The sequence below is a fragment of the Carassius auratus genome, unplaced genomic scaffold (assembly GCF_003368295.1).
Source record: "Carassius auratus strain Wakin unplaced genomic scaffold, ASM336829v1 scaf_tig00025933, whole genome shotgun sequence".
NCBI classification, from domain to species: Eukaryota; Metazoa; Chordata; class Actinopteri; order Cypriniformes; family Cyprinidae; genus Carassius; species Carassius auratus.
In genome coordinates, this window is record NW_020525469.1 from 1 (window position 1) to 66,202 (window position 66,202).

Sequence of the window (66,202 nt, forward strand, 5' to 3'; positions counted from 1 at the left end):
TATACCAAGTAGAACAGGAAAACATAAAATACAGGTATTACGATAGGCGGCTCCCTGAAGTAAAGTAAAAGTGAAAGTTGTGACATTTGCCAAGTATGTATATATATTATTATTATTATTATTATTATTTTACCGCAACCCACTCTTTATATTTATTATTTTACCACCGTCCCACTATTTTTTATTTAATATTTTCTGGCAGAGTGCAGCCTGCAAGATAATGATGACGTGTTATCTGTTGAATCCCTGGCCCCGCCCTCAATGCGTCACCTTCCAAGTTGCTAAAAAAAGGATAACAGAAAGCGCAAATGCGGCGCTGAAAGTCAAGCATAGATAAGAAGAAAACTATGGAAACTGACGCGGCCAAATGTTCTAAGCTGAGCACATTCTTTCTCAAAAAAACAAACGGAGACGACGAGGCCGGTAAGTAAGCTAACGTCAGGTAGTTAGGAGCAGTTCAAGAAGATGCTAGCGACATTGCAAAACAACGTTGTTAGCAAACCACTGCTCATGTATCAAAGTTTTTCTTGTAGCTGTTCAGCAGCAGCCGCCTCTAGTCCAGTTTGCTGCTTACAGTGAAGAGCAAGGCCCAGTAACGTACCAAGCTCCAGTAATGAGCCCAACACCAGAATGGGCAGCTAGGATTGTCATTCAGAAGAACTAACAGTAATGAAGAGAACTGCTCAATGAAAAATGCCCTGAGATAATTAATGATACCTGATGATTCAGCAATACATTAATGAAACTGAGATGATACAGCCGTTAAGGGTGCAATACATTTTATTTTAATCTTTATTTTTTATTTTGTTTTATATATTTGTTTTTATTCGATTTTTTTTTATTTCAATGTTTGGATATTTATGAATACTAAATCTTAAAGAAAAGAGATTCTTACACTATCCTGTTATTTACTGTTCTAATAAATCTTCACTGTGAAGCAAAACTTAGGCTATTGTTTTTGCACTGAATTGGAGATGATGATGTTTTAAAAAATACAGTTAATTACAAGGCTGTAGGGAATTATACATTATTTTAATAGTCAGTTGTGAACTAAAGTGGGCCAGTCCAAGGCATGAAACTCCAGGGCTGAAAATGAGTCCCAATCCGGCCCTGGTGCATACTTAACATGATCTTCCTTTTTAACATTCTGTGAAAAACAAACACACAATAAGAGATGAGTGAGATGTATAAGACTGAACAAAGTGTGACAGAGATACAAAAAAAAAGCTGAGCCGTTCTAAAGCAGGTTTGAGTGATTTTAACAATGCATTTGCTTTTGGACTGTCATGCAAACCAGAAGAAACATGCATTGTGACTTTCATTTCATGAGGGCTTCAGTTTCCTGTGAGACTTTTTCTTCTAAAAATAAACGTACACTGTTCACCGCTCAAAACAAACAGGTTCCGTCCACTTAAATATCTAAAATGCAACACAATCTTTTTGTTTTGACACTACGTGAAGCATGTTGTTTATAACTAACTGGACAGTGTATCTGTATTTGTGTGTAAAAAAAAAAAAACCACATCGAATTCTGACTCAATTTCTGAATAATTATGAATAAATTCTCTTACTGATTTCTGTGCTCTTCTTCTGTGGAGTGTGGGGTCAGCGTAAGTGATCTCTTCTTCACAAGTCCGGACTGTTTTAGTAAGAGCAACACCAACAGATGCATTAAAACAACTAAACTCAATCTTAGCTGGATTCATTTCTTCAGAACTTACAGTATGTGGTGTTAATATTAAGGCTGTCAAAATTAAAACATTAATGTATGCATTTAAATATTTAGAAGTGCAACTTCTTAAAAAAGCATTAACAACTTAAATTTGAACTGTTCCACACACACACACACACACACACATTGAGATGAGTAAAGAGCTGTGTTCAGTGTCACATAGATATAGACAACCATGAGTTGAATCTACAGAAATTGCAAAAAAGCATGGAATAATGGAATGGAATAATTGACATTTAAATTGTGAATATGATAATTATCAATACATATTTATTAGCATTTGTTATAATACTTATTAAAAGCAGTAGGTAACACTTGCCTTCTTGATCCCTTTTCCTGTATTTCCTGTAGATGAAGAAGAGCCCGACTGCAGCAAACATCAACAGAGATCCAGCAGCAGCAGAAACAGAGACCAACACTATCAGAGACACAGAGTCTGTAACAATATCATTCATGTCAGTGTTATCTACAACAGAAGACAGAGATCAACTCAGGGAATAAACTGCAGACGTACCTTCACATGTGTGACAGAGTTTGCTGATGTCCAGATGTGTGGTCTGGTTTGTGATGGGATTGTTGATCACACAGCTGTAGCTGTTTTTCTCCTGATATTCCACCTCCAGAGGTAGAGAGAGACTGATGCTGAGATCAGACACACTGATGCTGGACAATAAACTGTTTCCTTTGTACCAGGAGAGAGTCACATCACCCACATTCACCACTGAACACAACAATGAACAATTCTGCGCCGATGAAGATGATGATGATGAAGATGAGGACGAAGAACAGTCTCTGGTTATGTTAGGAAGAGGCAGACGAGCTGGAAACATGAGAATACACAAAAATCTGAATAAAGCAACACTATTATTTTCAGTTCTGTTTTTAGTGTGTCATTTGATTATGTAAATCTAAAATAAGAATATGAGAAGATCAGGACAGTGGTTCTACTCACCGTAGACAGAAACATTAAATGTTTTTGATGAATATTTCTCTCCATCTGTCTCTACTTTATAGACTCCAGCGTGTTGAGTTGTGATGTTTGTGATGATCAGAGATCCAGTCGTCTCATCCAGCTTCAGTCTGTCTCTGAATCTCTCATCAGGAACATCAGATGTAGAGAAGATTTTAGCTACAAGACCCATTTTTGGTCCAAAATACCAGATTATGTCATCATGTTTATATTGTTCAGTAACATCAGTGTTTAGAGTGACAGAATCTCCCTCCATCACTGACACTGACTCTCCAAACACACCTGAAGAACATGAAGAGGTTTTATTACAGATTAAGTTTGTTTTATAAAGCCTGAAAACAGCTGCTATTGACATGTGAACTGAAGCAGAGAGACAAATTAAAATGTCATGTGAACCAATCATTTGGTATTTAATTTGTTTTAAAATTATCTGGAGCTAACTCAGTGTAAAATGACATCGTCAGGATGAAAGGAGACAATGATTAAATATAAAAAAAGCCCGTTATTTAAAAGCAGTATTTAAAGTTATGTGTTTCTGAGCCTCCATGCAGAGCACACCCATTTACATTAACTGAAGAAATGTTTTTTTAATTACTTTTATGACCTGCTGAAATTGTTCTAAGTTAGTAGAGCTCACAATAATTACTCATCTGATGCAGAGAGCAGCAAAAGAAAAAACTCAATTTTGAACTGCAGCAGCTTAATTATTCTGAAATGAAAAGCAATGAAACAATGGAAATGATTTTATAACTTACCAATCGTACTCCGCCAGCAGAAACAGAACAAAACGAACATGTGAGACATTTCAGTTGTGCAGTGTCTGAACAAATAAAAGTATTCACTAAAACCCTCAAGCTACAGTATAAGTGCATCCACCCACGACTGAGTTTGACCCTCCTAGTTCTTACGCTGGATTTGCATATTGTATATTGTTATAGTTCTTCTGGCCCTTATTAAGACTGTTTTTAATTTCATTTTAACTGTATTTAATGCATGGAATTAATGTATTTTTTTATCAGTTAAACATGCACATATTTTTAAAAGATAGTTCTCAGACTGTTAAATGTCTAAAAGTAGAAGAATAATGTTGAGTATTAGATTAACTATATTTCATAGAAAAAAAATGAGCCTTGTAATTGTAATTATAAAATGGTTGTACATATTTATCACATTTTCGATTGCTGCGTGTGGAACGAATGTTAAAGAGTACCAGCTTCACAGAGGTTCAGCTTCTGAGTCAAACTGAAAACTGCTGCGGTTGGCTTGTTGTTGGACAAACATCTTGTAGATGAGAGAGTTTATTCACTGCATCTGCGTTTAGTTTATAGGTGAAGAGTCTCTTCCTGTCCTGCAATTATGAGCATTTTAAGACCTTTTAATCTAACAATTACATGATTCACTTTTAGAGAAACAATAGCTACAGATTGATCGTACGAATGACTTTGTTTTTTTGTTTAAAATTTAGAATTTAACTGATTTAGAAGATTTTTTTTTTTTCAAATGTCACTGTATGTGGTTTGCTTAATAAAGGTATAACAGTTCGCTTTGTGTGCACACAGTATTTGATTATATTACCCAACAATATTTTTCCCCACCCACATTTTATTGTAAAATAATCGAATACTAGCTGTATAATGAGACGTGTTGTTGGGTAACTCTCATCTGTTTTAAGTAAAGGATGGTGTGAAATTTCCACCCACTGAGCAAAAAAAAAAAAAAAACCTCAGTGGGCTTCAACCCTTTCATTCCACTGTTTACTGTTTTTATGTTATAGCTATATAGCATCGATGATTTTATAGAATTAGTAACATTAGAGTCCTATAGCGGTAAAATAAATGAATCTTCCAGCTTTTAAAATGGCTAATATTCACAAGAAGGGTCTAAGTGAGGGTCTGAAAGCACTGTATGCTGTAATTAAAGTATGTTTGATGTTCATTCAAGATCATCTGTGAGAAATGTAGTCTTCTTACATATACCTCAGATCATCACAGTCGCCTTCACAAGCAGTCACAATTTTCACACTGTGTCTAATGTAAGAACAGAAAAACAAAAAGCATAAAGTAGTCATATCTTAAAAAGTTTTTACGAAAGTAGAAAAATACTTTGTTAGTCAAAAATATAAGTAAAGCCGATTATAATTTGATCTTTAGTATTAATAACCATCTGACTTTATCTGTATAGATTCAGGTGTTTCTTCAAGGCCTATAGCAGGAGTGTTGCCCTGCATTATGTGTACAGCTGATATAACAAGATGGAAAATATTTCAACGCTATGGAGAGAGAGATATGAACATGTTTTTGTTTCATTATGTGTAGGAAATGTGAGAGCATGCACCTCTCCAGGCCAGCAGACAAATACATAGTAATAGTATAAATACATCTGAGTACTAAAAACATTTAAATAAAAAAAATAATAATAATAATAATTCAATTACAAGTTGCCTTTATTTAGGTCTCGACTACCTGTAAGCCATTGATATATGACAAATTTGACAGCATACAGGCAAGTTGTCCCAAATATACCATCTGATCCAGCACACATCACACTATGGACCGCTCTCCCTTTCATTACATCAGTTCCAGTTTTGGCGGTTTTCAGATGTGGAAGTAAAATTCTCTCACACAAACATCTCCAGAAGCCTTAATAGTGTACTTTAAAGAAAATCTACATTATTTTTCTATACATGGACTCACTGGGGTCTCTTAGCTGGAATATGAACTTTAAGTTTGTGCCAAGCTTTCAGCCTTGACTTTCCATTCAACAAACATCTTCATCTAGTTTACCTGAGTGAAGTTCACATGGTCTGAAATATCCAAGAGTGATTTAAGAGAACCACTCATTTGTCAGATGCTCTGCAAATATTAAGCAGCTTATAGCAGGAAAATAAATGGCATCCCCCTGGTTCGAAAAAAAATTACAAAAGTCATCCCCTTGGTAAAAATCAATGTAATATCTGTTAATACAGTGTGTGCATATTACGAAAAACCAGTTATTAGTTGCAATAATGGTTGCATTACAATGGGCAGAAGACATTTTAAATTATTTTTAAACACTAAATATAGTCCAGTATTATATAAATATATATTTTAGGAAAATAAATTTAAGTGGGAAATAATCAAAGTGCACTAATGAAATATAGCCTATGGGCTAGACAAATGAATTTGATAGGAAGTTATAATAATTCAACACAAAGACAGATGGGAACACACGAGCTGGATTTCTGGCCTGAGAGCTGAACACACAGCAGCTAGAAATACAGCAAAATGTTTGTATCTGAGATAAAAGAATAAAGATGTAACTATCATCCGCTCATACACAGCTATGTAGAGAAGTATCAAGAGGAATTATTCATATTTACGGATGGATCAAAGCAGCCGGAAACAGGCCGTACTGGTGCAGCATTTTTTATTCCTCGGTATGAAGTAGTAGTCAAAAAGAGGACTACAGATAATCTGTTAGTTTACAGTTTGGAGTTGATAGCAATTCTACTGGCATTAGAGTGGGTGGAAAAAAATCATCAGAGTCAATGTATTATTATAACCTCAGACAGTTTATCAGCATTATTAAGCATTCAATCTGGGAGAGCGTCACTTGCTTCTCACACTTCATAATAAGGGAATGGTTGTCTCCTTTCATTTTGGGTTCCTGCTCATGTGTTGGTGGAAGGAAATGAAGTTGTGGATATGCTAGCAAAAAATTCTATAAAGCATGAAACAGTAGATGTACAAGTACCAATAAGTAGAGCAGAGGTCAAAACCATCATAAAGCAACATTCTCTTAATATATGGCAAGAATATTTGGACACAGCGGATACAGGACGTCATCTATACAGCATACAAAATCAAGTAGTCACAAGCATGAGGAAGGGCAGAAGCCCTAGGGAGAAGATGTTAGTCTCTGTCTTAGAATGGGTCACACTGGTTTAAATACAACATTGCATAGAATAGGAAAACATCCCACTGGATTATGCACTTATTATAATGTGCAAGAGACAGTGAAGAAAATACTGCTAGACTGCAAAAAATATAAAGAAGATAGGGCAGAATGAAAGGCACAGATGGATGAACAAAGCATGACACTTGAACATGTATTAGTGAAAACATCTGGGAGAAAACACAATTTATTAATTTTGGCTCCTTGGATGTCATTTTAATACCCAATCTCCAGTCCAGAAGGTGGCGGTAATGCATTAAACCCGACAGACGACAAAAAAGAAGAACACGTTCACCAGACTGCAATGGCGGACATTGGTTTCCAGTAGGGCGAGGCGAAGGAAAAACCATAGACAAGTTTCTTTCTTGTTGTTGTTTTTTTTTTTTTTACACACGTCTCGGTGGTTCGGCGTCGAACATCACATCGCTTGCAAAAATTACACAAGTGTTTTTGTTTTTATGTTTTTCACGGGTTTTGCAAATGGGAGTTCCCTTTCACTTCTGTCTAGGAACAGAAAAGTAAATTTCTGTTTCCGCGCAATCTACACTTATTTTCGAAAAGGTGGTGGGAAATTATGTTTGGTGTTTTTCTCACGTGTGTTTTGCTGTTGCAAGGTGAGATATGTTTGAATTTTGACGCATTGGTGTTGTATTCGCCATTTCTGCGTGTGGCGACAAACCTTTTTCTTTTCTTGTGGCGTCGCCTTGTAAAACAAGGTTATCCCACCGGTCCCTATTTGTGATATAATACTAGACACCTTTAAGATAATGTAGACCTTAAGATCTTTGTCATATCTTTGTTAACATACTGATGCTGAGCTGTGATGCAGTCTTCATCTTCTCATAATGTAAACAGGAAATAAACTACTCTTGTTGTGAGCCCATTTGCACTAAACATGTGAAACTGCACATATTTAATTGAGACCCTTATAAGGTTATTGTTTTACCCATATTTGCAAGAAATGCGCTAAAACATCTGCTTTGAATGAAAGTATATAGTCTGTGCAGTTTCAAGTAATCTTTTATTTAACTCCATTACCAGTTTTGATTTGGGAAAAATAGTCCCAAACATAGGTTTTGACAGGGTTTCACAGACATAAAAACAGTCTCGACTGGATCTGAATGTTCTTTCACACAGATTGATAGTAATACATAAATATGTCTGAAAGAACATTAAAATCTAATTCAGTATATCTCAGAAATAGTCTTTATTATTGATATGAACAGGTGAGGTCTGTTAAATGTGTGCAAAATCAAAGACGCTGTTATCTTTAATACTTGGACAGACAAAGTGTATTTTGTCTTATTTTGAATTAATAAATGAAATGGTTTTGAGTCGTAATAGAGTTATAAATAACATTAGGGTTATTTTCCAATCTCTTTAAATGAATATCATCAGTGGTCTATGAACATCTGAAAGTCTGTTTATCTGAAGAGTGGATGTGATTCAGTGATGTTCTTCATGTTTGTTTGCATGCGTTACATTATAAATCCAGACATATTTCTCTCAATCTTTATGATCTGTAGATGAACATTTTCACAGCACTTTCCTGTTGTATAATTTTGTCCCAGACATGATTTATAATCATTTGCTCGTTTCTTCTTCAGGTTCATCTGGTGTTGATTCAGAGAAAGTGTCAGTGATGGAGGGAGATTCAGTCACGCTACACACTGGCATCAAAACAAATCAAGACAGAATAAATTGGTTTTTTAATGGCATTCGCATCGCTCGGATCTCTGGAGATCAGAGTAAGATCTGTGAAGATGCTAAGTGTCCTGAGAGATTCAGAGACAGACTGAAGCTGGATCATGTGACTGGATCTCTGACCATCATGAACATCAACACTACAGTCTCTGGAGAATATACACTAGATATCAACAGCCGCAGGAGTGAAAAGACCTTCAGTGTTTCTGTTCATGGTGAGTCATTTAACATTTAAAAGCAGGCAACATACGTTTAAAATCAAATGTGTTTATTATAGCGGTGACACTTAACAGCTTAGCAACAAAAAATGTGAATGAATTATGTGAGGGATATCAACAGTTGTACAATGTAGAGGAAAATAACCACTTGATGTGCAACTAGTCATGGATCATCAGTGGTCACTTGTCAACACTGGCAACTTAAAACTGTTATTGGTGTTTACAGCACAATATTTGACCGAAACTGAAAAGCCGGTTCTTTTCGTCAGTTAAATAAAACTCTTTTCATAATATAAAGTGATCTTCTGTGTGAATTAAGTTTACCGTAATTATTTTTACTAGGGCTGGGCGATATATCTAACGATATGATCATGCGCATCTAATCAGTAAAGCTGCTTCCATGATCACCGCTAAAATCGCCATCACATAATTGGAGTCAGGCACGTGCACAGGTAGGGCTCAACCTGTGCAGAGCACATGCCCTTTTTGCCCTTACACTCCGAAGTGCCCTTTTTTTTGGTGTTTTTTTTTTATTTATTTTTATCAATGCTATTGGTCACCCTTTACGTCTGTCTGTCTGTTTTACAAATATTTAGCAAATGAAAGTTCTTAAAACGAGCTTGTGTAAATCTTATTTGTTCCTCAAGCTGTCATTAAGCTGATAACCCCGCCCCCTCTATATTCATTGAATCAACACGCAGTACAGTAGACAACAACTGAGCTGAACAAAGTTTTGCGAAGGGTAAATAAATGTCTTGTTGTTTGAATAAGTACTACTAAACACAATGTCTATAAAGGCTCATATTTTATTTATTTGATGTCTGACTGACTGACTGAGACATGTGGGTAAACATTCTTTTACTGTCTATGGTGGGAAGTCGCCTGAGAGAGAGGGCTAACATTTGCCATCTAGTCATAGCCAATACATAGCCAACACTTAAATAGACTGTGCAGATAGTAGCATTTCATCTTTTATAAAATGCGATTTTGGCCAAATGCATTTTACCACAGGAAAAACTGAGCGCTCCGTCTATATAGCTAAAAAAACTAGTTTGTAACCTGTAGATGAAAATGTAATGTGATGCCGGCAGCGGCAGGCGACGTCGCCGTTTTAATGACGGACAAAAAAAAATCACATTTGCACACATTCGCTGGTCAAAAACTGTATATTGATAAGTAATACAACAAAATATAATTTGTTTTTACCATCGGAAAATCATAACAGGTGCGCCCCCGCGCTGTTTCGTACTGGAACTTACACAAAGCGACGAGTGATCCTTGTCACCTAGACAACATATTTCTAAGAAATTTCTTATTTGATTTATGATTGCTGATACACTTAATTTATTAACATTTAGGCTAATCATGTTATGGTATACTCTCCGCTCGTCCTCACATGTATAAAATGTAGTAAAACATGGTTTTACTGCAGTAATGTAGTAGTAACTAAAATAAAATTACAGAAGATCACTGTGAAATCTTTATATTTAATCATGCAGAATGTAATTCATGATTCATTCCAAGGCTTCATTTATTTGATCCAAAATACAGCAAACACAGTAATATTGTGTAATATTTTTTACAATTTTTTTATATTATATTTATATTTTTGAATATATTTAAAAATGTAATTTATTTTTGTGATCAAAGCTGAATTTTCAGCATCATTACTCCAGTTCAGTACTCTTCAGTGTCACATGATCCTTCAGAAATGCTTTTCACTGCAACTGTACTTTTCACACTATTTTTATTTATTTTTTCATTGCTGGCTTATTTTAAGGAAAGTGTAGTGAATAAGAGACCTTCAAGAGACCAACATCCCTGGTCCACCACAGTATCAAATTTTTGCCAGGAAGGCGGATACATGTTGGATATGTTATAGTAACGGTATGGCTATAGTTTCTTATAATCTGGAATTGAGTTGGACATAATTAATTAAATTATATTTCATAAAAGTTTGTCAAAAATACTTGACTCATTGCTCACCTTCCCCTCTTCTCAATGTCATTCATAATCATGTTAACCAAATAATACAAATTAACTTATATAACCAAACAGAATAGCTAAAAAAGAGAATATATATAATTGATATAAAAAAGGGAGGGGGTGCCCTTTTTCAGTTTCAGCACATGCCCCTCAAAAGGTCTGTGCACGGCCCTGATTGGAGTGGCATTTAATAGACAGCAGAGGTGGGACTTTCAAGTTACAAGCAAGTCTTCGAGTCATATCCAAGTCCTCAAAGGGTTAAAGTTAATGAGATAATTAAGTGACTAATTAAATGATGATTGTACATTAGTGATGAACTTTTGCTGTTAACAATCAACATCACTGAAGTAAAGAGAAACACAAGAACTACAACTGAATTTAGCCACAGCCTTCAACTGCAAAAAAATAAAAAAAAGTCACCATAATTGTGGTCAAGGTTTGCTTTAAGTAGTGTCTTGACCCTTTTATTAATTCAAAGCAATTTGATTCAAAACAATTTCAATATTGTTTTCACAACAGACATGTATGCATTGCTGAATCAAACCTTGTAGTGACAGATGATCTTATGCTTTTTCTGCTTATAACTCATGTTGACTTGGACATCATGAGATAGTCTTCTTTGGATTGTTGACTGACATTCATCTTTTACCAGAGTTGGGGCTTTCAAGTCACAAGCAAGTCTTCAAGTCATATCCCAAGTCCTCAAAGGGTTAAAGTTAATGAGATAATTAAGTGACTAATTAAATGATGATTGTGCATTAATGATGAACACCTGCTGTTCTTGAGAATTACAGAGGATCAGATGTTGATGTTTTATTGGTTAAAGTGATGCAACCATAATGGAGATCAGTGTTTGCTTTAGTGGGGCTCTTGACCCTTGACTGTCATGTTAGATCTCTTTATGTAGCATTGCATGAGGTGCCGTAAAGCAGAGAGAAGAAATTAATCTGTATGTGATAGGTGGTCAGATTACAATCAAATTAACATTAGCTCTATTTAAATTAAGCATAATCAACCCAGTAAAACTACACTATGGGGAAAAAAATAAAGTGAATTTTAAATCTACTAAGTGCACACAAAATTTGAAAAACTATACTCTGTAGACAAACACAGAGATCAAGAACCAGCATATGACTCTCAACAGTGGTGACAATCAACAAAATGTTGCATGCTGGGTAAAACCTTAGTAAAAACTCCCATCATGCACTGCAGTATGAAAAATTGTCACCACTGTTGAGGATCGTGTGATAAGTGTGTTTGTCTAAAAACCTGAACTGATTGTCTCCTTTTGTGTCTTTCAACATTGAAGCATTGTGATTTTTTTTTTTTTTACTTCAGTTCAGTAATAGCTGAGTGTCAGTCTACTATCCAAAGATAAACACAATTTCATGATGTTCAGTCATCATGAGTTATAAGCAGAAAAAGCATAAGATCATCTGTTACTGCAAGGTTTGATTCAGCAATGCATACATGTTTGTTGCAAAAAACAATATTGAAATTGTTTTGAATCAAATTGCTTTGAATTAGTAAAAGGGTCCAGACACTACTTAAAGCAAACCTTGACCACAATTATGGTGACATAGTGTTTTTTTCAGTTGAAGGCTGTGGCTAAATTCAGTTGTAGTTCTTGTGTTTCTCTTTACTTCAGTGATGTTGATTGTTAACAGCAGATGTTCATCACTAATACACAATCATCATTTAATTAGTCACTTAATTATCTCTTTAGCTTTAACCCTTTGAGGACTTGAATATAGGGCTGGGCGATATATCTAACGATATGATCATGCGCATCTAATCAGTAAAGCTGCTTCCGTGATCACCGCTAAAATCTCCATCACCTGCTTATAATTGGAGTGGAATTTAATAGACAGAGCCGTAGATCGCTGACAAGCCACGCCATATCGCGTTCATTATCGCAGATGAATCGCCTTCGATAATGAACGCGATATGGCGTGGCTTGTCAGCGATCTACGGCTCCGTCTATCAGAGGTGGGACTTTCAAGTCACAAGCAAGTCTTCAAGTCATATTCAAGTCCTCAAAGGGTTAAAGCTAAAGAGATAATTAAGTGACTAATTAAATGATGATTGTGCATTAGTGATGAACATCTGCTGTTAACAATCAACATCACTGAAGTAAAGAGAAACACAAGAACTACAACTGAATTTAGCCACAGCCTTCAACTGAAAAAAAAGTAAACGAAAAAAAACAAACACTATGTCACCATAATTGTGGTCAAGGTTTGCTTTAAGTAGTCTTGACCCTTTTACTAATTCAAACCAATTTGATTCAAAACAATTGCAATATTGTTTTCGCAACAAACATGTATGCATTGCTGAGTCGAACCTTGCAGTAACAGATGATCTTATGTGTTTTCTGATTATAACTCATGATGACTGAACATCATGAAATGGTGTTTATCTTTGGATAGTAGACTGACACTCAGCTATTACTGAACTGAAGTAAAAAAAAAAAAATCACAATGCTTCAATGTTGAAAGACACAAAAGGAGACAATCAGTTCAGGTTTTAGACAAACACACTTATCACACGATCCTCAACAGTGGTGACAATTTTTCATACTGCAGTGCATGATGGGAGTTTTTACTAAGGTTTTACCCAGCATGCAACATTTTGTTGATTGTCACCACTGTTGAGAGTCATATGCTGGTTCTTGATGTCTGTGTGTGTCTACAGAGTATAGTTTTTCAAATATTGTATGCACTTGTATGTAAAATTCACTTACTTTAATTTTTTTTTTCCATAGTGTAGTTTTACTGGGTTGATTATGCTAAACTTAAATAGAGCTAATGTTAACTTGATTGTAATCTGACCACCTATCACATACAGATTAATTTCTTCTCGCTGCTTTACAGCACCACATGCAATGCTACATAAAGAGATCTAACATGACAGTCAAGGGTCAAGAGCGCCACTAAAGCAAACGCTGATCTCCATTATGGTTGCATCACTTTAACCAATAAAACATCAACATCTGATCCTCTGTAATTCTCAAGAACAACAGGTGTTCATCATTAATGCACAATCATCATTTAATTAGTCACTTAATTATCTCATTAACTTTAACCCTTTGAGGACTTGGGATATGACTTGAAGACTTGCTTGTGACTTGAAAGTCCCAACTCTGGTAAAAGCTGAATGTCAGTCAACAATCCAAAGAAGACTATCTCATGATGTCCAAGTCAACATGAGTTATAAGCAGAAAAAGCATAAGATCATCTGTCACTACAAGGTTTGATTCAGCAATCCATACATGTTTGTTGCAAAAACAATGTTGAAGTTGTTTTGAATCAAATTGCTTTGAATTAGTAAAAGGGTCAAGAGACTACCTAAAGCAAACCCTGACCACAATTATGGTGGCATAGGGTTTTTTTTTTTTTTTTTTTTTTTTTAGTTGAAGGCTGTGGCTAAATTCAGTTGTAGTTCTTGTGTTTCTCTTTACTTCAGTGATGTTGATTGTTAACAGCAGATGTTCATCACTAATGTACAATCATCATTTAATTAGCCACTTAATTATCTCATTAACTTTAACCCTTTGAGGACTTGGGATATGACTTGAAGACTTGCTTGTGACTTGAAAGTAGGGCTGGGCGATATATCGAGCGATATGATCATGCGCATCTAATCAGTAAAGCTGCTTCCGTGATCACCGCTAAAATCTCCATCACCTGCTTATAATTGGAGTGGCATTTAATAGACAGAGCCGTAGATCGCTGACAAGCCACGCCATATCGCGTTCATTATCGCAGATGAATCGCCTTCGATAATGAACGCGATATGGCGTGGCTCCTCAGCGATCTATGGCTCTGTCTATCAGAGGTGGGACTTTCAAGTCACAAGCAAGTCTTCAAGTCATATTCAAGTCCTCAAAGGGTTAAAGCTAAAGAGATAATTAAGTGACTAATTAAATGATGATTGTGCATTAGTGATGAACATCTGCTGTTAACAATCAACATCACTGAAGTAAAGAGAAACACAAGAACTACAACTGAATTTAGCCACATCACTTCAACTGAAAAAAAAGTAAAAGAAAAAAAAAAACCCCTATGTCACCATAATTGTGGTCAGGGTTTGCTTTAAGTAGTGTCTTGACACTTTTACTAATTTAAACCAATTTGATTCAAAACAATTGCAATATTGTTTTCGCAACAAACATGTATGCATTGCTGTATCAAACCTTGCAGTAACATCTTATCTTATGCTTTCATGCTTTTTTTGCTTATAACTCATGATGACTGAACATCATGAAATTGTGTTTATCTTTGGATAGTAGACTGACACTCAGCTATTACTGAACTGAAGTAAAAAAAAAAAAAAATCACAATGCTTCATTGTTGAAAGACACAAAAGGAGACAATCAGTTCAGGTTTTTAGACAAACACACTTATCACACGATCCTCAACAGTGGTGACAATTTTTCATACTGCAGTGCATGACGGGAGTTTTTACTAAGGTTTTACCCAGCATGCAACATTTTGTTGATTGTCACCACTGTTGAGAGTCATATGCTGGTTCTTGATGTCTGTGTGTGTCTACAGAGTATAGTTTTTCAAATATTGTATGCACTTAGTAGATTTAAAATTCACTTTATTTTTTTTTCCCCATAGTGTTGATTTACTGGGTTGATTATGCTTAATTTAAATAGAGCTAATGTTCATTTGATTGTAATCTGACCACCTATCACATACAGATTAATTTCTTCTCTCTGCCTTACAGCACCTCATGCAATGCTACATAAAGAGATCTAACATGACAGTCAAGGGTCAAGAGCCCCACTAAAGCACACGCTGATCTCCATTATGGTTGCATCACTTTAACCAATAAAACATCAACATCTGATCCTCTGTAATTCTCAAGAACAGCAGGTGTTCATCATTAATGCACAATCATCATTTAATTAGTCACTTAATTATCTCATTAACTTTAACCCTTTGAGTACTTGGGATATGACTTGAAGACTTGCTTGTGACTTGAAAGCCCCAACTCTGGTAAAAGATGAATGTCAGTCAACAATCCAAAGAAGACTATCTCATGATGTCCAAATCACCATGAGTTATAAACAGAAAAAGCATAAGATTATCTGTCATTACAAGGTTGAACTCAGCAATGCATACATGTTTGTAGTGAAAACAATATTGAAATTGTTTTGAATCAAATTTCTTTGAATTAGTAAAAGGGTCAAGAGACTACCTAAAGCAAACCTTGACCACAATTATGGTGACATAGTGTTTTTTTTTTTCTTTTACTTTTTTTTTTTTTCAGTTGAAGGCTGTGGCTAAATTCAGTTGTAGTTCTTGTGTTTCGCTTTACTTCAGTGATGTTGATTGTTAACAGCAGAAGTTCATCACTAATGTACAATCATCATTTAATTAGTCACTTAATGATCTGATTAACTTTAACCCTTTGAGGACTTGGATATGACTTGAAGACTTGCTTGTGACTTGAAAGTCCCACCTCTGCTGTCTATTAAATGCCACTCCAATTATAAGCAGGTGATGGCGACTTTAGCGGTGATCACGGAAGCAGCTTTACTGATTAGATGCGCATGATCATATCGTTAGATATATCGCCCAGCCCTACTTGAATATGACTTGAAGACTTGCTTGTGACTTGAAAGTCCCACCTCTGATAGACAGAGCCGTAGATCGCTGACAAGCCACGCCATATCGCGTTCATTATCGAAGGCGATTCATCTGCGATAATGAGCGCGATATGGCGTGGCTTGTCAGCGATCTACGGCTCTGTCTATTAAATGCCACTCCAATTATAAGCAGATGACGGCGATTTTAGCGGTGATCACGGAAGCAACTTTACTGATTAGATGCACATGATCATATCATTAGATATATCGCCCAGCCCTAATTTTTACCATAATTATTACATGGCTCTCTCTTGTGTAGTTTGTTGTTCTCAGCAAAATGTTCCTCCATCATCTGTTGGTTTGTGTTTCAGATGCTCCTGTCGCTGATCGAGAAGAAATAAAGACAGTGAAGGAGGGAGAATCTGTCACTTTAGATCCTGGTGTCATGAAAAACACAAATTATTTGATCACGTTTCTTTTTAATGACGTCCTCATCGCTGAAATCAGTGAAGAACCCAGTAAGACCTGCACAGATGTTCAGTGTGAGGACTCTGATGAGAGATTCAGAGACAGACTGAAGCTGGATCATCAGACTGGATCTCTGACCATCACAAACACCAGAATCACAGACTCTGGAGAATATAAACTACAGATCAACATCAGCATCAGCAGCTTCAGTATTAGGAGGAGCAGGAGTTTCAGTCTTACTGTCACTGGTGAGTGTCATTCAGTGCAAATTAAATCAAATGAAATCTTTCATTGAGAACTGTTTTGAGTAACATTTCAATAGATTGTATTACAACCCTCTACATTGCAAGTAAATCACTCGCATATGTGACTAAATCTTCACTCTGGGCGACTAAATGATGTCTAATATTAGTCAATGGCTAATAAATTCTCAGATTGTTCTCACCAGTGTGTGAGTTTCAGGCTAAGTATAAGTTTAGCTCAGATATATTTTCACTCGCCGAACAAACTCTGACTGAGCACTTCACAGTTTCAGTCTTCACCAAGTGTTCTGTGCTGTTTTACAGTTCATCTGGATGTGCAACGCAGCTGTATTTGACGTACTGTAAACTCTAGTGTTAAGGTGCACAACTTGATGTTGCTTTGTCTCACACACGCAGAGAGAGAGAGAGAGAGAGAACTGATGTGCTACATGTAAATTATATTGTATCCTTTGGAATTTTTCAGCTTCCGGGGTTTTAAAAAAACAGTGAGAAAATGGAAAAAAAATCTCAATGTGTCTGTAGAGGGTTGTATTAACCTGCACAATGGACTAAATGCAGAAAGTTTCCTGTAATCACTGATGTTTCCTGTTGAGTGCTTTGATGTTGTTTTAGTTCCTGTAACTCAGAAACCAACATTTGTCAATTAAATCCATACCACACAACTGATGAAGAAAGCAGAAGGGTGTAAATATCAGACAGAAACATCAAGTTAAACTGATATGACTGTCTCTCTTTATCATTACAGGTTCAGGTCTGTCTCTAGCTGTTGTAGCAGGAATATGTGCTGCTGTAGTTATTCTGCTCGTGGCTGCAGCTGCTGGTGTAATGTACTGTCTTGAGCAAAAGAAAGGTGAGTAATACATACAGATCACTGAACAAGATGAAATAATAGAGCCATTTTGTGTGCAAGATATGAAAATATGTATTTTGATTCTAATTCACCAAAAGTTGTCTTCATATGTAAATGAGTTTGTCATTATTGTTCAAACAGGAAGGGGGGCAGAGCCAAATAATGATCAGGTAATATAAACCTAAACTCCTCAATAACACAAATCTAATCTTTAAATATGTTTTGTGTGTGTAACTAAATCATCAGTCCTGTTCATTCCATCTCTTAACTTCTATTATTTATTATTATTTTTTTCCAGACGAATACTATGAGATACTCAACCGTTAAACAGACTGAAACTGCTACTATTGGCTCGTCCTATAAACGGACTGAGACTGCCACTGAAGCACCAGTGTAACATAATTTTTTTTTATATACTTCCATTGAATGGTCCAGTGGAGAGATGATGGGAAATGAGGAAATAAGAATCAAACTCACCCAAACAGTAGTCCACGTATATTTTCAGTTACATAAACACTGCTTCTTAAAAGGCAGTTAAGCAGGAAACCAGCAATAAAGTAAAAAAACAAAGCAGCACATTAGCAGCAGAAGAACAGTGCAGAACAGTGCTTGAGGTTTTCAGTATTCAGCTATTGTGACCAAGAGCAGTGAATGATTTCTGTTTCTTGTGATTTGCACCATAATGCTATTTGCACTGATGTCCTTAACATGTCAGTTATCCCCTTAACGTGACTTTTTACATCAATACCTCGCCAAGATGGCTATTATGTCAAGGAAATGTATTTGACTCCTTGCATATAATCAGACAAGGCCAAGTACTGAAAGACTCAAGTGCACTTCACATACTATAGGATAATTATGGAATCACAGTGTACTGTATTAACAGTCGTTACTGCGTTTGAGAGGGGGGACAAAATCCTCTAAGGAAAAACTTGATGATGTGCAATGTTAGATCCGTTAAGTACACAAATCACATGGTGTGTTCATCCAATCAATGACAATGACACCTTTAAATATGCAAATGAGAATGCTAACCTGGGTTTAATCCGATCCCTTATCATGCTAAAAACACATCACTCATGAGGCAGATTAGCCTGTGAAATATACATGTTTGAAAAATGCTAAAAAGGATCACAAATTTTAATCTTGCCTGAAACGGTGTATTGAGATTTCTTAATGTGCTGCTTAGATCTTGGTCTTACTCTCTTAGTCTCCTTCATGTGAGGATTTTGTTTTCCCATCTGTCTCTCTCAGTTCCATTCATGAATGGCTTGTGTGATTGTTATGTGTTTATAAAATATAATATCACTGTGTGATGGAGATGATTTGCCCGTTCGTTTAAGAACTCCTGTCCTCTTGTGAATTTGTCTATTATTTTATGCTCCATGTAAATGTTAACACTCTTGATAGGATTTATGGACTTCAGTTCTTATATCAGATATAAAATACTGTCATTTGCCAAACTCCTCATAAAAGCCTGTTACATTGTTAAGAACTGGACATGAAGGACACAAATGTTTCAGTGTTTATATTGAGCTGTTCAAATTTTAAATAATGTGTATAATAAAGAGATTTGACTATTATGAAAGAGAACTATGTGCCTTTGCTTAGCTTTGCATCTGCCAAAATAAAAAATAAAATAAAAGAAGTTAACGGTTACCCCCACGTTTTGAACTCAGACTTGAAAGAGCACAAATTTCTACACTTTCTGATAATGTTCTGTTTTCTGAATCCACAAGATACTTGAAATCCAGAAACCACCAAGTGTTAAGAAGCAGCACACATCACACTATGGACCGCTCTCCCTTTCATTACATCAGTTTCAGTTTTGCCGGTTTTCAGATGTGGAAGTAAAATTCTCTCACAAAAACATCTCCAGAAGCCTTAATAGTGTACTTTAAAGAAAATCTACATTATTTTTCTATACATGGACTCACTGGGGTCTCTAAGCTGGAATATGAACTTTAAGTTTGTGCCAAGCTTTCAGCCTTGACTTTCCATTCAACAAACATCCTCATCTAGTTTACCTGAGTGAAGTTCACATGGTCTGAAATATCCAAGAGTGATTTAAGAGAACCACTGATCTGTCACAGATGCTCAGAAAATATTTAGCAGCTTATAGCAGGGAAAAAAATTGAACCCAAGGCTAGAATTTAGGGGGATGGCATCCCCCTGGTGGAAAAAGAATGAAATGAAAATAGATGTCAAATTGTGTTGGATACTGGCTCACACAGAGATCACAGGAAATTAAATGCCAGATCTGTTGGAAAAAAGGCAACAATATTGAGATTGAAGTTCCATTAGGAAGAGGAGAAATTAAATCAATTATTAAATTAAATATTCAAAATGAGTGGCAGAAGAAATGGGATCTAGCACAGGAAGACTTTATTATAAAAGTAGTTAATTTTGGAAGATATAGGAAAAGAAGAGGTGATTTGAACAAGATTACAGTTTGAACACACGACCACATTCATGCTGATTGTAGGGTAATGTAATCAGCTGAACATGTGATAATATTCAAATGTAAGAAATATAATACAGAGTGAATCAAAATGATATAAAACTAAAATCAGTTAATTCTTTATTATTAACCTAGGACTAGTGCTTAGAAAGTTTGACTCCTAATGCTAGGGATATGGGTTCGACTCTCGGACCGGCAATACCACGACTTAGGAGCACTTGAGCAAGGCACTGATGCCCAAACTTGAAAACTAAAACACTGTGTAAATCGCACAAATAAATAAACAGAATGGACATACAAATTAAACAATTTCAAACAGGGCCCAGTGGTACAACCTGTTCAGCTGTGTTCGATCAGGGTTGGAGCTAAACTCTGCAGGAAGTATCTCCAGGAACAGTGTTGGCCACCTCTTCCGTAGAAATACTCCAACTTCCTGATACATCTGCATTCACTCCAGTATAGTGATTATGGCACATAGACACTTAGACCCACCACCCCCTTGAAAATCAATTTATTTTTACACCTTTGAATCTCCTATGTCAGAGCTTTTCAACCCTAGTTCTGGGCATCCACAAAACACATTTTGTAACAAACCCATTTCAGCTTCTGGAGTTTCTTCTAATGAGCTCATGAGTCAAGTCAGGTTTGATTATGGAGACACAAATTGTGCAGAGATGGGGGCACCCAGGAGCAGGGTTGAGAAACACTATCCTATGTAATAAACATCAGTGCATTTAACATGTCATACAGCCCATTTCACGTATTGCCAAACCTGATCTATAATTCATCCACTGCACTGGGAACCTACTAAAACCAAAAGATGTGGTAAAAAATCAGCTAATGAAAGGGTTAAAGGCCGCTATCGGTTTTTTTTTTTTTATAAATTTTTTTTTTTTTGCACAGTGGGTGGAAATTTTACAAAATCATTTACTTGTAAAAGTTTGCTAACAACATCTCTCATACAGCTGTTCAAGTATTTTACAGCAAATGTGGAGGGAATCCATATTTTTTGGTGTAATGTATTTGTGTGCACATAAAGGGAAATATGTTATCTTTATTAAGTTAACTTTAAACATGTAGTATTTGGGCCAATCAGACACACAGCTATTTGTTATATTTAATAAATAATATATGGACCCACTTTATATTAAGTGGCCTTAACTACTATGTACTTACATTTTAATTAATAATTTAGTACAATGTACTTATTGTGTACATACATGTTTTTACATTGTACTTATATTTAAAAAAACAACAACATGTAATTACATCTGTATTTAATTTCTGTAATTACATTTATAATTACACTGTTGACCCATACTTTACACAACTTAACCCACCCTTAAACTTACCCATACCTCCAACCCTCTCCCTAACCTTACCCCATCCCACCTCAACAGCAGCAAAAGTGTTTTACAATACAATATGAACACAATAACTACATTGTACTTATTTTTTTTATGTAAGTACATAGTAGTTAAGGCCACCTAATATAAAGTGGGACCTAATATTAATGCCACCATAACCAAAGTGTCTATGGACCCTTCACCCGAAATACAACTATCACCTCATAAAAGGCAGAACAGGTCTCTGGTTCCATAGCTGCTAAAGCCACACAATCTGCCGGTCTGTTACGCAGTTTTTGTTTGAGCATCTGTAACTCGCTGAACTTTTATAATGATGAACAGTGTGAAATGTGAAGCAAGATAACCCTGGGTTCTGTTTTACCTGGAGTTCAGAATAAAACCATCAAATGTGGGTCAAATTTGGACTAACCCAACTTCTGGGTTAAATTTTTTATGTACAAATTTAACACAATGGTTGTGTTAGTCCATATTTGACCTAAAGTTGGGTTGAAATAACCCAGCATTATTTTTAGAGAAGAAACACACATCCTGGTTTTGTCTGTCAATTACTGGAAGTCATCTTGAGAATAAACGTAGTCTATATATACATCTATAACTGCTGCAATATTTTTGGTATCAAACAGATGTTCATTGATTCTTCATTTAAGTTTTCATCAACACTACTAACAAACTGTACCTTTGCTCAATTCAGAAAAAAAAAGCCCTGAAAATTCAGATGAATTAAAATTCAAGTGGCCCTATCTAGTGTCTAAAATAAGACTTGACCTATAAAAACAGTAACAGCTCTACCCTTTTACCAGTGGTTCTTACAGTAGAGCAGCCAAAGTAATATTAATAATAAATTAATATATGAAATATAATATTAAAAATGAAATTATAATTTTAAAAAATCTAAATCACTGACACCAATCATATTTCATGTTTAACAAAGTAATAAAAGTTGAGCAGATACAGATACATTTTAGCAACAGATCAGAATAACATCCATATTAGTGACTCATCTTCATTATACTGTCCAAGCTCTTCTGATGAAATAAACCGCGTAACTGAAATAATCCTTACAGGTAAAAAAAAAAAAAAAAAGTTGCATTAGTAGACCAGCTACAATCTAATTTGATGTGCCTTGTGAAAAATTACAAAAAAAAAAAAAAAAACACTGGTGGACACATTCAAAGTCATCTCAATAGCACTTTTTAATTTACACAAGTCTGTAAGTCTATGCAGCATATACATCCAATGAACATCATGATGCATCCAAAAATACTTTACAACAAAAAACATTTACATTTATAATAAACAATCTATATAATAAAAACAAATATTGTTTTATCAGTAAACACATTTCAGACAAAAAATAAAAACTTATTCAGCAGTCAGTAACAGTTTTGAAACAAACCATAAAAATGCTGCTGCTATCTTCAGTAGTTATTAACCCTGTAAAGCCATTGTTTAATGTATATATTACTAAGGCTTTCTAAATTATCAACATGATCAAAAGTGCTAAAAATATGTTGCAGACAATCTACTTGAAGCTTTTTGTCATCTGATTGATAGTTTAAGTATATTTTTAGTATAAAAGCTTGTGCTTGACATGTTTGTTCGCTGTCAGAAAGTTACAGATCTTTAAAAACTAAACATAACAATAACTTTTATATTTCTAGTAATACAATATAAACACTTAAACAACTTATGCTCACCACACATCCTTTTTATACAAATTGTGTTCAAATGTATCAAATATAATCAAGCTTTTGAAGAATCAATTATTGGTTCATCTTTCTGTTTCGAAACTGTAGAAAATTAAGCATCTAAATATCATCTTATAGACATTATTGGGATATATAGAGTGAAAACTGATATTTTCATTATTTTATGTAAGTATCTGCTATACTGTTTTAAAGCTGCCTTGGATTTACATTACAAGCTACACAAATTTCTTACTCTTTGGTCGTTTAAATATCAGCATTTGCTATCTGCACCAAAGTACAGTCTCAGTTTGGGTCTTAGAATAAAACTGGGGTGTTTTTTTTTTTTTTTTTTTTTAAATAAGCTCCTTATTTTCACTATGTCATATTAAATGAACCATAAATGCCTGATGTATCAAACATAATACTCAACAACAACAATAAAATGTCTGCAAACTTTTTGTACAATATTTGTCTTATAGGTTCAATAAACTGTTCTACTTAAATATTTTTCTTTTTTTCTTTTGACTCCTATTTTACATGGCAGGTTAACAGGGTTAAAGTTTCAGTTCCTGAGTTTCAGAGTCTCGATCAAAGACATAATTGTGAGATTTCATGGATCAATCCTTATCAAGCTCTTATTTGATCATTGTTCACACCACAGACTATTCGGTCTCAAAACAGTGATTCTGTCAACTGTTGGAATTCACAATCTTTAGCCTTGTTTTTTTGTTGTTGTTTTTTTTCAGTTGCATATGCATCAATCAGTTCACTTGGTGCTTGTTCTCTGCAGTGTTTCCTTCAAAAATTGTTTGGTGGTTTTAGCTGATCCATCTTTAACTTCTGACACCATTTGATATCTTTTGGTAATTCTTGTTAGCTGTTTAGTTTAAGAATCCTAAGATATTTATGAAGACACGACACACAAGAACTGTTCACTCCGACTGTGTTTCTTCTTCTGATAATGTTCTGTTCTCTGAATCCACGGGATACTTGAATGATGTGGAAGTCAAATTCTCTCACAAAAACAACTCCAGAAGCCTTAATCGTGTATTTTTAAAGTATAGTTTAAAGAAAATATATGTCCTATTATTTTTTCTTGGACACACTGGGGTCTCTAAATTTGTGCCAAGCTTTCGGCCTTGACTTTCCATTCAACAAACATCCTCATCTAGTTTACACGAGTGAAGTTCACATTGTCTGAAATATCAAAGATGTGATTTAATACAACCACTCAGGGGCGGACTGGCCATCGGGAGCACCGGGACATTTCCCAGTGGCCTGATGGTCATTCTGGCCTGCCGGCTGCCGCTGTGTAATGTATGCAACTGCGAATTAATTGAAGGACTTATGAATGTACGAATCAGGCGAAAATGACACCACCACATGACCCAACAACAGCGAAGCACTGCCCCAATTTATTTCACAAAGGCAGGCTTTATCTTAGAAAATCGCACAAAAAATGGAGCCGTAAATGCAAAGGAGGAGCAGAGAGGGAACATATAAAAAGGAGAAATTAAAGCCCTGGCCACAGCAGCAAATTGCTGCAAAATCCCATCCATCTTCGCCAGTAAGGGAGCATGTCGGTCAGAATTACATTTATATTTACTAGGGATGGGAAGGTTCACTGAAAGAAAAAAAACAAAAAAAATACCTTCGATTCTCCACACATGGTAAGGATTTAGATTTATTTTTTATGTATAACCCAATTCAAACAACTGAAAGAGCCAAAGTGTTTAGCAGTCTGGTGGACACATGAATTGGGTGGTGGCAACTGCAGCAACAGAGGTGGCCTGGGGTTGAGTCAAATTCCCGGCCTGATTTACTGTCCCAGTCTGCCACTGCAACCACTGATGTGTCGAAAAGAAACGGACGCAGAAAACAGTCGCAGATGTTCATCAAATATTTAGCTGCCTATAGCAGGAAGAAAAGTGAACCCAGGGCTCACATTAAGGGGGGATGCTGGGGGATGGCATCCACCTGTTGAATAAAATAAAATAAAAATATTGTAAAAAAAAAAATAGTTTGTAAAAATCAATGTAATATCTGTTAATTACAAATATACTGCAACGTAAATTGCTAGCGTCTTTACAGCTTAACAAATCAACAGTTTACAACTCAACAAATATGATTTTAACACATGGGAACCGTGTTTTGGTTTGTAATATTCACCTTTGTACGCACCCTCGTCGCTGCTCTCATTCACGCTCGATGATGACATATCCTCTCGCGTGGCATCCTGGGATTGAAAAGTATCAATCGATGAACACTGCAGAATATGGGCTGAAGCAGTAGGACATCCGGGGATTTCTCGCCTACTGTTTTATGATACTGCGGTTTTCAAATGTACTTCTTTCTTCACATATTCTTTTCCCTACAATATAATAGGTTAGTAGGCATATTAGAACACAAATTAATGCTGTGTTCAAAACCACTCCCTATCTACAATATAGTGCACTATATCGGGTGTCAGCCATTTTGTAGTGCTGTCCGAATTCTGAGTAAACGCCTTAATTTCCCACATTCGTCCACTACTTTTTACCCACAATTCATTCTGATTTCGAGTGTACAACCGATGTAGTCTGCATCCGAAAACTTAGGCAGGTGCCTTGATGGTTTAATGTTCTACAGCAGTGGTTTCCAACCTTTTTCAACACAACCAAACACATATGTTTGCGTGGCGCAGTGCAAAAGATTTACTGACCCCACTAATTGTTGGGTTAATAACTTAGTACTCAGAAGCTAGATTGTTAACTCTCTTTATTGAATGAACTTTATTGAATAAACAGAAAATAACTACTTTACTGTAGCAGCAAAAATATATAAGATAAATGGGCGGTTTATTCTTAAACCAATCTGCGAGCTTGAATAGTGGAAGCATAGTTCAAGTTTAATATTTGATATTTAAACAATTTAATATTTTTTTTTCTGATTTAATTATATAAATTAAATTAAGTTAATAAGTTACGACTTAGACATGTTTACATATACCAACAATATTATTACTTCTTTTAATAGTGTATTGACAATAGTGTATTAACTCAGTGTATCTCAGTGTGGTTTGGGAACAGCTTCAGTCAAGACTGAAAAGCCCTGCAGAGAGTAGTGTGTTTAGCTGAGCGCATCTCCAGGTCTGCTCTCCCCTCTCTACAGGACATATACCTCAAACGCTGCAAATCCAGAGCTGTTAAAATCATAAAGGACTCCACCCACCCCAGTAACCATCTTCTCACTTTGCTGCCATCCAGTAAGTGTTTCTGTAGGCTGATGGCAAAAACCGAAAGACTTAGGAGGAGTTTCTTCTCCCAGGCCATCATGCTCCTAAACTCAAAAACAGCCTCTTAACATCTTCATGTCTTCTACTTAATATTCACTTTATTAGTAAGATATTCATTCACTACCTCACATTGACACACTGACAGTGTCACCCTGTTTGCACATTTGCCTCTTGTACATCCCTGGGTATCTACTTAGGTCTCTGCAGAGCAAAAGTGGGCGTTTATCACCATGTGGGTGTTTTCAAACTGCTGGGTGTTTCTAAATCATGCAGTCTAAATGATCCCCCTTACCCAACCCCACCTAAACGTCACTATGATGTCAACCAAGCAGGTATCATGGTGTAACAACACCCTGATCTGGTAACTTCTGTTACTTTCCTGCAGAGACCTATACGTGGGGTATCTTAATATTTAAGAGTGTACTTTCATGCACATTATTTTCCATTCTATATTTAATTCTACAGTATTTTATTCTTATATTTTTATTGTTTACTTATTACATTTTTACATATTTATGTATTTTCATTTGTGTTGTTTTCTTTAATAATGGCACAGTCCATGGAGCGGACCTGACTCACATTTCACTGGTGGTTATATGCTCTATATAGTTGTGTATGTGAGGAATAAAAATGTTATTTACTTAATCTGTGATACAGTATGCAAACACCTAACACCACCAACGACTGTCACTAACGGGAGCTGAACGTGTTCGGCTTGACATGTCTTTTTTTCAACTCCGCCCTGAATGCAAGCGGATGCTCTCGCTGATCGCCGTCTGTAGCCCTGCTTCAAGTCGAACGCACCCCTTTACCCAGTTAACACAGTTACGACGTGACGACTACTGCTTTTTCCATACTATAACAGGGAAGTATGCCATTTCGGACGCAGCCACTTTTCCGTTAGGCAAGGCAAAGGCGAAGCAAAAACGGCGCAAGTTTCCTTTTGTTTTGTTTTTTGTCGATGGCTCGGCGTCGAACATCACATCGCTAGAAAAATGACACAAGCTGTTTTCTATTGATGTTTTCCACGGTTTCTGCAAATAGGAGTTCACTTCCACTTGGAAGAGAAAAGTACATTTTTGTTTCCTCTCAGTCCAGACTTCTTTTCGAAACCGTGGTGGGACATTATGTTTGGTGTTTTTCTCACCTGTGTTTTGCTTTTGCAAGGTAAGCGATTTTTAATTATAAAAATCAGTTATTTTATTATCAGTTATTATCAGTTCTTTTATTCGCCATTTCTCGATGGGGAGACAAACAGCTTTTTCTAGTGGCGTCGCCAATAAAAATCTCCCTTAACCCGTTTGATCACGTTTTTTCCCTCCAGATATGAAAAAATAAATAAAAAATAATCCAGATGATGTGTCATAAATAACCCTTTGAAATGATCAACAATTATTTAATTAAATTTTCATTTATTTTTAAGTGTTTCCAAAAAAAAGTGTTTTATGATTGTGACCGGTGGGATAATGTGTTTCTGCAGTTATAAAGTGTGTATATTTCCATCATTATTCAGAAGTATGGCCTGATCTATCATTGTTAATGTCCAGATTTATTTTAGCACTCAGTCTGATTTCACTTCTTCCTCTTTAACTCTTTCTGCCTGTTTGCTGGAAATTAATGCATGGGTGAAACACAACTTTCTGAAACTAAATTGTTCTAAAACTGACATTTTATTAATTGGCTCTAATGTTAATAAGTTCAGTCATTTTTAACAATAGGGGAGAGTGGGGTGATTTGTGCCGGGGGGGGGGGGGGGGGGGGGGGGGGGAGTAGTTCCACCCCTTGTTTCTGGAAAACCATTGAAGAAATTGGACATGTGACCACATAATTTTAAAAAGCCATCCATTTTACTCATCATCCAAAGAAGAGAGACACATGGCATGAGAGGTAATCACATTTTATCTAAAAAAACTGTTTTTTTCCCCTTTAAAAGTAAAATTTCTATTATCAAGGTTTTTTGATTGTAGCGTCTGAACAATTCTAGAAAAGTTTGAAAACATTTCACATGTTTTAGGGCTTTACCAGGATACACAATGAGTCTATACAGTCAGCATGATGTTAGCTCTTAACTGCTGGATCATGCTAGTTTTTCTAATTTTTGGGTATGGGGTGATTTGTGCCAAAGGGCCTGGGTTAAGTTGTGCCAGTGGCACTACTCACCTCCACTTATGATTATTTTCAACACATTATTAATTTGTAATTGTACATTGCACTATTGCATTTTAGCACTTAAACTATTTGCCATTCTTAATTTTAGACAAAAACCCATTATGCCACGCACTTATAAACGGAAGACCGGCAAAAAAAAGTTATATCTTACTTCTGATTGGTTGATTGGAATGTTGTTCCTGGATCAACAAGGATGTTGATCCAGGAACATGTTTTACTTTGTGAAATCATGCTCGCCAAGAAAAAGACATATTCTCTCTCTCTATTTCTCTCTCTCTCTCTCTCTCTCTGTGTGTCTCTCTCTCTCTCACACACACACACACATTTAAAGAAAATAGTGAAGGGGTTATCCCTGAAGGTGATGTGCTCAAGAAACTACCCACATCCCAGTTTATATTCCCCTGAAGCATTGACAAGTGGCATTGACAGCAAAATATGTCTTACTCCAACAGTTTAATAGGATGACAATATATGAATAAACCTTTTTTGTCTTGCTTTCATATAGCATTACAGTTCATAACATTAAAATGTTCTGTTTTGCTTCAGAAATCACTGGCACTATTTACCCGAACGTATTCTCCCAAAAGGCACAACTTACCCCGCACCAGGGGCAAGCTGTGCCACAAGACCACTTTTTTCCCAAAAGCTATATTTCTGAAACAATTTATTTCAGATCCAAAGTTATTGTTCTCAGGGATGCACCACATCCTGAAATATATTCTAAAGTGAAAGAGATTACTGTCATGGCCTCACTTTAGAGTCACTTTGAGTAAAAACTGGCACAACTCACCCCACTTTCCCCTACCCAAATCCTGCTCAGATCTGTGATATGGGTTTGAGTTTTGATGTTCAGTTGACTTTTAATTCTCACCTCAAAAACATTTACTAAAGTTGCTTTCTTTCTAGGCCTGATGCTGAGAGGCTTATTCATGCCTTCATCACATCACGGCTCGATCATTGCAGTTCTGTTAAGAGACTACAATATATTCAAAACTCAGCTGCGTGGATTTTGACTTGTACATCCTCACCCGATCACATTACCCCAGTAATATATCTTAAGCTCACTATTATCCCACCGGTCACTATTGTGACCATCAACTCATTCAATAACCACACTCAACCAAACTGAATATATGTGAATTCATATATTATTGCTAGACACCTTAAAGATATGTGGACCAAAAGATGTTTGTCATATCTTTGTTAACAAACTTTACTAGACTTTTGTTTTGGAGCTGTGATGCAGTCTTCATCTTCTCGTGGTGCAAACAGGAAATAAACTACTCTTGTCATGTGACATTTTGCACTAATCGTGTGTAACTGCACAGTTTTAATTGAGACGCTTATGTTTATTGTTTTCCCATATTTGCAGGAAATGCATTAAAACATCAGTTAGAATGATTTTTGAGCTTTATAAATGAAAACCTTCTTGGGATTGAATGGGTTCATATTTAAGATTAACATTAGAGAACTAAGAAGAGTAATAATATTTAGCTTTGAATGCTAAGTATATAGTCTGTACAGTTTCGAGTAATCTTTTATTTAACTTTATTACACATTTTGATTTGGGAAAAATAGTCCCAACCAAAGGTTTTGTCAGGGTTTCAGACAAATAGATGCTGCCTCGATCGTGGCTCTCTAAAATAGATCTGAATGTGCTTTCACACAGATTGATAGTAATACATAAATATATCTGAAAAAACATTAAAAACTAATTCAGTATATCTCAGAAATAGTCTTTATTATTGATATGAACGGGTGAGGTCTGTTAAATGTGTGCAAAATCAAAGACGCTGATATCTTTAATACTTGGACAGACAAAGTGTATTTTGTCTTATTTTGAATTAATAAATGAAATGGTATTGAGTCTTAATAGAGTTATAAATAACATTGTTCTTTTCCAATCTCTTTAAATGAATATCATCAGTGGTCTATGAACATCTGAAAGTCTGTTTATCTGAAGAGTGGATGTGATTCAGTGATGTTCTTCATGTTTGTTTGCATGTGTGACATTATAAATCCAGACATATTTCTCTCAATCTTTATGATCTGTAGATAAACATTTTCACAGCACTTTCCTGTTGTATAATTTTGTCCCAGACATGATTTATAATTATTTGCTTGTTTCTTCTTCAGGTTCATCTGGTGTTGATTCAGAGAAAGTGTCAGTGATGGAGGGAGATTCAGTCACGCTACACACTGGCATCAAAACAAATCAAGACAGAATAAATTGGTTTTTTAATACTGATCGTATCGCTCGGATCACTATAAATAACAGTACGATCTGTGCAGATGCTAAGTGTCCTGAGAGATTCAGAGACAGACTGAAGCTGGATCATGTGACTGGATCTCTGACCATCACAAACATCACAAACACAGACTCTGGAGAATATACACTAGATATCACCAGCCACAACAGTGAAAAGACCTTCAGTGTTTCTGTTCATGGTGAGTCATTTAACATTTAAAAGCAGGCAGCATACGTTTCAAATCAATTGTGTTTATTATAGCGGTGACACTTAACAGCTTAGCAACAAAAAATGTGAATGAATTATGTGAGATATAACAACAGTTAGGTGTAATTTTTTTTAATGTACAGAGGAAGAACCACTTGATGTGGAACTAGTCATGGATTATCAATATATTCAATATATTATTTATGGTCACTTGTCAGCACTGCCATCTTAAAACTGTTATTCATGTTTACAGCAGAATATTTGACCGAAACTGAAAAAGGCAGTTTTTTTCGTCAGTTAAATAAAACCTTATAAATAAAATCTTATAAAGTGATCTTCTGTGTGTAATTATTTTTACCATAATTATTACATGGCTCTCTCTTGTGTAGTTTGTTGTTCTCAGCAAAATGTTCCTCCATCATCTGTTGGTTTGTGTTTCAGATGCTCCTGCCGCTGATCGAGAAGAAATAAAGTCAGTGAAGGAGGGAGAATCTGTCACTTTAGATCCTGGTGTCATGAACAACACAAATTATTCGATCACGTTTCTTTTTAATGACGTCCTCATCGCTGAAATCAGTGAAGATCAGAGTAAGACCTGCACAGATGTTCAGTGTGAGGACTCTGATGAGAGATTCAGAGACAGACTGAAGGTTAATCAGACTGGATCTCTGACCATCACAAACACCAGAACCACAGACTCTGGAGAATATAAACTACAGATCATCATCAGCAGCAGCAGCAGCTTCAGTATTAGGAGGAGCAGGAGTTTCAGTCTTACTGTCACTGGTGAGTGTCATTCAGTGCAAATTAAATCAACTGCCTTTCAACTGTTTTGAGTAACATTTCAAGAAATTTTATTAACCTGCACAATCCACTAAATGCACAATGGAAGAAAGTTTCCTGTATTCATTGATATTTCCTGTTGAGTGCTTTGATGTTGTTTTAGTTCCTAAACCTCAGAAACCACCATTTGTCAATTAAATCCATACCACACAACTGATGAACAAAGCAGAAAGGTGTAAATATCAGACAGAAACATCAAGTTAAACTGATACGTCTGTCTCTCTTTATCATTACAGGTTCAGGTCTGTCTCTGTCTGTTGTAGCAGGAATATGTGCTGCTGTAGTTATTCTGCTCGTGGCTGCAGCTGCTGGTGTAATGTATCTTAAGCGAAAGAAAGGTGAGTAATACATACAGATCACTGAACAAGATTAAATAATAGAGCCATTGTGTGTGCAAGATGTGAAAATATGTATTTTCATTGTATGTCATCTTTCTGTGTATCTGAGTTTGTCATTATTGTTCAAACAGGAAGTGGGGCGGAGCCAAATCAAGCTCAGGTAATCTACCAAACATACCTTAATTACTTATAACACAATTCTAATATTTTTATTTTTGTGTTTGTGTAACTAAATCATCAATCCTGTTAATTTCACTTACCTTCTGTGTTTTCTTACAGGAGAATCATATTAAAAACTCATCCGTTAGAAAGACTGAGGCTGCTGCTAATGGAGCGTCCTGTGAAAAGACTGAGACTGCCACTGAAATACCACCGTAGCGTTATTTATTATTTTATTTTTCTTGAAGGGTCGACTGAAGAGACGATGGTAAATGAGAAAATTTAATCAAACTCACTCAAACAGTAGTCCACGTATATTTCCAGTTACATAAACATTGCCTCCAAAAAGACAGTTAAGCAGGAAACCAGCAATAAAGAAACGAAGCAGCACATTAGCAGCAGAAGAACAGTGAGTGCTTGAGGATTTCAGTATTTAGAGGTTTATTTAAACTGCAATAGTGACTAAGAGCAGTGAACAAATTATGTTTTTTGTGATTTGCATCGTAATGCCTTTTGCATTGATGTACTGTGTCAGTTATTTTTATTCCATCTGTTTACATCGTCTTTAACTGACTGTTTACATGAAAACCTTGCCAAGACAGCCATTATGTCAAGGAAATGTATTTGACTGCAGAAGACCTCGTACTGTAAGACACAAGTGCACTTCACATACTATAGATGCCATTACTGCTTACATTATTGTGCTCTTGACATCTCACTGCCTCGACATATTTGATTTGTGAAACAATGTGATTTCAGATTGTTACAGTTTGTTCATAGTCTTATGCTTTGGATAATAATGGAATCTCAAAAAGTATCAGAAAATTTAATCTCGCCTGAAATTTTGTATTGATATTTCATGAGGTGCTGTTTAGATAGTCTTACTGCCTAAAGCTTGAGTTTCATGTGAGGACTTTCTTTTCAATCTGTCCCTCAGTTCTGTTCATGAATTTTGATCTCGAGTGCGCTGGTACGATTTGTATCTCTAAACTAAGCCTCTGTCCACACGCAGTCTTCAAAACAAGCAACAGAAAAAGATGCAGGTCAATCAACCAGGGCTCGGTTTCCCGATAACGCTCACTCTTAGCGTGCTAAGAAGACCTCGAAAGATATATCTTACCAAAGTTGTTTATGTTTCTAAGTGTGTTCCCCCCAAGTGTCCCTAAGGAAGCTTCTTAACACGCTGCCTCTTACGTCCGACGTAACAAGAGCGCTGTCCAAAGTCAGGGTGCTGAATTTAATTGGCATCGATTGCTCAGGAATCGATTTTTCACTTCACGCGAAGGTGCAATACAACGTTAAGAAAGACAACACCTTCTATGCAAATTAAACATTCCTCAAATTATTACAGTAACATTCATTTGAACATAGTTTAAGTTATCAGTAGAATATGGACTATAAATTAAATGATCAACTGGTCAGTAATATGTTCACACGATATGTTGTGACGGTTAGACGAACCGGGTATCCCTCGCTAATCATCCACCCTCCTTATCCTGTTGTGCCACTTGTTCCGCTTCTTGACATGGGTTTAACGACTTTAAAAAAATTATATAATACACTTTTATATCAATGGTAAGGTACTTTACAATCAGAATTGATTGGCAAGCAGCTGCAGTTACTTCTGTTTAATGCGGTATTGATTGCAACCTTACGAAAGTGTGACTAACAGAAGATATACTTAGCGTACGAACGTGTCGGGAATCGTGCCATAACGTTAAGAGAGAGGTTAAGGAATTGGTTAAGAACTACTTAGCGATAAGAACGTTTTGGGGAACCGGGCCCAGATGTTTTTTTTTTTTTTTTTTTTTGAAAGCATTAACTGTAATTGGCAATCAAAATAGCATTTTTACTTTATGATTTTTGGTTATTTTTGTTTTTAGTTTAGTAACTTTAACTTCTGCTTTAAAAATATTTTTGTTTTTAGATTTCAGTGTAACAATGTAATGTGATTTTAACCTCTTTTTTTTTTGGCACATAATTTATGCATACATGCTAACATTCACTTTATTTAATCCAAATACAAAATACTAAGATATATAGGCTACTGCATACTGCAAACCAGCCAAAAAATACTGAGATCTTGAATTTTTGCTAATATTGCCCATCCCTATACAGAAGTGTACTGGAGTTTTAATGAAAGTGTATTTAATTAACACACACTCAAAAATATTTCCAAGATTGTTAGGTCTGGTACTGTGAGATATACTGTATGTTTGGGAACTCTTTGTTCTCTTGTGAATTTGTCTTTAGTTTGAGACTCACTGTAAATATGTTAACGCCCTCGATAAGATTTATGCACTTCAATTATACCTTTTTTTATGTAAATGGTTTCTCCAAATGTTTTTCTTGCCAAACTCCTCACAAACGCCTGTTACATAAACCAGTAAGAACTGGTTGGAACTAGACATTGAGGTTTTGGTTTCACCAACACAAATGTTTCAGTGTTTTTAGTGAGCTGCTCAAATGTTGTTACATCTGTGTTTAATAAAGAGTTTCTACTTTGTCAAAAGGGAAATATGTGCCTTTTCCTTAACTTTGCATCAGCCAAGGTAAACAAAAATAAAAAATAAAAGTGCTAACTGTTACTCCCCACTTTCTGAAGATTAAAGGGCACTAATCAAACTTTTTTGAACACTTTTGAATACAGATCTAAGGTTAGTCCATTTAAAGAAAACAATCAGCAGATTATTGCAAAAGTGAATCATTTAAAAAATAATTAAAAAAAAAAGTTATAGAAGTTTAAATTTACTTTAAAATGTACTGTACTGTTTCTTATTTTAAATAAGATAAATATTTTACTATTAAGGTTTTAATCCAAAGTGTATATAACATTAAAGCCATATGTCTAAATTAGTTGTGTTTTAAATTTGATATAAAAGTTGATTTCATATATATGATGATTGAAATAAAAGTTGATTTTATATTGTAATGATAAAAACTTACTATTCATCGGGAAGAAGGAGGCGGGATCTGGCGGACAATCAAACTTCTTTTAAATATTCAAAATAAACACAAAACAGCGCACCAGCCCCTCACGGACGACTGGTGCGCGCAAATAAAAAGCAAAACATAAAATATGTCCCAGGCCTGGTCCTCTCTCGTCCTTCACTATAGTCGCTCCAGTTTTATATCCCTCCATCTCCTACGTGGGACTCGATACTGGCGGTGGGGCGCAGGTGTCGCTCATCTCCAATCACTACACCTGGCCTCACTCCTCGTTCCCACGTCTCTCGGCCCCGCCCCACTCGCCACACACACACACACACACACACACACACACACACACACACATATATATCTGTGTGTTTTGTTTTGCATTTTGCAGTTTTGTTTGGGTCTTATAACACAAATAGACACATTTTTTGAACTCAGTTCCTCTACACAACCCTTTTCTTGCATGATATTACTGTAAGGCATCTTCTAGAAATTTTTAAGATGCACATCACCAACAAAAACGAATCCAGTTGTTTTTGACCCAAGCTTTTGGGTAATTTGGTAATTTTTGGGTAACTTAACTATCAAGAACTACTATGAAGAAAAAGAAGGTCTCTGTTTTGCTCATATTGTGTCTATTCTTCGTGCCTGGTAAGACATTAGTTACAATCTCTCTTATTAGTCGTGCAAGGCTGGTCTGACAGTTGATTATTCAATTTTCATTTCAGTTTACAATATAACATTTGAATATGCAACGGATAATCAAAATTAAAACACAAAGTAGCCCTATGTTATGTAAAAAAAAAAACACATTCTGTAAGTAAGAGATTGTCATCTGATCAAGCTGAAGTGTTCGTGAGATATCATCAACTTGTGAAGCCTCTTAATGTATCAACACAAGGCACAAAAGGCTTTTTATAAACAAAAAGATGTACAAGAGCAACTAACAACTACTAAATGAATACCATGAATGGACAATAAAGTAAAATGCACGATTAATATATAAAAATGATTAAGTTCAATGTTACTGTAGTTGCATGTTTTCAAATGGAAGTATAAATGAACGTGTGACGTGATTGCTCTGATGCTAGGGATGTTTTCAAAAATCCTCCTGCATAACTTCCTTGTTTTACCCTTCAAACGGAGTGAGGGAGTTTCTTTGCCTCAAGAATAAAAGTAAAATAAAAAATCATTCTTCCTGAGTAGAGAAGGGGCAAATCGGCACCTTACGGATTCAGTGTTGTTATTGACTGATGTTGTGTGAGGGTTACTGTGAGGGTTATCTGCATAGGTTAGGTTCACATGTTTTATATGTTTCTTTGTTTTTCCTGGACATAATTAACCTTTTAAACCAAATCCACATTAACCCACACATTATGCTGAACAAATAGCACCCATGAACTCTCATGTGTTTGTAAAGTATGCAGGCATCTTTTTCTTACTTGCTTTTCCTTTTTCTGGCTCACAGACAGTGACCTGAATTGAAACTTAGAGAGGGGAAGTCATCTTGCCTGTTGTCCACTACACTAGTGTGTGTGTGTGTGTGTGTGTGATGACAAAATGTTAATTTTGTAAAAATCTTGGAACTCCATTTGTGGGAGCTAAATTAACTCCTATTTCAGAGTTGGGTCTTAAGCCTATATATACCCCTGTGTTTGCAGCCTGATCTCACGGCAATTCATACATATTTTATAAAGTGGCTAATTCGTAGGAATTTTTTTTACAACCTCATTCGTACAAATTCATATGATTTGTGCTAAATCATACGTACGAGTTGCACAATTTGTACGAATGACCTACACCTAACCCCAGTCCTAAACCAACCCCACATTCAATCAGGAGTTCTTCTTTTTTTCATCACACTCCCTGAGTCTTATTTGTGACACTGGATGGTGCTCTATGCATGTTTTGTGCACACTTTTTATGTAATGAAACATTGAAGCGGAAAAGTTTGTGTGGTTAACATGACCACAGGCAGCTTACACATCTGGAAAGGCACCATCAATGCTGAAAGGTATATCCAAGTTCTAGAGCAACATATGCTCACATCTTTCAGGGAAGACATTGCATTTTCCAACATGACAATGCCAGTCCACATACTGCATCAATTGCAACATCATGGCTGCGTAGAAGAAGGATCCGGGTACTGAAATGGCCAGCCTGCAGTCAAGATCTTTCACCCATAGAAAACATTTGGCGCTTCATAAAGAGGAAGATATGACAAAGAAAACCTAAGACAGTTGAGCAACTAGAAGCCTGTATTAGACAAGAATGGGACAACATTCCTATTCCTAAACTTGAGCAGCTTGTCTTCAGTCCCCAGATGTTTGCAGACTGCTATAAAAAGAAGAGGGGATAACACACAGTGGGAAACATGGCCTTGCCCCAACTTTTTTGAGATGTGTAGATGTCATGAAATTTGAAATCATCTTATTTTTCCCTTAAAATTATACATTTTCTCAGTTTAAACATTTGATATTTCATCTATGTTGTATTCTGAATAAAATATTGAAGTGTAAAAACTTCCACGTCATTGCATTCTGTTTTTATTCACAATTTAGTCAATTTGGAATCAGGTTTGGGTACTTGTTTTAAATTAATGTTTTTTACAACAATACAAAGAGCAATGTGTAACATTTTACCAGATTTAGTCTTACAATTAACTTTTAATTGTTGCCCACGAAATAATGTTGCTTCACTAAATGTTTAGTTTAATATTTTTTTTATAATTATTGTGTAGTCTTGATTTTTCTAGAATAACATTTGCTGCTGAATAACCAAGCTTAATATATTTAATATATATTTGTATACATGTATTTATTTATTTTTATTTGTAATTTTTCATTGAAATTAAGTTGTCTATATTTAGTAGAATGTTTAAAACAGACTGGATCTCTGATCATCACAAACACCAGAACCACAGACTCTGGATTTTATCAACTACAGATCATCAGCAGCAACAGCATCAGTAAAAAGATCTTTAGTACACTGTAAAAAAAAAAAAGTTGTGACATCTTAAAAGAATAAGGCAACTTATTGCAAGCACTTTTTTTGAGTAAACTTAACAAACGGGGACTAAAATCCACCCAACTTAAAATAACTTAATATCACAAGTTGTCACTACATAAATTGTCATGTTAAGCTAAAAAATATCAGAACAAAATATATTTTGTTTACAGAACACAAGGCCTATTATCTATAAGCAAACACAATTTTAAGGTGAAATAAAAAGGGACTTGACATTCAGCCAAGTATGGAGACTTATACTCAGAATTCATGCTCTGCATTTAACCCATCCAAAGTGCACACACACACACACACACACACACCGTGAACACACACTTGGAGCAGTGTTCATCATTTTATGCTGCGGTGCCTGGGAGGCAGTTGGTGGTTCAGTGCTTTGTTTAAGTCTTTTGGGTAAATGCAAAGTTTGTTCGGTTTTACAACAGTCAACATTGACCCAATCTGTTGTTTCTGTTTGTTTCTCGATGACTCCAAGTCTTTCCATTCTGTTGAGTTCTGACTTTATTTTGTCTTTTATTGCTATCAGGACATTTCTGGGGGAATATATAACAGGTGCCATGGATCAATTTTGATGTGATGCACACCTGGAATGCACCCCAAACCGTTGAACACATCATCAAACTCCTTCAGGATGTCTGCGTTTCGATTCTTTTGACAAGTCCTAACTCTGTTCATGCTGATGTTCCCAGAATGGCAGATGAGTCTTTCTCAATAATTTGGAGCTCAATCTCAGCTTCATTGTCTTTAAACTGGCAGATGAGTTTTGTGGTACCTTTTGGCTCCATCTTGTGGCCAGAATAGGAAACTAACATACAGTTACTTGCACAGTGACTCTGATTTCCCTGAAACAACTTGAAAATCTTTGTACAAGATTACATTGCACTCTGCTCCTGTATCCAATTCAAAAGAAAGTGCTTTTTTGTTTCCGTCCATTTGTCTTTCTTCAGTACTGTGGCATGCTACTCTTATTAACTTGTATCTCTACTTTGGTTCCGGTTTTCTTCTCTTCGATGGCACCCACTAACATTTATGTGTGTCCTCTTGTTCAATCTCATGAACTTTCTTTATCAAAAACCTTGTTTTGTCTTTCTGTTTTTGCTTTCTGCACATCCTGCCGAAGTGATTTTTTTCTACGACATACATTGCATATTTGTCCATATGCCAGACACTTTCTCGGCTTGTGGATGTAACCACATCTAGTAAACTCTCCTTCTTTCTCAGACACTGCACTTGAAGGAGCATTCTTCTCAGTTGACGTCTTTGTAGGCTGCATCTTAGTAATTTTGTTTACTGTCACTTCAGTTTCTTCGTGGAGGGCTATAATCTGGCTTTTTGTGACTTCCCTTTCTATGACTGAACACACAGCAGCTAGAAATACAGCAATGTGTGAACCGGAAATAAAATAATAAAGATGTAACTATCATCATATTGTTCGACTTCTCTAATATACAAAAATATGAACCCCCAGCTGCTCCCCGGGCTAGTGTGCACTTTGGATGGGTTAACCCTTGTGGGAATATCTTACATTTTACATTTTTAAAAATCACACCTTCATCGGAATGACATGAAATATGGTGACGTTTATGGCATTTGGGATGTGAATACACAAAAAAAATTGAAGGCATGATTCGAACAGTCTAAGTGGGCGTAAAAAAAATAGTAACACTCAAGGTCTTCGGTCAAAAATGACCGGCCATAGGAAATGAATGGGAAATGGACAAAAACACAACAATTCAGAGAATATTTATGTACACAATCTACAAATCAATCACAAAACTTAAAATAAGAGCACAGTAGTGAAGACATGACATTATTAAACATCAAGAGTCTGATATTGACACGTGATCACACACACACATAATTACACATAAACACCTATGAACTACTGTGTCAGTAATACAGAGCAAAGTTTCGAGAATGTGAAATCCATTCAATAATTTAGTCATAATGCAGAAAAATCTAACAGCAGTTAAGGTATGACACTCTAAATCATCACACACACACGCACACACACAAAAGAACATGCACGCGCGTGTACACACACACCTATGACCTGCTGTCTGTAAAACAACAATGAGAAGCAAGCGCTGCCTCTTAGGTTTGTCAGTGCACTTAGAAACTCAGGCTTGGTCCTTTGCACTATTCCTGTTATTCGAGCTTGTTTGTTATTGATGTTTCCTTTTGATTACTATTCCTTCCTTTTGTTAGTTCATTGACATTTTACAAAAATAAACGTTCATTGCAAAATGTTTACATAAACTGTTTTATTTGAATGAATAGCATTTTTTAAATTCAATTCTAAAGCAAAAAAAAGGTTAAATGCTTACTTGTGTTCTCTTTCTAACATTATGTTCAGGTTTGATTATAATCATAATGCAAAAACTTTAATGCAAATAATGCATGAAATCATTCTTTATAACAAAAAAATATCTAAAACTATACAACAAGTACTCTTTAGAATGTATTAATATATATTCAAGTCCACTACTTAATATGAGTAAGCAATTATGTCTAAAAACAATAAGGGAATTCACAAGCCTCTCTATGGATTCCTATTGTGGTAATAACTGGTTGCACTGTGCACTTACATGTTTTTCTTTCTTTGCTCTGACCAGGTGGCGCTAAAAAATCTTTAAAAAAATGTATTTGAAAGGCCTAGTCTCTGTTTTAATCCGAAATACAACATTAATTTAAAAATAATTTTGAAAAATTAGAAAAAACAAATTATATACTATTTTCTATTAGAAAAATAGTTCATAATTTTTTCACATTTTTTCTCAAAATACAAAAGAAAAAAATATTATTTAATAAAAATATATTCCATTGATTTTACTGGGGGGTAAAAACGTTACATTTCAGGTGTCCCGTCACTTTTGACCGTGAAAATGACTCCAAAATGAGGGCCGCACAAGGGTTAAATGCAGAGCACGAATTCTGAGTATGGGTCACCATACTTGGCTGTATGTCACTTCACGTATTTAAAGCTTTTGTTTTGTGTTATTTATTTATTTTTGTAATATACACGTATAAATTGCGCTTTGCTTGTAATGTCACTTCTTTGTACTTAATTTTTTTTACCTTGGCATTATTTAGTAAAAAAATAAAAAAAATAAAATGAAAGTGTAACTATCGTCCATGTAAGAAAATAAAAACTAAGTGGCGTGATGTGCCTGGTGTGGAAACAACAAAGTGCTAAAGAAAAAGAAAAGCGCGTGCACGCGCTGGAGTGCACGGCGAAGGCTATAAACAACGGAAATTTCCTTTTAATAGTAGTTTTTTTTTTTTTTTTTGTGACGCGTTTGGGTAGCTCGATACATCATATCGCTGGCAAAAATGACACAAGCTATTTTTACTATTGATGTTTTGCACGGTTTCTGCTAATGGGAAGTATAACAGAGAAGTACATTGTTGTCTCCTCTCAGTCCAGACTTCTTTCCGAAACCGTCGTGGGACATTATGTTTGGTGTTTTTCTCACGTGTTTTTTCCTTTTACACGGTAAGCGATTTTTTTATTATAACGTATTGTTATTTTATTCGCCATTTCTTGGTGGGAGACAAACATTATTTTCTTGTGGCGTCGCCAATAAAAAGTTCCTTTAACCCGTTTTCCAGACATGGAAACTATCTAGTGGGTGTGTCATAAGTAACCCTTTGACATGATCAACAATTACTTTAGTTTTAAGTGTGTGAAAAGTTTTGTTTCATGGTCGTGACCAGTGGCATAATGTGTTTCTGCAGTTATAAAGTGTGTATATTTCCATCATTATTCAGAAGTATGGCCTGATCTATCATTGTTAATGTCTAGATTTATTTTAGCACTCAGTCTGATTTCACTTTTTCCTCTTTTCCTCTTTCTGCCTGTTTGCTGGAAATTAAGGCATGGGTGAAACACAACTTTCTGAAACTAAATTGTTCTAAAACTGACATTTTATTAATTGGCTCTAATATTAATAAGTTCAGTTATTTTTTAACAATACTCAAATATCTCCTTCTGCTCAGGTCTGTAATTTGGATGTGATTTTTGATGCGCAGTTGACTTTTAATTCTTACTTCAAAAACACACCGTAACTAAAGTTGCTTTTTCTCCATTTTTGTAACATTGCTCACATTAGACCCTTTCTTTCTTTCTTTCTTTCTAGGCCTGATGCTGAGAGGCTTATTCATGCCTTCATCACATCAAGGCTCGATTATTGCAGTTCTCTCTTTGGGGGTTTACCAGCAAGTTCTGTTAAGAGACTACAATATATTCATAACTGACTTGTACATCCTTACACGATCACATTACCCCATATATATCAAAGCTCACTGTTATCCCACCAGTCACTATTGTGACCATCAACTTATTCTATAACACACACTCAGCAAAAGTGAATATATGTGAATTCAACTATTTTAATACTAGACACCTTAAAGATAATGTGGACCTTAAGATGTTTGTCATATCTTTGTTAACATACTTTACTAGACATTTGTTTTGGAGCTGTGATACAGTCTTCATCTTCTCGTGGTGCAAACAGGAAATAAACTACTCTTGTTAAGTGACAATTTGCACTAATCATGTGAAACTGCACATATTTAATTGAGACCCTTAAGTTTATTGTTTCCCATATTTGCAGGAAATGCACTAAAACATCAGTCAAAGATTTTTAGTGCTTTATAAATGAAAACCTTCTTTACGGTGGGATTGAATGGGTTCATATTTAAGATTAACATTAGAGAAATAAGAAGAGTAATAATATTTAGTTTTGATGGCTAAGTATACTGTACAGTTTCGAGTAATCTTTTATTAAACTTTATTACACATTTTGATTTGGGAAAAATAGTCCCAACCAAAGGTTTTGTCAGGGTTTCACATACATAGATACATCCTCGATCGTGGCTCTCTAAATTAGATTTGAATGTTCTTTCACACAGATTGATAGTAATACATAAATATGTCTGAAAAAACATTCAAATCTAATTCAGTATATCTCAGAAATAGTCTTTATTGATTTGAACGGGTGAGGTCTGCTAAATGTGTGCAAAATCAAAGATGCTGTTATCTTTAATACTTGGACAGACAAACTGTATTTTGTCTTATTTTGAATTAATAAATGAAATGGTATTGAGTCGCAATAGAGTTATAAATAACATTAGGTTATTTTCCAATCTCTTTAAATGAATATCATCAGTGGTCTATGAACATCTGCAAGTCAAGTCTGTTTATCTGAAGAGTTGATGTGATTCAGTGATGTTCTTCTGCTGTTTGTTTGCATGCGTTACATTATAAATCCAGACATATTTCTCTCAATCTTTATGATCTGTAGATGAACATTTTCACAGCACTTTCCTGTTGTATAATTTTGTCCCAGACATGATTTATAATTATTTGCTCGTTTCTTCTTCAGGTTCATCTGGTGTTGATTCAGAGAAAGTGTCAGTGATGGAGGGAGATTCAGTCACGCTACACACTGGCATCAAAACAAATCAAGACAGAATAAATTGGTTTTTTAATAACGATCGTATCGCTCAGATCAGTGGAGATCAGAGTAAGATCTGTGCAGATGCTAAGTGTCCTGAGAGATTCAGAGACAGACTGAAGCTGGATCATCAGACTGGATCTCTGACCATCACAGACATCACAAACACAGACTCTGGAGATTATACACTAGATATCATCAGCCGCAGGAGTGGAAAGACCTTCAGTGTTTCTGTTCATGGTGAGTCTTTTCACATTTAAAAGCAGGCAACATACGTTTAAAATCAAATGTGTTTATTATAGCGGTGACACTTAACAGCTTAGAAACAAAAACTGTGAGTGATTTATGTTAGGTGTGTATTGTTTTAATGTACAGAGGCAAAGAACCACTTGATGTGCAACTAGTCATGGATCATCAGTGATCACTTGTCAGCACTGGCAACTTAAAACTGTTATTGGTGTTTACAGCACAGTATTTGACCGAAACTGAAAAAGGCGGTTGTTTTCGTCAGTTAAATAAATCTCTCTTCATCATATAAAGTGATCTTCTGTGTGAATTAAGTTTACCGTACTTATTTTTACCATAATTATTACCACACTCTCTCTTGTGTAGTTTGTTGTTCTCTGCAAAATGCATCATCTGTTGGTTTGTGTTTCAGATGCTCCTGTCGCTGATCGAGAAGAAATAAAGTCAGTGAAGGAGGGAGAATCTGTCACTTTAGATCCTGGTGTCATGAACAACACAAATGTTTTGATCATGTGGCTTTTTAATGACGTCCTCATCGCTGAAATCAGTGAAGAACCCAATAAGACCTGCACAGATGTTCAGTGTGAGGACTCTGATGAGAGATTCAGAGACAGACTGAAGGTTAATCGGACTGGATCTCTGACCATCACAGACACCAGAACCACAGACTCAGGAAATTATAAACTACAGATCATCATCAGCAGCAGCAGCAGCTTCAGTATTAGGAGGAGCAGGAGTTTCAGTCTTACTGTCACTGGTGAGTGTCATTCAGTGCAAATTAAATCAACTGCCTTTCATTGAGAACTGGATTAAATAACATTTCAATAAATGTTATTAACCTGCACAATGGACTAAATGCAGAAAGTTTCCTGTAATCATTGATATTTCCTGTTGAGTGCTTTGATGTTGTTTTAGTTCCTGTACAGTAAACCACCATTTGTCAATTAAATCCATACCACACAACTGATGAACAAAGCAGAAAGGTGTAAATATCAGACAGAAACATCAAGTTAAACTGATACGACTGTCTCTCTTTATCATTACAGGTTCAGGTCCGTCTCTGTCTGTTGTAGCAGGAATATGTGCTGCTGTAGTTATTCTGCTCGTGGCTACATCTGCTGCTGGTGCGAGTTACTGTCTTGAGCAAAAGAAAGGTGAGTAATACATACAGATCACTGAACAAGATTAAATAATAGAGCCTTTGTGTGTGCAAGATGTGAAAATATGTATTTTGATTCTAATTCACCAAAGTTATCTTCCTGTTTATCTGAGTTTGCTATTATTGTTCAAACAGGAAGGGGGGCGGAGCCAAATAAAGTTCAGGTAATATACCAAAATACCTTAATTACTTAAAAACACAATTCTAATATTTTTATTTTTGTGTTTGTGTAATCATCAATCCTGTTAATTTCTCTTGCCTTCTGTGTTTTCTTTCAGGAGAATCATATTAAAAACTCATCCGTTAGAAAGACTGAGGCGGCTGCTAATGGAGCGTCCTGTGAAAAGACTGAGACTGCCACTGAAATACCACCGTAGCATTATTATTATTATTATTATTATTTTATTTTTCTTAAAAGGTCGACTGAAGAAACGATGGTAAATGAGAAAATATATTCAAACTCACTCAAACAGTAGTCCACATATATTTTCAGTTACATAAACGTTGCCTCCAAAAAGACAGTTAAGCAGGAAACCAGCAATAAAGAAACGAAGCAGCACATTAGCAGCAGAAGAACAGTGAGTGCTTGAGGATTTCAGTATTTAGAGGTTTATTAAAACTACAATAGTGACCAAGAGCAGTGAACAAATAGTTTTTTATGATTTGCATCGTAATGCCTTTTGCATTGATGTACTGTGTCAGTTATTTTTATTCCATCAGTTTACATCCTCTTTAACTGACTGTTTACATGAATATAAAAACAAGACAGCCATTATGACAAGGAGATGTATTTGACTGCACAAGGCCTCGTACTGTAAGACACAAGTGCACTTCACATACTATAGTTGCCATTACTGCATACATTATTGTGCTCTTGACATCTCGCTGCCTCGACATATTTGATGTGTGAAACAGTGTTAGATGTACAGTAGAGTTAGTTGGTTGGCAATCATGTACTTCATATTCTCATTCTTTGGATAATTAATTCTTAAATCTTGCATGAAATGTTGTATTGATATTTCATGAGGTGCTGTTTAGATCTTAGTCTTACTTGCCAAAAGCTTGAGTTTCATGTGAGGATTTTCTTTTCCATCTGTCCCTCTCAGTTCTGTTCAATTGGTTGTGTGATTTTATACCATCTAATTGTATTAATTTTTTTGTTTTAAATAATATCACTGCAGACCTGCCAGTCTTGGCTATGCATTTTGATCTCAGAGTACACTGGTGAGATTTCTCTCTCTAAACTACGCCTCTGTCCACACGCAGTATTCAGAACAAGCAGAACAAGGTTTTTTTTTTTAAAGCATTAACTGTAACGTGTAATGTGGCAATCAAAATTGAATTTTTATTCTGTGCTTTTTTAGTTATTTTAATTTTTGGTTTAGTAACTTTAACTTCTGCTTTAAGAATATATTTGTTTTTAGATTTTCAGTGTAACAATGTAATGTGATTTTAACCTCTTTTTTTTTTTTGGCACATAATTTATGCATACATGCTAACATTCACTTTGTTTGTTTAATCCACATACAAAATACTAAGATATATAGGCTACTGTATACTGCAAACCAGCCAAAAAATACTGAGATCTTGAATTTTTGCTAATATTGCCCATCCCTATACAGAAGTGTACTGGAGTTTTAAAGTGTATTTAATTAACACACACTCAAAAATATTTCCAAGATTGATAGTTCTGGTACTGTGAGATAGAGATTATTTGCCTATACTGTATGTTTGGGAACTCTTTTGTGAATTTGTCTTTTGTTTGAGATAAGATTTATGCACTTCAATTATACACTTTTTTTATGTAAATGGTTTCTCCAAATGTTTTTCTTGCCAAACTCCTCACAAAAGCCTGTTACATAAACCAGTAAGAACTGGTTGGAACTAGACATTGAGGTTTTAGTTTCACCAGCACAAATGTTTCAGTGTTTTTAGTGAGCTGTTCAAATGTTGTTACATCTGTGTTTAATAAAGAGCTTCTACTTTGTCAAAATAGAAAAATGTGCCTTTCCTTAACTTTGCATCAGCCAAAGTAAAAAAAATAAAAAAAACACTTTTTTATATACAAACCTAAGGTTAGTCTATTTAAAGAAAACAATCAGCAGATTATTGCAGGTGAATCATTTGAAAAAAGGAAAGTATTAAAAAGTTATAGAAGTTTAAATTTACTGTAAATATAATGTAATGTACTGTTTCTTATTTTATATAAATAAATATTGGACTATTATGGTATAAACCAAAATGTATATAACATTAAAGCCATATATGTCTGATATATAAACTTTTCTTTTTTTTCTCCTTTTTTTCTAAATATTTATTTGTTTAAAAAAAAAATTTTGATAGGACAAACATTCTCCATAATATAGCCTAACAGGGTGGAACTTTAAAGGTGGGACAAGTAGGATAACATTTAAAAAAAAAAAAAAAAAAAAAAAATAGTTAGGCGTGAGAGTTGAAGCTTACCTCAGTTTGTACAGATGAATTCCAGTGGGAAAAATAAATTATGTCTCTTCTATAAAATGGTATCAATTACATTGCAGTTGTTTTTTAGAGGGTGAGAAAGTATGTACTAACAGGGTGGAAAATGATGTCAGGGACACGGTAATTGAAGAAAAAAAAAAACTTTCACATGATTTATATGTATAACCTAGTCTATAACAAAATATAAACATTCTTGGAGTTTTTTTTTTTTATTATCATTTCATGGTTTATATTTCTTGTACACATAAAGTAACCACACATTATCATGTATTTGCAATACTAGCCATTTAACTTCATATTTATAATAAAACTGATTGTACTTATGGTAATCAATCCGTGATATACGCAATGCAGGCAGGTAATCAATATACGCAATGCAGGCAAACGGAGCGCGTGTCAGGTGATAAGAAACAAATCTTTCAAACGTCGTTTAGAAAACGGTCCTGTCCGAATAAGTCTAGTGACAGAAAATGCGTTTGTTTCCCACAGAATCTGTACTCGTTTTTCAGCGCAAAGATGAACCTCTTCATTTTCGTCCCAGTGTGGGTTTTACAGCATGGTAAGGCATTGTTTCTGGTGAACGAATGGCTAATATGCACTAGCTTTCATAACGTTATAGGCTAACCGTTTTTTGTTGTTTGATTGTATGTTTTTGTAGTATTATTATGAAGACGGCTTGGGCTGTGCATCCTTACCTAAAATTAGTATACTTCAAGTTTATTTTACTAAGTATTCTTAAGTAAAGTCCATATTTTTAAGTATACTTCATGTAGCAAGTATACATATAGCCTATCTTTGTTACAGTAGTACTTGTAAGTGTACTGTTTCAACACTCATTGGGACTGAATTGGCCCACTTTCTAGTATATAAAAGGATACTTTTAAGTATACTTGAAGTATAACAGTAGCAAACTAAAAAAATAGTTTACCTCTGTTTGTAGTTTGTAGTTTGTACTGCAATTATACTAAAAGTGAACTTATAGGTATACTGATAGTTTACTAATTAAATACTTTGTACACTTTGAAGTATAGTCTCAGTAAACTACCAGTTTAGTAGTTTTATACTGCAAGTATACTCATAAGTTTTCTTTAAGTGAACTTTACATCATACTTTGAGTATACTTCTATGTCCCTATTTAGGTTTTAATTTGTATATATTTTGTTATATGAATATCTGAACATACACAACATCCAAAAGAAAGCTGTACACAAAAACATTTTATTCAAGCTTCATACATAATAATAATTAAAAAAAAACCATAAAAAAATTAAGAAATAACATTTTGAACAAAAAGCTGGAAAAGACTATGAATTGGATTCAGAAGGATAATCAAAATTAAGATGGAGTCTATCAACACCCCAAAGCTTGACTGTCATTATTACGTCTTCATCAGTCATTTTATTCCATAACGTTACAGTTTTGATGCTGTTTCGTGTGTTCCACTGATCTATATTATAGATCCGTGACGTGCACCTTTTTCTTCTCCACCAGATTTTTTTTTTTAAATTCCATGCAGAAGCTGTGTACTAGCGCCCTCCACCATATATAATATATATATATATATATATGGATGATTGATATAAAATATAGGCTATGTTAAAATACCGGTGTTACACAGAGTTCTGTGAACATCGTATTCTGTGACTTTGTTGTCACTGTTTGGCTTGAACTCGATCACACAGGCGGATTGAGATCTATCCATCCGTCCATCTATCCATCCATCCATCCTAAGGGAAATTCTTTCACAAAGTAAGACTTTGAAGTTCTCCAAATGTACTGCCTACTAAAAAAAAAAAAAAAAACTTAAAAACTTCTAAAAGTTTTAATATGACCTATGACCGGTAATGCAAATTTGTACTGTCATATATATTTGAAAAGTATGGTGTTAAGTTGTGGTTTGTGAGCATTGTCTCTCTTCTCTCTGTCTAGTTGCCCTCTCTCGGTTGCTTCGGGTTCCTGCTCATCATTGACTGGAGACACAGATTGACTTCTTCTGCGCTTTTGCATCTTTTGCAATTCACATCTGTGCAAGACTGAGAGAGCCAACTGCACTAGTAAAAAGGCTACTAGAACTCATAATATTTAAAGGAGGTATACTAATGTATAAAGTGAGGCCCTTATTTTTATTTATTTATTATTGTTATTTTATATATACAGTACAGACGCAAAGTTTGGAAACATTTTTAATGTTTTTGAAAGAAGTTTCTTCTGCTCATCAAGCCTGCATTTATTTGATAAAAAAATACAGAAAAAAAATGTAATATTGTAATATATTATTACAATTTAATGATGCTGGAAATTCAGCTTTGCATCACAGGAATAAACTATTTTTTTAAAGTATATTCAAATAGAAAACTATTATTTTAAGTTGTAATAATATTTCACAATATTATAGTTTTTTTTCTGTATTTTTGATCAAATAAATGCAGGCTTGATGAGCAGACGAAACTTTTTTCAAAAAACATTAAAAATAGTAATGTTTCCAAACTTTTGGTCTGTACTGTATATATATATATATATATATATATATATATATATATATATCCTCTGGCACTATTCCATTAATGTTGTTCATCTTTTAATGTTTTTCTTTTTACATTTTAATATTTCTCATGTTATTGTTCTGATTTATGGCATTAATAATAATATTAATAAAATAACTGAGAGGGCTGTGTGTTTTGAGAGGACACAGAGGTGTTAGCGTCCAGTTCCTTTTCAATTGTTGTTTCAAAGCTATTCAAGATGCTTTTACACACAACACTTTGTTGTTGGCTTTTCTCTCTTTATAATTTTTTTTTTTTTAATCAGAATATTATAAGAAACATGAAATTACAGATAAGTTATCTGAAACGGTTTGATTGTTGTGTCAGGAAGTTTAAAACACGTATTAATGGGGTCACATGTCCTGATTCCCCCTTTTAATAGGTTAGGCTCACCAAACAACTGCATTGTGTTTAATATCATGACATTTTTAACTGGTTTAATAATCCTGTTGAATAACCAGCATTTCTAAACAAACAGTCCACAGGCACACTTTAATTTCTATTTAAGAAGCAGTTAAGAAAGTGTACAAAAGTGAAAGTCATAACCCATACTCAGAACTGGTGCTCTGCATTTAACCCATCCAAGTGCACACACACAGCAGTGAGAAGTGAACACACCCGGAGCAGTGGGCAGCTATAGATCCATCACCCAGGGAGCAACTGGGGGTTCAGTGCCTTGCTCAAGGGCACTTCAGCCGTGGGTACTGAGGAGGAAGAGAGTGCTGTTTATTCACTCCCTCCCACCTACAACTCCTGCCAGCAACGAGATTTGAACCTGCAATCTTTGGGTAACTAGTCCAAGTCTCTAACCATTAGGCCACAGCTGCCTCTAAACTGAGGTCAAGAGACTTATTGGAGACTGACACCCTTTGGGAGGGGCGAGAGAGAGCCAAAAGGCAAGCCCAACATGGGGCTCGAACCCACGACCCTGAGACTCTACTCTGCTCTACTGACTGATCTAGCTGGGCGGCAAACAAACATATTCAGGAGAACATTCAAAACGATCTACAGAAGCCTACATAACACAAAGACTAAAACATATGCAGATGAAGAAAAAAATAGTAGATTTTTATGGTTTTAATGGTTAGAGACTTGGACTAGTTACCAGAAGGTCGCAGGTTTGAGTCTCGGTGCTGACAGGAGTTGTAGGTGGGAGGGAGTGAATAAACAGCGCTCTCCTCCACCCTCAATACCCATGACTGAAGGACCCTTGAGCAGGGCACTGAACCCCCAGTTGCTCCCCGGATGCTGGAGCAAATAGCTGCCCACTGCTCCAGGTATGTGTTCATGGTGTGTGTGTCCACTGCTCTGGGTGTGTGTTCACTTGTGGGTTAAAAGCAGAGCACCAATTCCAATTATGGGTCACCATACTTGGCAAATGTCACTACTTTCACCTTCACATGACGCCAAGAGTGTTCACGCGAGAAGATTTTTTTGAACCTGTAGTCACAGTCAGATCTCACCTACAGTATGTTTGAAGTTATGCTGTGTGCATACCTAATCTAATCGCCTGTGTGATCGAGTTAAATCCAAACAGTGACAACAGCACCTAGTAAAGTCACAGAATACAATGGTCACAGAATTCTGTGTAACAAAATTAAATGTTGTAGTCATACTACTACTACTACTACTACTACTACTATTAATAATATTACATTTTATTTATAATGCACTTTTCTCACACCCACAGCGCTACAACAATGTAAAAATCAATTAGTCCTTGTAAAATGTTGTCTCTTTTGCAATGCATTAAGCATGGTGTGTTCATTCATTGAACTGATACATTATGACTTTATCTGGGATGTAATTTCTCAAAATTGAGTATTAGCTGATTGCCAACTAATTAAATTTAGAAATGTACAGAAAAACAAAATGTACTGTTTGTTGTATAATTCCTATGTTCTTAGAAGTTCAGTTCTATGTTCAATTTCTTCTTCAGGTGTGCCTGGTGTTGATACAGATGTAGAGTCAGTGTCTGTGTCAGTGATGGAGGGAGATTCAGTCACTCTACACACTGATGTTAAAACAAATCAACATGAAAAGATTAAATGGTTTTTTAATGACACTCGTATCGCTCAAATCAGTGACTCTCTCAGTAAGACCTGTACAGATGTTCAGTGTAATGAAGGTACTGAGAGATTCAGAGACAGACTGAAGCTGGATCATCAGACTGGATCTCTGACCATCACAAACATCACAAACACTGACTCTGGACTTTATCAACTACAGATCATCAGCAGCAACAGCATCAGTAAAAAGATCTTTAGTATCACTGTCCATGGTAAGTCATTTAATAAATGTTTAAAGACATGATTAATGTGTTTATTACTACATCAGTGGGTTTCAGTTTATTCCCTTTACTAGTGCATTTGCAATCCAGACATTTGTAGTCCCCTCCAATATGAAAATAAGTTTGAATGTATGCATTAAGCAGAGAATTTTATCCAAAGTGCATTCAGGCTATACTTTTTTTATTGTTATCATTTACCAGTATTTACCCTGGTAATTGAACCCACAACCTTTTGTGCTGCTAATGCAATGCACTACCACTGAGCCACAGGAACACAAATTAATAAATTTAATATTGACACAGACTAACCTACTATAATATCCTCCAGCAGATGTTTATTTGTGTTTCAGAAGTTCCTGATGCGAAGACAGACAAAGCGAAGACAAAGTCAGTGAAGGAGGGAGGATATTTTACTTTAGATTCTGGTGTGATGAAAAACCCCAACGCTTTGATGACGTGGTACTTCAATGACACTTTCATAGCAAAAATCAATGGCAATCCCAGTAGGATCTGTATAGATGATCAATGTAAAGATTCTGATGAGAGATTCAGAGACAGACTGAAGCTGGATCATCAGACTGGATCTTTGACTATCACGAACATAACAATCACAGACTCTGGACTTTATAAACTACAGATCATCATCAGCAGCAGCAGCTTCAGTATTAGGAGGAGCAGGAGTTTCAGTCTTACTGTCACTGGTGAGTGTCATTCAGTGCAAATTAAATAAACTGCCTTTCGAGAACTGGTTTAAATAACATTTCAATAAATGTTATTAACCTGCACAGTGTACTAAATGCAGAAAGTTTCCTGTAATCATGGATATTTCCTGTTGAGTGCTTTGATGTTGTTTTAGTTCCTGTAACTCAGAAACCAACATTTGTCAATTAAATCCATACCACAACAACTGATGAACAAAGCAAAAAGGTGTAAATATCAGACAGAAACATCAAGTTAAACTGATACGACTGTCTCTCTTTATCATTACAGGTTCAGGTCTGTCTCTAGCTGTTGTAGCAGGAATATGTGCTGCTGTAGTTATTCTGCTCGTGGCTGCAGCTGCTGGTGTAATGTATCTTAAGCAAAAGAAAGGTAAGTATTAAACACAGCTGATTAAACAAGATTAAATAATAGAGCCATTGTGTGTGCAAGATGTGAAAATATGTATTTTCATTCTAATTCAACCAAGTCGTCTTTCTGTGTATCTGAGTTTGTCATTATTGTTCAAACAGGAAGTGGGGTGGAGCCAAATAATGATCAGGTAATATACCAAATATAGCTTAATAACTTAAAAAATAATTCTAAGATTTTTGTGTTTGTGTAACTAAATCATCGGTCCTATTAATTTATCTTACTTTCTATCTTTTCTTAAAGGAGATTCCTATGAAATACTCATCCGTTAGAAAGACTGAGGCTGCTAATGAAGCGTCCTGTGAAAAGACTGAGAGTGCCACTGAAACACCACCGTAGCTTTATTTTTTATTAAATTTTTCTTTATTATCTTGAGATCATCACCAACAGCAGCTGTATCCACCGGCACCACATTATCAGCTTCATCGATGAAAACGGCTTCATTGTTGCCATCACTAGCGAGTTTATTTCAGTCTGTAAGTTCATTTATCCTTGAGCAGGTTTAATGCTTTTTTTTCATTGTGGCCTGTCTGAAAAAAAGACATCTCAGTATTAAAACACATTTGAGATCAACTCTATCACTGTTGCATGCTCGTCAAATAACACTCATTTATCTCAACAAACATGTATAGCTCTCAGGTTGAAAGTTATAACATGAACGATAAGTAAAATTAGTCAGTGTTTCATTGAGCACCAGATGGACCCATGTATTGTACCCATGTCACTCAAAAGCATACAACTGATAAAGTTTGAGAAGTGCATGTAACGGAAATCTCATTAAATTCAAATGTCATTGATCTGTAGTACATTACATTACATTTACATTTATTAATTTAGCTGACGCTTTTATCCAAAGCGACTTACAATTGCTATATATGTCAGAGGTCGCACACCTCTCAAGCAAGTAGGGGTTAAGTGTCTTGCTCAGGGACACATTGGTGTCTCACAGTGGATTCGAACCCAGGTCTCTCACACCAAAGGCATGTGACTTATCCACTGCGCCAAAACCACCCCTAGTGGTGTAACATTGACTTCCTTTTTTAATTACAGATGTGTCATGACTTAGGTCTGAGTTGCTGTGTTTTGTCTTGTTGTCTGTGTGCCTAGTCTCTGAACACATGGGTTTTGTTTTGGCAACTCATGTGTTCTGCTGTCAGTGTTGTTTCTTCCCCCTCCCACTCGTTATCCTTAATTCGCTGTGTTCTGTCACACCTGTAGCCACTCTTTCCTCATTAGCTCTCCTCTATTTTAGTTCCTCTCATGCTCTGTCTTTTGTCAGACCGTTGTAAATTGTTTAATGCTTGGCTGGTGACCGTCTTGTCTTGTTGCCTAGTCCTGACTTGTTATGTTGTTTTAGGCTCCAAGTGTTTTTTTTTTTTTTTTGTCTGGAACTGTTCCCTCTCTTCCTGTCAGACTAGACTGGTTCTGCCTCCGGTCCTTGCATCTCTTTTCTGTTGGGATTCCCCAAGACTTGACTCCAGTTACTCTCTGCACTCTATCATCTCATTCAGGGAGTTTGGTGGGCCTTCGACGCTGTGTCCCAAGGACTCTCAGATCAGTGTGACTTTGACGTTGCGTCCCCAATGACGCTCTGGTTGATGTTACTTTGACGTTGCGTCACAGAAGACGCTAGGACCGGTCCCCGCTGAGAGGATTATTTTTGGCCCTGTGGAGTGATCATTCCTTTTGGAGTGATCATTCTTTTGTTTTCTCTGTTTGCCCAGTGAGGGCTAAATAAACTTTTTGTTACCTGCAACTGAATCCTGTGTATCCCTGACAGAACGGTCTGACCATGATGGATTCAGTAGGTGCAGACCAAGTAAGAGTCGCAGTCAGCCAACAAGGCATTTTTCTGGGACAGCATTCCAGTCAGTTGACTACCACCTCAAGGAAGGTCGAGTGCCTCACAGCCCAAGTAGCGGACCTCAATGTCCAGATTCAGAAGCTCCAGCTTGAAGCCTTGGCCGGCAGATCTGCTACTACCTTTGGCCATCCCCAGTCTCATGTTGAGCCTGAACCCCATGCCAATAGTCCGCTACCATATGATGGGGACCCTTACTCCTGCCGAGCCTTTCTGTCCCAATGCTCTCTAGTCTTCGCCCTCCAGCCTCGCCGCTATGTTACAGAGGAGTCCCAAGTTTCATTTGTAATCACCCTCTTGAAAGGAAAGGCCCGGTACTGGGTGACAGCTGTGTGGGACGCCCGTGCTCCATTCTGTGCTAGTTTCCAGGACTTCAGAGCTGAGATGATCAAACTGTTTGACCGCTTACTCCATCCAGTTCAGAACTCTGGCAGCCTCCTGTGACTGGAATGAGGCAGCTTTGTGTGCAAGGTTTCGGGAAGGTTTGGATGACGACATCCAGGATGAGATCGTTACTCACGAGCTGCCTCAGAATCTTGACACCCTTGTGGATCTGGCCCTCCGTGTGGAGGGGCGCCTTCATCGTCGACGTCAGCGGTGTGCTGCTCAGTCCTCCTGGATGCTGAAGGAGGGCACCCCCAGTAGTGCTTCCACTCCTATGCAAGTTGGGTGTCTTTGCCTTACCCCTAAAGAGAAGCAGGATCATTTGATTCCGGGCCTATGTCTGTACTGGGGGAAGCCAGGCCATCAGGCTGTCCAGTGTCCTTTAAAAGCCAGAGCCCATCAGTAGTCCGGGGGATCCTGGTGGGTGCTACTCCTCATATCGACTCCCCCCATCTCTCGTACCTTGTTAAAGGTGCCATGTGTAAAAATTGAGGTAAAAATGTCCAAAAAATGACCTACACGCATCAAAAGAATGAGAAGAAATAAGGGCGATGATGTCATTAAAAATGTCAAGTTATAGTGCTGCAGAGATATCAACCTTAATTAGCATTAGCATTACTAACCACGGCCCGACAGGTGTCGTAATACCAGTTTCGGCCATGGGAGGTGGTATGCGGGCAACATAACCACCAGCCAACCTGCAATACACGAATAACTCGCATGGCTTGTGGGCGTACTTGAACCTGATGGAAAGTACAGCCCACTACTTCATTTCAGTTCAGGGAAGAGAGCGGAAGGATGGCTGAAGCCCTTGGCAAGAGACCCCTACCACCACCACCCACTACAGGGAAACAACCGCGCTCGGAATCACAAATCAAATCCGATAAGAAAAGGAGCCGAACCAGAGTAAACATCGGCACTGCTTTCCATCGCTGGAGACAACTGATGGACCTGAAAGAAATGAGGTTCAACTCCGAACTTGCAACATTTCTTTTGGATTGGTAAGTTAAATGCTGCTAGTATTTCGCTAGAAGTTTGTTTTATATGTTTGTGTATCTTTTTTAGGGAAGTTATAACATAGAAATGTATCGAAGGCTGTTCGATAAACGTGCTAATGTTAGCGATGGCTAACCGTAGCTGCGTTTGATAATTAGCTAGCTATAACTTACCCATTTTTTTATATCATAACTAACCTGCTCTGTCTAGTCTGTTGGTCTCCGTGTCCTCTTTGCTTCATGGTTTTTCTGTGCGTGAGAAAATTGATGTGTGGCGTGAAAGCATGTGAAAAGAGTCAATTGCGTGTGTCTCACGGTGAATGCTTGAGAGTTGGCAGCTCTGGTTACGTTGGTTGGCGCTAGCTTGGTCAACATCAGCTGTCTGATGTTGACCAATGATGTTGACAGAATGCTGTCTGTCAAGTTAATTAAATTCAAATAATGTGTATATACAACTCAATGTAATATGAACAAAACGAATATGAACATATTCACTGGTAAAGGTGAAGGGAGTAGCTTGAAGATGTCATGTTTCAAAATCACTTGACATCACCCAACATTCCTCTGGAGGCAAAACGTCCTCTTAGGCTTCGGCTATGGCTCTAGGGTTGTTGTGAAGGTAGGGGCGGAGCATAGAGACTATGCCATTTCTCGTTTGTTACTCTAGAGTAACAAATTATTTCTGCATTTTTCTGGGACAGCATTCCAGTCAGTTGACTACCACCTCAAGGAAGGTCGACTGCCTCACAGCCCAAGTAGCGGACCTCAATATCCAGATTCAGAAGCTCCAGCTTGAAGCCTTGGCCGGCAGATCGGCTACTACCTTTGGCCATCCCCAGTCTCATGCTGAGCCTGAACCCCATGCCAATAGTCCGCTACCATATGATGGGAACCCTAACTCCTGCCGAGCCTTTCTGTCCCAATGCTCTCTAGTCTTCGCCCTCCAGGCTCGCCGCTATGTTACAGAGGAGTCCCAAGTTTCATTTGTAATCACCCTCTTGAAAGGAAAGGCCCGGTACTGGGTGACAGCTGTGTGGGACGCCCGTGCTCCATTCTGTGCTAGTTTCCAGGACTTCAGAGCTGAGATGATCAAACTGTTTGACCGCTTACTCCATCCAGTTCAGAACTCTGGCAGCCTCCTGTGACTGGAATGAGGCAGCTTTGTGTGCAAGGTTTCGGGAAGGTTTGGATGACGACATCCAGGATAAGATCGTTACTCACGAGCTGCCTCAGAATCTTGACACCCTTGTGGATCTGGCCCTCCGTGTGGAGGGGCGCCTTCAACGTCGATGTAGAGTAGACCAATTCACTTTATTGAGGCATACTGCCCCCATCTGGTATGGAATGTGGAGTATGACTTGATTTTTTTGCCAGACGTGACAGATGGCACATTTAAAGGTCTCTATTCAGCATAAGGACTCCTTTCATTCCTGTTCTGCACTGGTTGATTCCTGGATGCCTCTGTTGTGGCATGGTTGGGTATTCCTACCATTCCACTTCCTTCTCCTATTTCTGTCTGCTCCCTAAATGGTCTCCTCATCTCTTCCATCACCCATTCCACTACTTCTCTAAGTTTAACTGTATCTGGCAATCACCGTGAGGCAATTGAGTTGTACCTCCTAGATTCCCCGGGTGCTCCCGTTGTCCTTGGACACCCGTGGCTGGTGCAGCACAACCCTCATGTGGATTGGTCCAGCAATTGTGTTCTCTTGGAGTCAGTCATGTCTTGCGTCTTGTCTTGGTTCTGCTTTGTCTTCTGTTTTTCAGGTTGAGGAGGGTGATCTTGCCGGGGTCCTGGAGGGGTACCATGATCTTTGTCAGGTCTTCAGTAAGTCCCGGGCCACATCCCTGCCTCCTCATCGGCCGTATGACTGAGCCATTGATCTCCTCCAAGGCACTTCTCCGCCCAAGGGTCGTTTGAATTCCCTGTCTGGTCCTGAGAGAGAGGCAATGGACAAGTATATTCAGGAATCCTTAAATGCCGGCCTCATCCGGCCTTCTTCCTCACTTGCTGGGGCTGGGTTCTTCTTTGTTAAGAAGGATGGCTCCCTGCGACCCTGCATTGACTACCGTGGCCTCAATGACTGACAGAAACAGCTGCCTTTGATGTCGTCAGCCTTTGAGTTGCTACAGGGAGCCAAGGTCTTTACCAAGCTAGACCTCCGTAATGCCTACCACTTGATCCATATACGTGAGGGGGATGAGTGGAAGACAGCATTTAACACCCCGATGGGACCCTTTGAATACTGGGTCCTACCCTTTGGGCTTACTAATGCCCCAGCGGTCTTCCAGGCCCTGGTGAACGATGTGTTGAGAGACATGGTGAACAGATTTGTCTTTGTGTACCTTAATATTCTTATCTTCTCTCCCTCATTGCAGGTCCACACTCAACATGTCCGTCAGGTGCTACAACGGCTGCTGGAGAACCAGCTGTACATCAAGGCGGAGAAGTGCGTTTCCATGCCAAGTCGGTTTCGTTCTTGGGGCATATTATCTTGACTTAGGGGATCAAGGCCGATCCCGCTAAGGTAAGGGCCGTGGCCGGGTGGCCAACCCCTGACTCACGGAAGGCGTTGCAGCAGTTCTTGGGGTTTGCCAACTTGTGGTGATTCATCAGGAACTTTAGCCTGGTTGCTGCACCCTTAACTGCACTCACCTCACCTAAGGTACCGTTCATATGGAATGTACAAGCTCAGGAGGCCTTTGGTGTTCTCAAGTCCCGTTTCATCTCTGCTCCTGTTCTTTGTCTCCCAGATCCGGAACGGCAATTCATTGTTGAGGTGGATGCTTCTGATGTCGGGATAGGCGCGGTCCTGTCCCAGCGGTCCCCCAAGGATGGGAAGGTGCATCCTTGCGCCTTCTTTTCTCACCGTCTGAGCCTGGCCGAGCGAAACTATGACATAGGTAACAGGGAGCTGCTTGTAGTCATGCTGGCCTTGGGGGAGTGGCACCACTTGTTGGAGGGTGCAGCGTTGCCCTTTTTGGTCTGGATGGATCACAAGAATTTAGAGTATATCCGTTCAGCCAAGAGGTTGAATGCTCGCTAGGACCGCTGGGCAATTTTTTGGGGGCGGTTTAATTTATCCCTCTCGTATCGGCCAGGATCCAAGAATGTTAAACCTGATGCCCTTTATCGTTTGTTTGAGGATCCCGGGGAGGAGGTGAGTCCCAGTACCATTCTCTCAGGAGAGGTGGTGGTGGGATCCCTTTCTTTGGTATGTCGAGCGACGGGTAAGGGAGTCCGTGCGGGAGGGGGAGGTCCCAAGGGGGTGTGTCTGGGGGGTTGGTTGTTTGTACCGGCTGCGCTGCATCCTGAGGTCCTTCGGTGGGGTCATGAGTCCAGAGTCGCCTGTCATCCAGGGGTTCGGAGATCGCTTGCTGCCATCCATCAGCGATTTTGGTGGCCATCCATGGTCCAAGATGTCAGGCAGTTTGTGATGGCTTGCTCCATTTGTGCTCAAATAAGACTTCTAACCAGTCTCCTGTTGGTCTGTTACATCCTCTACCCATTCCCTCCCGTCCATGGTCACATCTGGCCCTTGATTTCGTCACTGGCCTTCCCCCGTCGAGAGGTAACACCTTTATTCTGATGGTGGTGGACCGCTTCTCCAAAGCGGCCCATTTTATCCCCTTACCCAAACTCCCCTCCGCCAAGGAGACCGCTCAGGTGGTTGTGGACCACGTCTTCCGGATCCATGGTCTTCCGGTTGATGTGGTCTCCGACAGAGGACCACAATTCGTCTCCCGGTTTTGGAGAGAGTTCTGTAGACAGATCGGGGCCTCTGTCTGTCTGTCTTCAGGTTTCCACCCCCAGACCAATGGGCAGGCCGAGCGAGCCAACCAGGATCTCGAGCAAGCTCTCTGCTGTCTAACATCACAGAGTCTGAGCTCCTGGAGTCAGCAGTTGTCGTGGGTTGAATATGCCCACTGTCATGACTTAGGTCTGTGTTTTGTCTTGTTGTCTGTGTGCCTAGTCTCTGAACACATGGGTTTTGTTTTGGCAACTCATGTGTTCTGCTGTCAGTGTTGTTTCTTCCCCCTCCCACTCGTTATCCTTAATTCTCTGTGTTCTGTCACACCTGTAGCCACTCTTTCCTCCTCTATTTTAGTTCCTCTCGTGCTCTGTCTTTTGTCAGACCGTTGTAAGTTGTTTAATGCCTCGCTGGTGACCGTCTTGTCTTGGTGCCTAGTCCTGCCTTGTTATGTTGTTTTAGGCTCCAAGTGTTTTTTATTTTTTATTTTTGTTTTTGTCTGGAACTGTTCCCTCTCTTCCTGTCAGACTAGACTGGTTCTGCCCCCGGTCCTTGCATCTCTTTTCTGTTGGGATTCCCCAAGACTTGATTCAGCTACTCTCTGCACTCTATAGCCGCATTTCCACTGTCGGGCCAGTGCGAGCCAGGGCTTAAAGCGGGCCGGGCGGGGCTCATAGCCTCGGGCCAGTAGCACCGAGGCCAGAATAGCGCAGGGTTTCCACCGTGGAGCTTGAAGCACCGCTGCACGTCACTAAAACACGCCCTTTACACGCCTCTCAGAACAACGTCATGCAACCTCAAAATTTCACCAACAAAGAGAAGTTATCATAAAACTAAGAAATAAGTCACTGGAACATGTGCGATCACAAAACGAACATGATAAAAGCGGCCGTTTGTTTGCATGCTTTGTAATATATTCAAATTAAAAAGCATCGATGTTTTAACTATAGAATAAGTGATACATTGATCATATTGATTTAATTTATCAGGACTCAAAATTAATCACACATAAATACACTTATTTCTATTTTATTTATTTATTTTTAACGCTCATGAAAATAGCCTGCTTATTCAGTCGAGTCTGTTTCTGTTTATTAGCCACAGTAGCCGTCATATTTAGAATGAATGATAATATCTCTATTTTTGTAAGCTCCCGAACAAAAAACATTATTAGGCTATATTCTTTTATGATAGGCAACGTGAGATAAACTCTCGAGACGAGGCTTGTGACAGATAATATAAGTTACTAAATAAATACACGATTGTGATAGAGAATACGGAGCTGACGTCTGATTTCTTCAAGCGGTCATATTTTACCATGTTTTACTATGGTAACATGTTTAGCGTGCATATTTTCATCGCTTATAAATATTTCTGCCTTTTATGGTGATTATAATCTCAAACACTTGCTGCTGACTGAAAGAGAGTTTTGAGCTCGACTTATAAAAAAAAAAAAAAGTGTTAAATGCTGGTAGTAAAGCTGTTATCTTTCTGAAATGATCCTCAGCGCAGACTCTCTATTTTTATAAAAGCTCCCAAACAAAAATCATTATTATATTTTGATGATATGCAACGTGGAGCTAAACTCACGAAACGAGACGACAGATAAAATGTTACTTAATAAATACACAATTGTGATAGAGAATAAGAAGCTGACGTCTGATTTATCCAAGGGGTCATATTTACCATGTGTACTATGGTAACGTTAATGTTTAGCGTGCATATTCTTTTACATCGCTTATAAATATTTCTGCCTTGTTTAGTGATTATAATCCACATCGGATCAAGTTATTTCAAACACTTGCTGCTAACTAAGAGTGAGTTTTGAGCTCAACTTATTTTAAAATGTCTTTAATGCTGGTGTTAAAGCTGTTATCTTTCTGAAATGATCTGCGCTGACGCTCTCCGGACGCTGAGAAACTCCGCCTTTGTTCATAACCCCTCCTCTAGCCCCAGCTGGCCCGCTTTGGCCCAAGGTTTTCGTCGGGCCAAAAAACCCTGGCCGTTGGCCCCGAGGAAGCCCCGGCGAGGCACGATCAAGCCCCGGAAGTGACAGTGGAAACGCGACTGGCCCTGGCACGCACTAGCACGCCCGGTCTTAGCTCGATAGTGGAAACACGGCTTATCATCTCATTCAGGGAGTTTGGTGGGCCTTCGACGCTGTGTCCCAAGGACTCTCAGATCAGTGTGACTTTGACGTTGCGTCCCCAATGACGCTCTGGTTGATATGACTTTGACGTTGCGTCACAGAAGACGCTAGGACCGGTCCCCGCTGAGAGGATTATTTTTGGCCCTGTGGAGTGATCATTCTTTTGTTTTCCCTGTTTGCCCAGTGAGGGCTAAATAAACTTTTTATTACCTGCAACTGAATCCTGTGTATCCCTGACAAGATGGGATTGTGTGTTTATTTGCTGTAGCAGCAGCATGTGTTCTTCTGGCCATTACAGTTGAGAATTGCTGGATTTGTGCTTTCTGTATTTGTATGTGTGATGTAGTTTCATTCACCAGTATAAGTGGTATACTTTAATCTCTGAGTATTTTGTCATTATGACTGAAACATCAATCCTGTTAATTTCTGTTCAATCTGTTTTCTTTCAGGAGAATGGTGTAGAAAATTTACCTGTTAAAAAAGACCATCCTGCATCCCTCATTAAATAATCTGGTAGACCTATACTCCCCGTTCACAGAGGAAGAGTTTTATTTACAGTATTCATGGCCATAGCCAGGCATTGAACATTAGTGAGGTCCAGGGGGTTTCTATAATAACCCCCTTAGTATTATTATTAAGGGGAGTATTATTTTGATGCATGGAAAAATCTCTCCGCCTACCAAAGTTCAAAGGGGTGGTCTGGACTGTAGTCAACCGAGAGCAGAGTCGGGTATTGGAACAAGAAGTAAACTCTCTGCTGGTAAAGGAGGCTATAGAACGTATTCCTTCTCCAGACAGGGAGTCCGGGTTCTACAGCCGCTACTTCTTAGTTCCCAAGAAGGATGGGGGGTTGCATCCAATAATAGATCTCAGGCACTTGAATCGGTATCTGAGGAGATTTAGGTTCAAGATGCTCACTAATCCCATCATCGTGAACCGAATTCAATCCGAGGATTGGTTTTTCATGATAGATCTGAAGGACGCATACTTCCACATTTCCATCCTTCCATCTCACAGGAAGTTCCTGAGGTTCGCCTTCGGGGGCGAGGCGGACCAATATCGGGGTTCGTCCGTTCGGCATAGCTTTCTTCCCCTCGCACATTTACAAAATGTATGGATGCATCTCTGGCACCGCTGAGGCTTCAGGGTCTCAGGGTTCTCAATTATATCGATGACTGGCAGATTCTAGCCCAGTCACAAGAGCTGGCAGTTCGGCATTGAGATGTTGTCCTTGCCCACATCCAGAGCCTGGGGTTGAGACTCAACACGAAAAAGAGCGTGTTGGCACTAGCCCAGAGAACCACGTTCCTGGGAGTGGTGTGGGATTCGGTCACGATGCGGGCACAATTGTCTCCTGCACGGATCAAATCCATCCTGGCCACTGTGACCAGGATAAAGCTAGGCCAAATGACTTGGGCTCATAACAGTTAAAGTCGTGACCTGAGACGCTTTTATTTATAACCATTATATAGCTGACAACTTTGTCTTGTGCTCTCATGAATGTTTATAGCATGATTTGCGACTACTAAGTAAGTTTAACTACTATACTGAATTACCTAGCCATAGACTTTTTAATAGTGTTTGAGTATTTCATTTATTCTGTACCCTAATTTACTTGTTCTACAGATCTCTGCACTAGTGTTAGACAGCGTTTTGTTGTTCGTTTCGTTTTTTCATTAATTATGGCCATTCAACATTACAGTATAATTATTAAGTGTTATTTTTTTACTTTTAGCTAGGCTCTGAAAAATATAACAACTTTTAATTTAATGTAAAACAATCTTCACATACACTATAAATTGTATATAAAAAACTATATAGATTAATCTTTATTCAAGCAACAAAAGTTAATCAGCAACCAGAACAGACGAGTGATTTCGTTTCCGTGATTTCCATCAATGATAGTCTTCAGCAAGTTTCACTTTAAAAGCATTGCTGTCTCTTTAAAATCTGACGTGAATGAGTGATTTCTGACACATTTAAGGTTTTCTCCCAGCTCTTTATGATTATTTTGGACTTTATAACTCATTTAAGGCCATGTTTAAAAAATCACTCGCCAAAACTGTGTATTTTGACATAATGTGTGTGTTTTTTGTAGTTTGAAGTGCTACTGGCAAGTGCAGCTAGCCAGCATACATTCAGATGAACTTTCAAACTATACTGCATTTCATTATCACCGATTCGTCCAGTCTGCGCTATTTCTGCATTACGACCGAGAACACTGTATTTATAAAACATTGTTAAAGTAGCCCAATTCCACGGGGAAAAGCGCGGACTTGGCACTGTTGCGTCACTTCCTTTTCTTTTCCGCCTGGCCCGGGCCAGTGTTGCCACCTTGTGGACAAACTAACTTTACTAGTGCAAACGTTTGAAAGCTGCGATCTGCACGTACTCTTCTCATGGGCCAGATGAAGATTGGCAAGCCGCATTCGGCCCGCGGGCCGCCGATTGAATAGCCCTGTTTTAGACCATTGGATGCAGAAGATAAACCATACATATTTTTGATGGTATCGACCAGGGTTCGAATCTGCCTTTTGGCCAACTTTTTTCTCCCTTTTCAAATCACATCAGAAAATCATTTTTTTTTTTTTATGAAAATGAAGAAATCAAAAAGTTGAAAATAAAGTATTGGTTAGGGTAAGGGTAGATGTAGGGAGGGCCTTATTGTCCCAATAATGTGGCATCCATTTAATAATTTAATTAAATGTAGATAATAGCCACTATTTGCAATAGGAATTAAAAATAGCAGAAAATCCAAAAAATGCTGCTATTAGTGTAAACAGCCGCTGCCTTTTTTGATTACAGCCAGACTAATGCTGGCGATGCAATGTTGCCAGATATTGCTATCAAAATTAACAAAGACCTATTCATAAATAAAATGAATGGAAATTATTTCAAATATTTTGGAAATTAGATAAGATAATTATAAGACCCTAAACCGCAACTTCCTTCTTTATGAACTTTCTAAAGTGTCAAATTAAGTGGAAAAACGAGTCAAAAATCGCTCACAAAGGCTGCGTCTCGTAGCGATCATTTTCATACCACAGATGCTAAACATTCTGAATTATACATGCAGATATTCATATGAGGAGTTTAGCAGCAAATTAGTCAATCAGAGAACAAATTTAATTTTTGAACATGAAAAATTTACAGAGGTTCGGACCTCGGTGACCTCATAGCTAGCTACGGCCATCACAGTATGTATAATTTTGTCACATTTAGGTAGATTTCAGATAGTTTCATAAAGTAATAGTGTCACTAATGTAATGCTTACATCATAGTGAGGACTTGCATATGTTTGTGCATCATG

General features: G+C 37.2%; 1 protein-coding gene across 2 annotated transcripts; it reads left to right on the top strand.

Annotated features, from left to right (window-relative positions):
• The first annotated feature begins 6,935 nt into the window (after positions 1 to 6,935).
• LOC113078550 (uncharacterized) lies at positions 6,936 to 47,294 on the top strand. Of its 2 annotated transcripts, none has more exons than XM_026250850.1 (8): positions 6,936 to 7,249; positions 8,243 to 8,554; positions 31,580 to 31,788; positions 44,024 to 44,141; positions 44,560 to 44,904; positions 45,194 to 45,301; positions 45,442 to 45,470; positions 45,585 to 47,294. In XM_026250850.1, exons 1-8 carry the CDS (start codon positions 7,210 to 7,212, stop codon positions 45,681 to 45,683), a joined length of 1,260 nt encoding a protein of 419 aa, XP_026106635.1. In that variant the 5' UTR covers positions 6,936 to 7,209; the 3' UTR covers positions 45,684 to 47,294. The 2 variants fall into 2 exon arrangements, with proteins under 2 accessions (XP_026106635.1, XP_026106634.1); XM_026250849.1 differs by lacking the exons at positions 6,936 to 7,249; positions 8,243 to 8,554 and adding exons at positions 27,121 to 27,680; positions 30,819 to 31,130.
• Positions 47,295 to 66,202: the final 18,908 nt, after the last annotated feature.

What these genes read in the sequence shown, in the direction of transcription:
- LOC113078550 (XM_026250850.1), top strand. Translation starts at nt 7,210, where the DNA reads ATGTTTGGTGTTTTTCTCACGTGTGTTTTGCTGTTGCAAG. An exon ending in CTTCAGTGTTTCTGTTCATG is followed by an intron (nt 44,142 to 44,559) that starts GTGAGTCTTTTC and finishes TTTGTGTTTCAG; the next exon opens with ATGCTCCTGTCGCTGATCGA. An exon ending in CTGTCTTGAGCAAAAGAAAG is followed by an intron (nt 45,302 to 45,441) that starts GTGAGTAATACA and finishes TTGTTCAAACAG; the next exon opens with GAAGGGGGGCGGAGCCAAAT.